This window comes from Cryptomeria japonica, chromosome 8 (genome assembly GCF_030272615.1).
Source record: "Cryptomeria japonica chromosome 8, Sugi_1.0, whole genome shotgun sequence".
Taxonomy (NCBI): domain Eukaryota; kingdom Viridiplantae; phylum Streptophyta; class Pinopsida; order Cupressales; family Cupressaceae; genus Cryptomeria; species Cryptomeria japonica.
This window is the reverse complement of record NC_081412.1, coordinates 626,029,570-626,101,658: the sequence shown is the minus strand read 5'-3', so window position 1 is coordinate 626,101,658 and position 72,089 is coordinate 626,029,570. Positions and strand designations below refer to the sequence as shown.

Genomic DNA, 72,089 nt, shown 5'->3' with positions numbered 1-72,089 from the left:
CTTTTAGGGCACAAAGAGGGTCAAAGAAGAACCATGCATGCTGACTGTACTATTGACGTCAACATGATGTCATGTTGATGTCAACTGTTGAAAATCAAAATCCCTTAAAAAAAATTAACCTTTTTTTTGACAAAAAATTTCTAATGCAGATACAAGTACAGTCGTACAAATTTTCATGCCTCGAAAAGTGTGTCAATGAAATTTTTTGCCCACGATGCTTTCATCACCAAAAATAGGCAAATTATATATCAAAATTCATGGAATCAACATTGTGAATCCAATCGTGAGGTCCTTTTGGACCCAAAACACTCCAAATTTTCAAGTATCCTCTGAAACAGAGAAAACCCTCGAACTTTGAACCCTTGCAAAATGGACTCTGTATATCAGATTTCAGTGAAACAAAGGCAATCCTGACTTTCTCAAGCCTTTTGGAACTGATGGTGAGCTCCAAAATAACTCAATATGAACAATTTGTTGTGTAAATGCAAATAATCTCCAAAAAAATGAACAAGAATCTTCAGATTTGAAGCTCTAATACCATGTTAGAATTCGTGAAATGTGAATCCCACAAGCCCAGTTATCTTCTACAATAATACATGTCACACAATAAGAGAAATTTGAACAACAAAGAGAATTGAAGACAATTAACAATAATTGAATGTATTGCTTTGAAATTGCTTATTGGTTATTGCTTATTGCTTAATTACAATGAAGGATATGGAATCCTTATAAAGAAATCTAACTCTAAAGATAGAAATCCTAAATGGTGGAGTCTACAAGATAGACTGAGAGTTGAAACACAATGCATGAATAAGTCATGTATGCACAAAAAGTATAATAGACTAATTAATGCATGATACTCTCCAAATTATAAACATAGTTTGCTTTTCCTAGTTTGCATTATGCATGGAGATCAATATTAATTAATTATTCGTAATTAATTAATTAACTAACTAATAAATGCCAAGAATTAATTACTAACTAAGGCATCGATTATTTAGTGAATAATTAATATATAAACTATTTACTCCAACATTTAAGAATAGATTAGAGTAACACAAAAATCATAGATTATATAGAGGATTAAGTGTTAACTACACAATTTGCTAATTACTAAAAGTACTATATCATTGAGAAGGCTCAATTGTTGTAAAACATTAAATGTGACTAATTTGGGACTCATGGAATATGCCTATAAGGATGACCATCCTATTGTGTTTATACTTAGCTTACAAGAATCTGATTTAATGTACTCATTTATATGTTTGACAATTAATAATTAGAGTACATTTAGATTGAAGTATGACGTCTAATCATAATATGCAATAAGAGATATTTTCTTAACCTCAAGTCTTTTAGGATTTGTCCAATAGATAAACTAACAAGTGTTAACTAACATAAGGCTACAAAAGGTTTTATTAACGATTATTCCAAAATAATCATACATTTCTTATAATTATGATAATAATAGCTATTCCATTACTATCTAGCTATCGCATTGCATAAATTATAGTGGCTATTGAATTCCTTGCTAGGGTTTTCATTGCCATAATAGAATTTAGAATGTATAGCTATTGATAAATCATTACATTATATCCATACTTGTTAAAATGAAATTCTAATTATATAGACATATAGTAATAGTTTATGTTCAATAAAGATCATAAATAAATAATGAAACATTAGCATTGTTGATAGCTAAATATACTTAATAAAAGTAAATATAATAAAATATGAATCTTGGTCTTATTTGTATCGCACAATATAAAGGCTTGATCCAATATTTGACTCATGTTGTTCTTCTATTGAAGTCATTTGCAAAATCAAAGTTTAGATGTATTAATAATAATACATCCCAATCATATTACTAAGCAATGTACAACACATTTTACCATGGTCAATAGGGTTAAGCTATAAGGGCAAATAGTCTGATTGGTTGATATATATGTGATCATGATAAAAGATTTCATGGTTTGATTATGAAGAAATTCAACAAATGAAGCTTGCATCCTCTGTGAAAGCATGCATGTAAAAATCAAAGGCAAAGTCAGTACATGCTAAACATAGAAGCGAATATAAGGTAATGAATTGTTTGATGCAATGCCACAAGGGTTTTAGCAGTCTCAAGTTTGCAAAATAAATGGTTATACATATTGGTCATAGGGATATGATTCAGAGCTACTAAATGGAATAGAAGAAACATAATGTACTGCCACTAACTTAGAAAGAAAACTTATTGATCTTTGATCATCTCCTCCCTTTCTATGCTATTGTGGAAACCTTGAAATAGGGTAGAAAAATCAACAAGCATATTGGAAAAATAGATTTTTCTTTGGAGAACTAAGATTGTGTGATGAATGGTACTCTCCCTCTACAAACACAAACACACAACAAAAACAAAGAAATAGACAAGAAAATGTGAGAAGGAAACACTCACTTTCTATTATTCCAATGGAATGGAATTACAACATTCATAAAATGACATGCTACAACCACATGGGCCTTCTCAGTGCAATAATATACATTCAGACCAACAATCCGCACTACTGGGATTGTCTTCTTGAAAACCCCCATTTTCCTTCTTTATTCATAATGTTAACCACCTTGTCTTCGGACATGTAGTGTCGCGGTTAAAACATTTTGTTGGTGAAGCGGCCACCATGGTTCAAATCCCTGCTAGGCCTTTGTGCTCGCAAGTCCTTGTGCCTTCGTTGGGCCGTTGTGCTCGTGGATTTGAACAAGTGAAGTGTGGGGATGAGGTCCCCCGTTTGTGGCCTCACTGGTTCATAGCTCCAGGTCAAAAGTGTTTACCCCTTATTTTTAAAAAAAAAATAATGTTAACCACCCTAGAATATTCTAGAAAGCGTAACTCCCATTTGGGTGCCATAAATTCAACCATCCATTTTCCACTCAAGAATATATTTTGGAATTTCGTGGATTTTGGTAGTACAACTTCTCGAGGTCATAACTTTTGATCTAACCATTGGATTTTCAACAGAGCCCACTCGGAACTCTAGGTGCCTCAAATTTGACATTGAACATTTCTAAAAAGATTTTGAAAAATCAAAATATTAATTTCTCACAAATGACAAATGATAATGAAGCGATTTCTTCACCATTGGCTTCATTTCACCATTCTGGAAGTATGTGTAAGTTTTCATGTTCGTAAGTGTATAAATACCAACTTACTAAAAATAGTAACATTGCCACTTTTAGCCATTATCAAAAAGGAAACAATATTTTTGGGTGATAGCTCTTACACCATGGATGCTCCTGCATCATTGTGCAAGCTTTGAAATACATGCACACAAGTATAGAATCCTAAAAGAGTACATAATTATTTGAGAGAAGAGTAATCAAATATAATAGAGTATCCTTTAAATTGTGATATTTAGAGTTTTCAAAAGCCCAAATTCCTTAAGACAAATTGATATCGTGGAAAGAGCATAACCCAAATAGTTGGCAAAATAATTCACAACATTCTCTCTTCATACTATTCACTTCCAACATGAAAATAGCTTACATCTCTTCTCTATTGTTCGCTATCAAGGTTGTAAGCACTTCTTTTAGAATCATCTTCCTCTTTGGCAAGATCCCTTCCCTTTCTCTCACCTTGTATACCTATAGTCACCTTCTCTTGATCCACGTAATTGCCTCCTCTATGACTTTACTCCCACTGATAATTTTAGCTCCAAAAAGTGGTAGCCCAATTTTTACTGCCATAAAGCTCCTACTACCACATGGCTAATTCCTTTCCCTTTAATGCAATTTTAAGAATCATTTAATTCATGTAACAGTTAAGAAATAAAGACCCATACACATACATAAAAAAATATTTTTTTCCATTTCACTTATATTTGCATAATGATATTATAAATATACAATCATTAAATAAATAAGTATGAGTTATTAAATAATAAGGTTTTTGAAATAGGTTCATGACATTGGTGAATATCAATCTTATAAGAAATAGTTAGAAGAATTGAAGCAACTTCTTAAAAAACATGATATTGCTTTACCTTGCCAGTCTTGTAGTTCACCTTCTTCTTCACAACCTTCCTCTTCTATGTACACAAGTTCAACAAGTCTTGCTAATGCGGGTAATAGATGAAAGGATGTTCTCTTATTATAACTGATGATCAGCCTATTAGATGGATACTTGACCCTGGTGCTTTTCATATGACGAGATCACTTAACCGCCTCTCGTCACTTACGCCATCATGGACAACTAAAATATTGATAGCAAATAGTGGTTATCTTGATGGTTTTGCTAAGGGGGGTTGTTCATATGGATAATTTTGAAGTTTCAATAATATTCTTTTCATTTTAGATATTTCCCATAATCTTCTTTCAGTTTATTACATAGCTCAAAGTGGTAAGTCTGTTGAGTTCACTCTATATCGAGTGTTCATTCGTGATTTGAATAGTAGACATATTGTTTCAATGGGTAGACCTAATCATGATAATCATGTCTACACATTTTTCCCATTTTGTTTCTCCTAGAACTAGTGTGGGTAGTAATTCAGAAGCTCATATTGGTTTTGTGAGCTTTGTTGTTCATTAGCCCTTTGATAAGGTTCTACCATCTCCCGCTTCTTCAAACTTCAACGATGACTTCGGTTCTAGGATATCAATTGAGCAAGACACTTTTGTTTTCAAAATTTATTTTTGTAGGATGGTTTCATGACAGGTATATCATTTTTTTTTGTCATTCCTCTTCTACAGATTTGGAGGACATGTTTGAGGGGGTCTATCTCTCCTTTGATGACTCATCTTCTTTAGATATTGCTCTTGAGTTTTCATGTCCTTTGTCTTCTTTTTTTATTGGGGTCACACTTGATTTTGTTGACACATACTCAAATGCACTTGATCAATTTTTAGAGTTTCATTTTTTAGGGCTTCTTTCATCTTCCTTCTTCATGGAGATAAAGTTTCTTCAATATTCGAGAGTGGACTTTTTATTTCCCAAGCGGAGACTTGTTGTTTGTATGCATTGGATTCTCTTTTGTCTTCAAACTTCCTTTCATGGCTTTGACAATACTCATTATGGGGGGCTATGTAGTCTCCATCTTTCTCTCCTATGGAGGGACTTTTGTATCATATCTTCATGATAGCTATAATTCTTGGGAGTTATTGATGAGTCCTCCATACATCACTCATTCTATCACTTGTACATGATTGCCCATTTGCATTCTGGAGTTTTTTGTCATGTGGTTTTTCTCCTTTACTCTATTTATGACATTATTTATAAATGGGTATGTAAAATAGCCTCGTAGTTGGGAACTATTCTTGCATCTTGCATCATTTGCATAATAATTCCCTCTCCCTTAGTTGTTGTTGGTGTAAATAATTATTCATCTTGGATATTATTACACCTTACTCAAGTTTACTTAGTAAATGCATTTCATAGTAGTTTGGGTATGAGACACTTGGGTGTTTGTGCCACATTGGAATAGTGTGTGTAGGATAATTTCCACCTTTTATGGTGTTGATCTTGTTACTACTTTATCATATCCACTTATTGTGGAGTGATAATTCCACCTTCGGTGGGTGATCCACCTCATGTGGAATATTATATTGTTTCTCCTACCTACCCACACCTATTTCCTACCTACCCTTGTTTCTTATTGAGCCACATGTCATGTTTGTGTGCTCACATATCCATATAGCCTTGCCTATATAAGTAGGCTCATTTTCATTGTATGTAACGCTTCATGATCCAGTTGATCATTATTTTCATCTTGATAGAATACAGTTTATTTCTATCATCTATTTTGTTCTCTCTTATTTGTGCTTTCCATTGCCTTTTGATCTTGGCAAAATCTCACATGGTATCAGAGCTAGTCCATGTCTCACATGGTATCAGATTCATTAGAATACCATTGATTTGTCGATAGAGAGATTATTGAGGTTTGCATTTTAGAGCTTTCTATTGCAGGTTATTATTGGAGCTTGTTGGGTCAGATCTGAGCTCACCATTGGATTGAGGAGGTCCAAGAAAGTCAATTTTTCCTTTTGTTTCATCCAAATCGGACTTCGGAGGCCAAATCTAGAGGCATTTGAAGTTTGAAGCTGTGGCAGAAATTTTCCAGAAATTGTAATTTCGCAGGGAATTTTCAAATAGTGATACCTCACTCATCTGGACTCCTTTTTTCGAGCAATTTTTTTTGTTTTGGGTGTAGAATTTTGTGATCTATACAATGGTGTAGGATGTTTTTGATTTTCGGATACAGGTTTTTGGAAATCATGAAATCCCGATTTTTACAACTTTGTAGGCTTCGTTTGGGCTCATATGGACTCCTTTCCAGGTGTCGTTTTTTTTTAAGTGCATAATTTTTTGTCTACTATCATAATCTACCATTTGTTTGCAGTGATTTTGAATAGAAATTGTACTTTCAATATCTGGTCATTTTTTGGCCTATTTGGCAATTGTAAATGCTTAGATCTCAATTTGATCTTTTGCATAATTAATTTGAGTCTATGAGAGCTTAATTGGGGTAGTTGTAATCGTTGAAATTAGAAGTCCACTTTTCCATTATTTGCAAGTGTCAGCATGATCTTTTTAGGGGGTTCAATTGTTCATTTATATCTCTTGGTGAAATTCCATTGGGAGGCATCTTCATTTGCAGTATTCTGCAGGGCTTCTTTGTTGGTGGCATCATTTTCATGTTTTCACATTTGAATATTTTATCATGATGTATGCTCTTGCTTGAGCAATGTTATACTTGTACTATCATAAAGTGCCACACTTCTTTGTATCTTGCCATTGTTGACATATTTGATGTAATTCTCTTGTACACATAGATTAGGAATATCTTGTGAGACTTGGTGCATGGCTCCAGTTGAGACTTAAATTGTACACATTTGTGCATGGATCTCGTGAGACTTTGATTGTACTGGTATTTCTGCTATTTCTGAGTATCCAGATGATGCTCAGAGCAGGTTGTCTCCATGCCTAATCTTCATTTTGTTGTAGCGAATGATTCATCGTCACTGACTTGGTACCTGGTTTTGTCACACTTTGACATTATTTGTGAAGCATTGGCTCTCTTTCTTCCTTATGGGGAGGTATTTTGGTTATCATCATTGGACCATCTTTGCAGGAGATTCGATATTGAGGGGGGACTTCATGGTCTCTTCTTCTCTCTTATAGGGGGGACATAGTTTTGTTCTTCTCATTCATCATTGAGAGCATTGTGTGCTTTCATCATATCTCTTTTGGGGGAGGGTTTTTTCCCATTGGGTTTTTCTCTCTTTCCTCGCTTTATGGGAGATTGCATTTGCATTTGTACATGGGTACCTAACATGGCCTCGTAGTCGGGACCCATCTTGCATTGCTTAGTTGCATTGTAGACTTTAGTGCATTCCCCTAAGTTGCACTTAAGGGGGGGTGTTGGTGTAAATAATTATTCATCTTGGATATTATTACACCTTACTTGAGTTTACTTAGGAAATGTATTTCATAGTTGTTTGGGTATGAGACACTTGGGTGTTTGTGCCACATTGGGATAGTGTGTGTAGGAGAATTTCCACCTTTTATGGTGTTGATCTTGTTACTACTTTATCATATCCACTTGTTGTGGAGTGATAATTCCACCTTCGGTGGGTGGTCCACCTCATGTGGAATATTATATTGTTTCTCCTACCTACCCACACTTATTTCCTACCTACCCTTGTTTCTTATTGAGCCACATGTCATGTTTGTGTGCTCACATATCCATATAGCCTTGCCTATATAAGCAGGATCATTTTTATTGTATGTAACGCTTCATGATCTAGTTGATCATTATTTTCATCTTGATAGAATATAGTTTATTTCTATCATCTATTTTGTTCTCTCTTATTTGTGCTTTCCATTGCCTCTTGATCTTGGCAAAATCTCATAGTTGTGATAGAGGGAGGGGATGTTGGAGTGAATATTGAATTGTACCTAGTAAATTCCTAGTGGGGACTTATTCACATGTTAACTTAGGTTCTAGGTGTTATTTCTAGAAGTCTTAGTTGTTTAGATAAAGATCATATCCATATTTTATCTTTTTAACTTTTATTTACTTCTTGTCCTAGGTAATTTAATATTTGAGTCATGTTAGTTGATCAGACTACATCACACCTTGTCTATATAAACAAGGTCATTGTACATTTGTAACATCTCATATTCCAATATTCAAACAAGCTCATTTTCTTGCATACTCTCTTGTAGAAGGTATCTTTGTTTTTGCAAAGTGATACTAGTCTATAGTTCCTATAAAAGTTATTAGGATTTCATCTTCCCCTAGCTTGTCCAAAATCAAATCAATAAAATGTGTAAAATCAAATGCAAAAGAACCAAAATTTCCCACAAGTTTGGTTTTCTTTTGGAGATAAGTTGCTAATCTATGAATTAGAAAAAGCATAGTTTCTGTGGCAGCTCTCAGCAAGATTCCATCTTTATGAATATTCATCACATCATATGTCCTCAAAGTGATCTTGTTATGCAAAAGATACTTCTTTATACTACCAAACAATGATGCATTATTTACCTTCGTTTCAAAACATTGGATATATGGTTATAATCCAATTCTATAGCACCCATTTTTTTATATGGTCAATTGGTTTTGCCTTGTATTCTATTCTTCATCATTACAATACATTTGTTATTGTTGATTATAATTATAAGTTTTGTCCTAATTAAGTTTATTCTTCACACGTCACTCAATTTTTGGTATGTTACACCTTGGTGGTTTCATTTATCTAACTATAAATATAAAATCTTATATAATACTTTATATCACCTTGTTTCAAAAAAATGTAATCATTATCTTGATTTCCATCAAGCAATCCTATTTAGAAATTCTTGAGGTGATAGTAAAACCTAGACTTCTTCATAACTATTCAAAGTTGATTTATCATGAAAAAAATCAAAAAGGTTAACAAGAAGTTTGTCTTCCCAATCATCTATGGTTCATGTTGCTAGGAATTCCTTCGTTATAAGAGATGTAGACATGACAACAAAAGACTCAAACGACATATGGGAGAAAATTACTAGAGAATTTGTGTATACACATAACAAGAGGCACCTCTAGATGATAGAGCATGGTATTAGATGTAAACCCGAAGTTATGCCTCAAAATTGAAAGAATCTGAGAAGAATTCCCAAGCATTAATTGAAAAGATGAGTTTATTGACCAAAAGATAGTGCAACAAGTATCCATAGGTAGTCTCCCAAATTAAAAATATGGCATTGCATAGGAGTGGCAACCCATAGAAAATCAACCATCAATAATGCCTCTTTTATGGTCCATTCCAAAATCTATGGAAACCCCACACTTTCTTAGCAAGTGGTAGCTTTATTGGAAATGTATTCTAATAGTGGCAAAGAGTCCTTGGAGCCAAGCCAAGTACAATGATGTTTTCTATATACAAATATGACATTCTACGAGCACTTCGCACTTCTTGGAGAACTCTTTTGATTGAGAAAACTTTCATATGGACAAATACCTTATTCACTTAAGGTGGTGGTGTGGTCAAAATTCATATTTTGGGCTATTTTAATATTTTTCATAATTTTGGTGATAATGCAAAAAATAACTAAATAATTAAATGATTAAATATTTAAGTTGTAAAAAAGCGAAAAAATTAGAAGACAACTTATATTTAGTTATTTGATAAAGAGTTGTTATAAGGAGATATAAAAGTGACTTATTTTGGGGCCCAAAAGTTAGTTGAATTAAAAAGTGAAATTTCAAAAGTCAACTTAAGAAAGAAGAGAAATGTGGTTTTTTTTAAGCAAAGAAAAACACCATTTTTTAAAAAATTATGAAAAAGTTATTTAAGGAGAGCCTGGACAATAGATTGTCCTTCCATTGTTCGTTATCAAATTTTCATCCCTTGAAAGATTGAACTTTGTTCATCTTCTACACGTAAAAGACAAAATCCATGGTTTTCAGAATGAAAATCCTCCTAGCCATGCATGATATCATCCAAAAGTCACTTATGTGCTCAAAAACCTCAAAACCCATTGGAAAAATATGGAGATTGCCACAATATGCTAAATGTCATGACATTTGTGAAAATTTGCATTGAAAGATTGAGTGAAGATTGAAATGTTAAAATATCATTTCCCCATTTTTTAGTATTGCTTGTATTAGTTGAGATCAATTAGTGTATCATAAATATGTCGTTTTCAGCTATGGTACTCAATATTAGCTACAAATTATTATATTCAATCAGTCCACTTACAAATTTCAAACTACTGTTGTATCATTTGGTGAAGCTCAATGATTTGATTTTTTGTTACAACAATCCATAATCAGTTCTAGAACAACATACAATCTGCAAGAAGTTAGTTTTCAAAGCAAGACATCACATAGCAATCAGATTTAAACTCATATCACCTGAAAATTTCTATGAACATATTATTCCAATTATATCAAAAATTGCGGACAATCAACCAAAGATGTAAATATCTTAATTGGCCATAAATCTTTTGGCGGAAATTTTTAAAAAAATTGGCAATAAATCGACAAAATTATCAAACATTTGAAAATATATAATTTCTTAAAATATTCTAAAACAACACATGTATACACTAAATTTATAGAACACAATAGCATATTATTGGTTTCCATCATATGTAAATCATAGTTTGAGTCAAATACATACCATATAGCAAAGTGATATACCAAAAACAAGTTCAAGTTCTAAAATAGTAAATATGTTTGAGTCAAATCCATATTGTGGAGTCTAGACCACAAAACAAATCAATCTGTGAAGTCTGAATACATATTAAGTTCATGGTTTCATATCATTGAAAATTGGAAATCATTGATTGCGTCTATGACTAAAGCTCAAAAAACTCTATTGCCACTGAGTAGTTGCTGCTACAATATCCTCAACTAGTAAGGAATCTGCCTCTTTTGGATCAACAAACTCATCTCCCGTCTCCTCACATTTTGCCATCTTTGCCACCCATTCAGCTGCCTCCCTCTCCATCTTATCTAATTGATCATCAGTGATAAATGCATTCACATCAATATCACCAGTAGGGTGGTTCAGCAATCCAATCCGCTGTGTATGGATCAATCTCATCAATGTCAAGTGTGTCATATGAATTGTTCCCTTGTACCCTCTTTTCATGTAGTCGAAGGTTGTACCACACATATACAAGTTCATTCAAGTGCTTTTGAGTCAACCTATTGCGATTTTTTGTGTGAATGGCCTCAAAGACACTCCAGTTGCGCTCATAACTAGAAGCACTACAAGGCTGAGATAATATGCGGATTGCAAGCTTTTGAAGATTAAGCGTTGTGGCACCATAATCTTCCCACCACAAATCTACAAGCATACAAATTGGCATTTATAACTTGGTAAAGATTTTTATAAACTTAAAGATTGAAATAAATTGTAAAATAGATTTAAGAGCACATTTTTTTTACCTGGCAGCGAGGTGTCTCTCTTACGAATACCAATAGGTGAAGAAAACAATGGCCCATCTATCTTCTTGTACCTTAGCAACTCATCAACAATGAGGTCTTGAACATTTTCATCAAGAACCAACCTTTGAATACAAGTGTCAAGGCCAAGTTGAACCTCCTCATCTATTTTGAGACTGTGGGAGTAAAAGAACTTGGGGTTCAAATAGTAGGCACTAGCATGGATATGTTGGTGGAGTTCTCGGTTCCACCTTTGATCAATTATGCGCAATATAGGTTCATATTTGGTCCTATGTGATCCATACAAGTGTTGAATTGCCTCTTTGGCCTTATTCATGGCCTCATATAGATACCCTATGGGGTTTTTATCCCCATCCATCATCCGTAGAACTAGTGCAATCACTGATGAGGAGGGACCTCGAGGAGATCAATCCAAACTGGTCAACAAGAGTAAACACAATAGAATCACACATATATGATGGAGACAATGCATAACGAATAGTTTTATTGCATGAAAGTTAATTACATTCGATCGATAACAACCGGGTTACAACATATCGGCACACAGGCCTAGTAGAATAGGTCACACTGGGACCTTGAATCGAAAGATCTATCTTCTAAGAACAATCTATCTATCTGATACTCCTTTATTCTCTAATTCATTAATTGATTGATTCTAAAGCATGATTATATATATATATATATATATATATATATATATATATATATATATATATATATAGATCCAAAGGATCTGGTCGGCCCAAAAAGGATCAAAACCCGAAGAACAAGACCTAACGTGCAAAATCAATAAGGTCGGCCTCCACCAAGAGATTCCTCTGGAAAATCCAAAGAATGAAATGCAGAAGGTCGTCCACACGCCAAGCAACATTGAGATCAACGTCCAAGGCTCCACAAGCTTCGAAGTGGGTTCCAATAGATCACTGGAATAGGTCTCAAGCAACCGGTAACAAGAAACTATCAAAGAAACCGGTAGCAATATCTTGTCGGAAAGTGATCCAAATGAGATGCGGTTTGAAAGAAAGAAATATGATCAAGTCTTCAAGTAGAATCCAACTCCACATGAACCGATGAGCCAAAACTAGGACACACAGAAAGGAAAACTGAAACTGTAAACAGAAAACAAACAGAAAATGAAATATTTTTTGGTTGATGCAAGATTGTTGTGAATCGGGGATGGTCCTGCATCAGACATCTAAGGTTAATAAAAAGTGAGCCTCTCACTTTGCTGGGGTCAGAGGAAAACCAAGGCGGTCTACCTTTGCCTAAGAAATCCAAGATGAATCTTCCACTGGTCTGTTCTTCCACTTCACACGATATTCTTTGTACTAACTGCTTTGGGTACTACGCCCAATCCTACTGTCCAAAATCTCTTCAATCTAATCTAGTTCCTTCCGGGCCAATTGTTTCTCCTAGTCTGCAATATTGTCCTCGCTGAATTCTGGTTCATGGTACCCATGAAGATCTATAATGTTGAATATAGGTGATATACTTAGACTATCTGGTATCTCCACTTCATATGCATTTCCAGAACTGAACTTTCTCAAGATCTTACAGGGTTCAAACTTCTTCATCTACAACTTATTATAAGTTCCAATCGGGAATCTCTCTTTTCTCAAATAGACCATCACCTCACCGCCAACTTCAAATTCCTTATGTCTTCTCTTCTTATTTGCCTTCTCCTTGTATTTTCTATTCATGTCTTCCAAATGTTGTCTAACCTGAATATGCAATGTTGCCATGTGATCTGCAAATTCTTCTACTTCTGAACTCTTTCGATTTTCACTGCTAATGTCTCTCAATTCTGCTATTCCTTTAGAATGCACTCCGGTAACAATCTCAAAAGGTGTTTGTTGAAGTTTGGATCAGATTTATATAGGTTGATATTTTTTAATTTTATTTGGATATCACACAATATTTCGTCTAATGTAACAGCTTATTGTCTTACATATTGATGTCGTTTACTATCGCAATAATATTGGCTGCAAACTACTCTCTTAATGATGGCGATTGCTGAATGTAATTCCAATCTGCAAAGCTTTCCTTATCTTGACCGTTTTTCGTATTTCACCCTTTGCTTCCAACGATAGCAAAGTATTTAAGCAAGTAGTGATCCACAAAGGAGTCACGACTCCTTGTGGAATCGACATGGTTCCCCAAGGAGTCGTGACTCCCATGTGGAATCATGTCGGTGTTTATGGCCCGATGCATATCCCACAATAGTATTGTCGGGTTCTTCAAACAATTAATCGGTCACTTAAACCATTTGTTATATGCAGTCAAACACATCATATCGGTTAGAGTATCTAATGAAATAACATAATTATATATATTATTAAATGTTGAAGGCCTTAAGGCCAATTTAACATTTAATTTTATCCGGCTAAAGCTATATATCATCAACACTCCCTCTTAGCTAGGGAGGATAAAAGATATTGGGACCAATATTCATAAATCGTATGATGCTTATCTTGGGACCATAGTTTTAAGATGTGAATTGCCTTTGTCCGCGATTCTATTCACAAACTCTTGAGTGGATTGCCTCTATCAGTGATTCTATCCATAAGCTCTTGTGTGGATTGCCTCAGCCGACTATTCTATCCATGAGCTCTCACATGGATTGCCTCAGTCGGCGATTCTATCCACAAGCTCTTACGTGGATTGCCTTTGTCGGCGATTCTATCAATAAGAACTTACGTGGATTGCCTCAGTCGACGATTCTATCCATGAGCTCGTGTGGATTGCCTTTGTCGGTGATTCTATCCACAAGCTTTTGTGTGGATTGCCTCAGTCGGCAATTCTATCCACAATCTTGAGTTATTGTAAGATCGTCACCTTCCAATAACCTCAAAAAATACCAGTGGAAATCATTTGGAAGTCGTCACTTTCTTATGATTTACACAGGGCCCATAAAATAACTATTAGTATTAATAATAATAATCAATATTTACAATTTTACCTCAGAAGTGCTCAATCTTTATTAGTAAGCTCCCTCTCAATCACAAGGTATCTTGAGTTTCTTCTAGAGAACATATTTTTCTGAACATACATCTGAATTTCTAACTTCAGCAAGGGAAGCTTGTAGTTTAAGTTTGAGAGGACAAGTTCTTGCAATGTGGCCATATTCGTCACATATGAAACATTGTACTTTAGAGAATTTTCTAGACTTCTTGAATGATCGATTACCATATGTCTTTTTGTCCTTTTTCCTTTCAAACTAGAGACTAGAACTTGAACATCTTCATCAACGGGTTTTATGATTCCTCTTGATATTAGGTTACACTCTTCTTGAATGCAATCACCTTTTAGTCTATCAAATTTGGGAACTTTGGATCGAGCACTAACTTCTTGTCTAAAGTTTTCCCATGAGATAGGGAGCCCATTTAGAGTTATCATAGTTAGCTCCAAATTATCATAAATGTGACCAATTGATGAGAGTTGGTTCCTTAATTCTGTTATCCTCATAAAATATGAAGTAATAGTCGCTTCTTTACTCATTTTAATATTAGAAAATTGATTTTTAAGTGTGAGGATTCTGCTCGTGTTGTTTATCTCAAACATGTCTTTCAAGGCTTTGAACATGTCATATGTAGAATCTAACCTTGTAATGATAGGTAGTAGATGACTCTTTACTCCATCTACTATTAACTCCATTGCTTTAATATTGTTCTTTTCCCACTGACTCTGTTCGTCTTTTCCATCAGGTTTAGAAGGATTCTCTATTATTGTTTTTAACTCATTCTTCCTTAGTACCAACATCATTCGTAGTTTCCATGAATCATAGTTTGAGGCACCTTCAAGTCTGTCTTCGAATCTGATTCCATTCGTCATTTTAAAATACAAACTTTCAAGGAGATATCAATCTAATCTTAATCGGATCTTCCTTCAGGCGGTTAAGCTTTATAGAAGGAAACTTGGCTCTGATACCATGTTGAAGTTTGGATCAGATTTATATAGGTTGATATTTTTTAATTTTATTTAGATATCACACAATATTTTGTCTAATGTAACAGCTTATTGTCTTATAGATTGTTGTCATTTACTATCACAATAATATTGGCTACAAACTGCTCTCTTAATGATGGCGATTGCTGAATGTAATTCTGATCTGCAAAGGTTTCCTTCTCTTCACCATTTTCGTATTTCACCCTTTGCTTCCAATGATAGCAAAATATTTAAGCAAGTAGTGATCCACAAAGGAGTCACGACTCCTTGTGGAACCGACATGATTCCCCAAGGAGTCGTGACTCCCATGAGTCACGTCGGTGTTTATGGCCCGATGCATATCCCACGATAGTATCGTTGGGTTCTTCAAACAATTAATTGGTCACTTAAACCATTTGTTATATGCAGTCAAACACATCATATCGATTAGAGGCTCTAATCCTTAAGGCCAATTTAACATTTAATTTTATCCGATTGAAGCTATAAATCATCAACAGTGTTTTTCCGACACTTCTATTCACTAAATTGTTATAGGCAGATTCTGTTTGTGCAAGGATCAAATCCCAACTTCCGGTTTTATCTCCCACTAAACATCTCAACAAGTTTCCTAAACTCAGGTTAACTACTTCTGTCTGTCCATTAGTCTGTGGATGAAAAGTAGAACTGAACTTCAAATCTGTCTTCATCCTCTTCCAAAGTGTTCTCCAAAAATAGCCAACAAACTTAGTGTCTCTTTCTGAAACTATGCTCTTAGGTAATCCATGCAATTGTACCACTTCCTTGAAAAATAGGTCTGCTATATGCAATGCATCTGATGTCTTCTTACAAGGTATGAAATAAGTCATCTTTGAAAATCTATCCACTACCACAAATATAGAATCATTCCCTCTCAGTGTCTCAGGTAAGCCAAGTACAAAATCCATACTTATATCCTCCCAAGGTCTTACCACTACTGTCAAAGGTTTATACAAGCCCACATTCTGACTACTGCCTTATGCAACTTGACAAACTCTACAACTCTGCACATATCTCTTAACATCCTTATGAATCTAGGGCCAAAAGTATTGCACACTCACCAATGCAATTGTTTTATCAATGCCAAAGTGTCCAACTAAACCTCCACTATGCTTCTCTTTTATCAAGTTCTCTCTCATGGAACTTTTAGGTATGCATAGCTGAACTCCCTTAAATAACATCCCATCCTAAATGAAGTAATCCAACCATTTGCTCCTCTCAACCATAACTGGTTCTCTACATGCTTTCCAAGGTTCTGCAAAATCCAAGTCTTTGTCATACAAGGTCTTCAAATCTTCAAAACCTAATACTGTCACTCTCATCTCTATCAGCAAATTCCTTCCCCTACTTAATGCATCAGTAACTTTGTTAGATTTCCCACTTCTATGTTTCAACACAAAGGTGTAACTCTGCAAGAATTCTACCCATTGTTGAGACATGGACCAGCTAGGACTCGAACCTAGGACCTTCCATACGCTGCTGGAGTGCTCTACCACTGAGCTACTGGCCCCTCTTAGACTAGTCCATCATCGGTTCGGGTGTGGCTTATTTCCAACACCAACACCCCCCCTTAAGCCACACCTCTTGTGTGCTTGGGGCTCCTAGCCTAGACCTGGCTCTGATACCATGTTGAGACATGGACCAGCTAGGACTCGAACCTAGGACCTTCCATACGTTGCTGGAGTGCTCTACCACTGAGCTACTGGCCCCTCTTAGACCAGTCCATCATTGGTTCGGGTGTGGCTTATTTCCAACACCAACACCCATCTCATATGTTTCTGATTCAACTTACTCTGACTGTTCAAATATTGCAAAGCTTAATGATCTGTATACAACACAAACTCCTTAGGCAACAAGTAATGTCTTCATTTCTTCAAGGCTTGAATTATGGCATAAAATTACTGATCATATACTGAATATCTCTTCCGGGTATCATTCAATTTCTCACTGAAATATGTTATTGCTCTCCCTTCTTAACTCAAAATTGTTCCTATTGTTGTTCCACTTGCATCACAATCCACTTGAAATACCTTATTGAAATCTGGTAAAGCCAACAGAGGCTGCTCAGTCACTTTCTATTTCAACAACTCAAAACTTTTGTTTGCTCTGGTGGTCCACTTGAATTCCTTCCTATCTCCCCTCATGGTCTCAGTCATAGGATTACAAACTGAACTGAAATTTCTGATAAACTTTCGGTAAAAACTAGCCAATACATGAAATGATCTTACCTCTCCAATGCTTTCTAGTGTAGGCCACTCAACAATGACTTTCACTTTCTCAAGGTCCATCTTCAAACCATCCTCAGATATCACAAAGCCCAAATAGACTAGCTCATCCTTCATGAAAGTGCACCTCTTGATATTGATCAGTAACTTTTCTTCTCTCAACCTCTGCAAAACTTGTCTTAACTGCAACAAATGCTCTTCTTTTGTTTTACTGAAAATTAGAATGTCATCCAAGTACACAATAACAAACTTACCCAAGAATTTCTTCAAGACCTCATTCATTAGCCTCATGAAAGTACTCGATGCATTAGTCAGTCCAAAAGACATCACCAACCATTCATATAATCCTTCATTCATCTTAAATGTTGTCTTCCATTCATCACCTTCTCTGATCCTGATCTGATGATATCCACTCTTCAAATCTATCTTTGTAAAGTACTTTGCTCCACTCAAACAATCCATTATGTCATCCATCCTAGGAAAGAGAAACTAGTATTTCACTGTGATCTTGTTTATTGCTTTTGAGTCAGTACACATCCTCCATTCTCTATTCTTCTTAGGTGCTAATACCGTTGGTACTACACAAGTGCTCAGACTTTCCCTGATCAAACCTTTCTCCAATAGCTCCTACACTTGTCTATTCAGTTCTTCATTCTTTGTCGGCATTAACCTGTGTGCAACTTTGTTAGGCAAACTAGCTCCGGGAATTAAGTCCATGCAATGACTAATACTTCTGACAGGTGGCAATCCATCAGGGACATTATCTGAAATGATGTCCCCATACTTTGTCAACAAATCTCTTATTTTTGTCAAGTGCTCTCCTTCTAATTCCGATCTCTCAATCTTCTTACGAATTAAGGCAAAACACACATTCTCATGTCTCAGTCCGTCCATGAACTTTTCTTCCATCTACTAAACAGATTCTGGCATTTGTACAGACTTCATTCTTCAAAGGTTCCTCCAAAGGCAACAAGGTTTGCTTCATCCCATTGACCACAATAGTGTATGTATTCTTCCTCCCATCATGTATCGCCTATCTATCAAACTGCCAAGGTCTTCCCAACAAAATATGACAAATGTCCATAGGCATAATATCACAAAAAATTTCATCATGATAATTCCCAATATTCAATTTTACTAAACAATGTTCACTCACTAACAACTTATGTTCATCCTGAATCCATGCTATCTGGTAAGGCTTAAGGTGTTTCAATCTCTCCAATTTCAACTTATTCACTATCTCTTCTGAAACAAGATTATCTGAACTACAACTATCAATAACAACTTTATAACACTTATCGGATACCTTACATCTGGTCTTGAACAAGTTCTTCCCCTACAAGGGTTCTTTATCTCCTTCGGTATGACACAAAGCTCTCCTCATCATCAATAGTTCTCCATCTTCCGGTTTATTGTTTGATCCGGTGGGGTTCTCTTCCACCATTGTCGCTCTTCCGGTAGCCTCTGACTTCTTACATTCAAATGCACAGTGTCCTTCTCCTCCACATTTAAAACAAGTTCATTTGAATGTCCTTTTGTCTTATCTTCCAAAGTTCTCATTCCAGTAACCATCCAGTTCTCTCCTTCGATAGAAATTTCTATCATCCTTCCGGTATGAATTACCTTCCTTGCTCACTTCCTTGTCCTTGTTTTGATCTGTACCGGTTCCTCTTCCTCCAGTGTATCCTCTTCCTCCTTGCAATCTTCCTTTGATAAACCTTCCACCTCTACCTCTTTGTCTCTGCTCATGCCTTTTATTCAATTTCTCTTTAGCCTTTATTGCATACTGGTAAGCCTCTTCAACACACTCTAATTTGATCATACTGAGTTCATCTTGTATAGACATCCGCAATCCATTCAAATATCTTGCAATTTGTTCAATTTCATCATCAACATGTCCGGATCTAATGTTCTTCGGTGTACTCCTTCACACTAGATTCCTTCTATCTCAGATTCTGCAACTTTCGGAACAAATCTACTTGATAATTTGTCGGGACAAACTTTGATTTTAACTTAGCAATCATCCCATCCCATGTCTTAATATTTTCTTTACCTCTTCTTTGCCTATCAACTTGCAAGTGCTCCCCCCAAAGAGATGCATGACCCTTCAACCAGGTACAGGCATACTTCACCTTCCTCTCTTCTACAGTGTTTTCAAAGTCAAAATACTTCTCCATCTCTGAGATCCAATCCATCAAATCATCTAAATCTAACTTCTCATCATATTCTGGTGGGGTAAAATGAGGTTTAGTGTTTGCCCTACTCAAAACCCTTAAAAACCTTTCCTCTTCTGGATCAACTGCCAGTAGGTTCACTTGTTTTGCTGGGGCTTCTTCTCCTTTGTCTTTGCTCATATCCTCAACATGTTGGCCTCTTCTCTAGGCTGTATCCACGACTTCTAACGAGGCTTTCTCTTCCTCGCAACATCTCCATTATAGCAGGGTCTGTATTCCCATGCGCTCCACCATTCCTAGTTCCTCTTCGCGCCATTGATCCACACTAGTTCTCTACAATTGTAGGTCAGATCTGCAATCCGCCACCCTACAACAAGGTTCGAGACGCAACCTTTGGAACGAACTTCACTCTGATACCACTTGGTGCAGTCACCAGTGAGGAGGGACCTCAAGGAGATCAGTCCAAACCGGTAACAACCGGGTTACAACATACTGGCACACAAGCTTGGTAGAATAGGTCACACCGGGACCTTGAATCGAAAGATCTATCTTCTAAGCACAGTCTATATATTTGATACTCCTTTATTCTCCGCTTCATTAATTAATTGATTCTAAAGCATGATTACAAATATATATCGATCCAAAGGATCTGGTCTGCCCAAAAAGGATCAAAACTCGAAGAACAAGACCTAATGTGCAAAATGAATAAGGTCGGCCTCCTCCAAAAGATTCCTCCAGAAACTCCAAAGAATGAAACGCAGAAGGTTAGCCACACGCCAAGCAACATCGAGATCAACGTCCAAGGCTCCGCAAGCTTCGAAATGGGTTTCGGTAGATCACTGGAATAGGTCTCAGGCAACCGGTAACAAAGGAACAACCAGTAACAAGAAACTATCAAGGAAATCGGTAGTGATATCTTGTCGGAAAGTGATCCAAATGAGATGCGGTTTAAAATAAAGAAAGATGATCAAGTCTTCAAGTAGAAACAACTCCACAGGAACCGGTGAGCCAAAACCAGGACACACAGAAAGAAAAACTGAAATTGCAAACAAAAAACAAACAAAAAAGGAAATATTTTTTGGTTGATGCAAGATTGTTGTGAACTGGGGATGCTCCTGCATCAAGAACCCTCACCAACGGCTCTAACTACTAGACTTGACAAATTTAACAAAAATCAGCAATGTGTAATATTAGAAAATTAAAAAATAAATCATCAATTGAAATTTGAACTATGAAGACTTACATTGATGATCTCCTCCATGAGTTTGCCAAATCTATCATCAAAAACGGCCTTCACGACCTTCTCTGCTTCAGGCTTCCTACAATAAGGGCTCTCCAACCATCTTTCACTCACAAACATCCTCTTCAGGTTGGGCAATGCATGTAATATGCTATGTAAGTTGAGGAAATTCATGGCAAAACGTGTGACTCCTGAACGCACAAGATCCTTACCAGCAGTGTGTTGTCTCATAAGCTCCAAGACCCATGTGTGGTTGAAGATGTACTTTGTGATTTCCCTTCCATCTTCAACCACATTCTTCACCCAACTAAGTTTCCCTATGTCCTCGAAGAGTAAATCAAGGCAATGAGTAGCACAAGGGCTCCAAAATAATGTCGGATGCCTAACTTATAGAAGTTTATCGGCTGCCACATATGCAGTTGCATTATTGGTCACAACCTGAATAGCATTCTACACTCCCACTTCGGTCACCACCTCATCCAACATGTTACACAAGGGTTTTGCATTCTTCACTTGATCTGAGACATCAATCGATTTTAAAAATACCACCTATCCCCTTGAAGCAACTAGAAAGTTTACAAGTGTCCTATTCCTACTATTTGTCCACCCATCAGATAAAATGGTGCAGCCATTCCTTTCCTAATTCCTCCTTTGTTGTTCCACTAGCTGATGTGTGTTTTGGACCTCTTTCTACAATAATGGCCCACTCAACTCATAACGACTTGGGGACTTGAACCCCTTACCAGAAATGGTCAATCCACTGACCATTTGCTCCCAATATGGACTCTCAACAATACTAAACGAAATATTATTGTAAAACCAAAATTTAGCCACTGTCGCTTTTGTCTACTCATGCACTTCCTTATTCCATGAAGTACCTTACAATCTGGGTTGCGCACTAGAAGTGTTACGAGGAATGAAGAAACTAGATGTATCACTGCGCACTCCAATATTTTCGAACCTTGTAGAACTGATATCTGTCATTGGGGCTGCCATTGTCTCTGTTGTCCTCTTTTTTTCTGCCTTATTTTGCTCATATCCTGAAAGTCTTTCTTTTGCATTCCTCTGAACCTCTTCAGGAACATTGGCACATGTCGTAATATTGTTTCCAAGGATCTTTGCAAGGTAATATTTGAGTCGATATATGCCACCGGTCATAGTTTTCATGCAATGGTTACAAATAACCTCTCCTGCCACTGCACCTGGTGTGCCATGTTTCCACAAAGGATCTCTCTTTTTACCACCACCAATAGATGAAGAACTATTGTCTTTTATAAATATTTGAAAAAAACCTAGCTAAAGAGAGAGTCAACATAAAAAATCATATTCATATACAGTATGCACAGTCTAAGACTCTAAGATACACAGCCTAATATTACGCCATTACTTTATTATTTGAAAATTATGGTTGTACATAGTCACAATTAAACTATTGAAAAAAAGACTTCAACTTTAATGAAAGAAAACTTCAATAAACTATTAATAATAATGAAATAGTTCCATTAAACTAATAATTATTAATAATAATGAAATAGTATAAAAATATACTAATAATGAAATATACATGGAACCAAGAAAACAATATTGAATATATATTAATAGTTTGGGGTCACAATATACTAAGTTGCTAACAATTTAATTGTCTTTTCCATGTATATTTCAAACAGTATAAAGTTTACATAATTATACATGAAATATATTATGTAACAGTTTATAACTTTATATATACTATGTAATGAGTATACTATGAAATTTAAACTCGTAAATATATATTATTTAATAATATACTATGAATTTATTACATTGGTACCACTCACAGTAAACCCGTAAATGAATGTAATCTGCATTTGCACAATAATGTAATGAGATAAACTTAATATATATTGTTAAACTTAATCACTTCATTTCAGAGTATACTGTTAAAAACTTAAACTTAATATATATTGTTTATCGAATCTCATACCAATGAATTTATTACATTGTTAAACTTAAGCATAAGATGAATGTTTGATACCTTTCACCGTTGTAGATCGCGCAAATGCCCGTTGTCGTTGTGGAGGAAATGCGGACTGCCATCACCGTCTGAACCCGCGTGATGAAATATTAACGTATTTACGGCTAACTTAACGCTTTATAAAATACAAACATTTACCTTTTTTTTCCCAACAATTTTTAAGTCCGAAAATCGCGATTTTCAACGATTTTAATAGTCAAACTAGGGCCAATTTTTACGAAAAAAATCTTTCGGGATTTAACAGGAGATAAAATCGATTACGGGTTTGAATCGGGAAAATTCGTGATTTTCCCGATATTTGCATCTATGCAATCAACAAATTTGTTAGTATATTGACTACATTTTTAAAACATTAATTGATTAAGTTTGTATTCGACTGTACAAGTGATTAAAAAAAAGAGAAATCAATGCATGACAACTAGTTGTCAAAGGTGGGTTGTATAACAACTATATACTCAATGCATGACAACTGCTTGTGATTATGCCTATGATAATAAAAAATAGTTGTGGCTATTCCTCATCGTTTTTATAAAAAAAATTGATAGACATTACATCATATTCCTCTTCCATTCTAAAGTCTTTGTTTTTTCCCTAAATCTTTAATTTCCTAATTTCCAGAAGTGAGAGTGACCCAAGTGAGATACCAAACTCAAATACACTTTATTAAATATTACTATTGTTTAAAACATTCTTTGAATCAAATATCCAGCATACCCCCTATATAGCACTTTTTTTTGGTTGGGAAGGTGGTGGAGGGTTCAAGATGCCAAAACTTATTGAATTTCATTTTGTCCAACAGTTTAGTGAAAAAAATATACGATCTCTTCTTTTGTAAGACCATACAGTAGATCAACTACTACTATCTACCACAACTTTATTACATATTGATGTTTCACATCCATGTGGTTTGTTTTTCCATATAGAATTAGATTCTTTACCATACTATCTACCACAACTTTATTACATATTGATGTTTCACATCCATGTGGTTTGTTTTTCCATATAGAATTAGATTCTTTACCATTTGTATTGAACATTGATGGTCTATATGCAATGTTGTTCACCCACTCTCTAATTTATACTGTTTTCTCCTAAATATTGATTCAGTGGTATCTACTGTATGGTTGACATTAACATTTATTACTATGAGTATGTTATATTTATATTCTAATAACACCCAACTAGTTCCTGCACCCTACAAACAATCCAAGATGAGTTTTTCCCCCAGCTCGTCATGTTTATTGCCCCATATCCCCTATTGTATCCCATCATTTATTATCTCAGCCCAAGTTGGCTCTCATTTCACTTACTAATTAACATCAATAAACAGTAATTAGTAAGTGAAATGAGAGCCAACTTGGGCTGAGATAATAAATGATGGGATACAATAGGGGATATGGGGCAATAAGCATGACGAGATGGGGGCAAAAATTCATCTTGGATTGGTTGTAGTGTGCAGGAACTAGTTGTGTGTTATTAGAATATAAATGGATGTAATGGATGGTGGACCAAGGTCGATGAAGTAATCAGACATTGAGACAAATAAATTATATTTGAGATAACTTGCAGTCATCAAAGCTCGTAGAAAAAACAAAAGCAATTATCAAAAGCACATCCGAATCTAAATCTTAAAAGTTTGCATAAACATGAAGGGATTATAGTAATTTCCTTGGGAATTTCCCATAGAAATGGATTTGCAAAATTTATTTGTTGCAGTTTGCAGCACAGATATTCTACTCCACTACAGAGTGCTTGATTATAGGCAGAAGTTTGACTATAATATGACAACATAAAATGGCATCTACAAGTGATAATTATCCTCATCAAGAAGCATTTTTGTGTAGAAAGAAAACAAATGTGTTTACACTGTCATACATATGATTTGTTATACAGACAAGTGGCATGATGCTATTTGGTTGTTGATCTCAATAAAATAAAAGAACATAAGATATAATGATTAGTTTATAATATATAATATAATTAGATTTCACTGGGAGAAAAGACACCATTAAAGAGAATTCTTTTTTTTACAATAAAGGACTGCAAGTTCAATCAAAACTAGGGTACCAAAGTTATAGCACACTCCTTTATGAAACCAAGGTCTTTCCCTTAAAATAAAGCTGTAGTGAAAAAGTCCTTATACATATGAGTATGCGGCAAGATCATTCTGAATCAGGGAATCCCAGTGTAGAGGGATTCATTGATTCAAATTTGAGAGTCAACAACGGCCATGAAATCAACTCATAAGTTATGAGGATCCTTTAGCTTTTGACTAAACATCAATCTCCTCATATTTTAAATTGACAGTAAGATTTTTAGCATCCTTTTCAAATATAAAACCCTTCTTTCTGTAATTAGGAAAACCAGAATCTTGTCAACAGATTGCTAGCCTCTTGAGAACATCTCATTATATAACTGATTTTGAATTTTCAATGCAAATTTAATTGTTCTGGTGCATAAATTTCCACATTATATCTGGAAGAGACTTGGAAAAAGTTAAAAAGTATATTTAAGTACATGCCTTATTCACTATACACTATCCAATTAAATGGTATTTCCTACAGTTCATGTCAATATCGATAGCTAAAAGTACGTGGGATTGAAGAACTCTGACAAACCCCACTTCCCCGGGCACAGGCAGATCCAAGCTATGCATGTCTTGGAATGTTCTTCACCAAGGTCCCATGATAGTTAGGTTCTGTTTTCGCAAACAGAAATCAACTGAAATAAGAGTCAGGTCAGGCTTGGAAAAGATAAATGAGGAGATAAAAATCAGATCTGGGTGCATCATGCAAGACAGAATATGGGTGATGCAAAAGTCATCATTTCGGTTGGATAAAATGTGGGACCTAGTTCAGTGGAATTAAAATAAGATGGAGATAGATAAATTTAATCGATGGCTGAACCAGGGTTGTAACAAAGAAGCTGCAACCTGTTGTTTCTTAAGCCTCATAAGACTCGAAAGACAAATATTGAGATCATAAAAGCTTATAGAAAATACTACAGAAAATTGAGTATGATTCTATATCCAAATGGTTTGTAAGGAAGAAAGAGATTACAATAATTTGAAAGCATACTCTGATTGCTTGACAATGAGTTTGCACCATTCATGCGGTGCAGTTTGCAGCCTATATATCCTGCTCTACTAGAAAATGCTTGATCATTGGGTATACGTTTGACTTCATTATGATGAGGGTAATTGACAACTAAAAGCAATAATCATCCTCAACAAGGAGATAAAAAATATTCCTGTCATCCACATGCCTTGCTATACGGGCAAGTGACATGATATTGCTTAACCTGCCATGTAAGGCTAAAAACTCGAAGTAACATTTTCGTTATTGATTTTAATAGGAAAGTTTGAGCCAGTTTCATCAAAATTGTTAAGAAATATTGAATGCTTCTTTAACAAGAGTGAATCTGTGACCAGAACAAAAATTGAGAAAATCAATAAGTGAACAAATAAAAGAAAAAACCGTCATGGGATCCCTGAAAATATAATCATTAGCTTGTAATACAAAGGAAAAGAAAAATTATATTTCATCAAGGGAAAAAATTACATTAAAAATATAACTATTTGTTGGTCCAAGAATGGACTGGAAGTTCAATTTGTGTGCCAACCAATTAACAGTTTGTGGCTCTTTTAAATTTCGAACATACAACAGATATGAAAAGATGGCTTAGAAAAAGAAAAGAAATAACAAAATATTAAAATAATTTGCACTAGAATTCAGAAAAGCAGATTCTATCATGCTTAATGAATTTATATTTATTATTCATTTGTTTCTGGAATAGAGCAGTTCTACAGCTTCCAGTCAACTCCGAATTATTCTTGATACCACAAGCAACATACAGTTGCCTTGGCTACTACATGTGCATTAATCATGTTTGCACCTTATACCTGTAACGCACATTAATAAATTTATTTTTTGAAGGGAGAAAACACTTAATGGCTTATGTAAGAGCCTTTAATGGTTATTGAAGACTTTGAGGGTTTGAGGAGTGACCTCTTTTTGCTTAGGAATGTGACAATGTTTAGGATAGGATTTGATTTAATTAAGTGGGATCTAGGAGGTTCTAGAAGAATGATTAGGGTACAAGTGGATCTTGTAGGAGAATGCAAGTGGGTGAATTTAGATTTTTTAATTAAAACAAAATGATTTATTTCAATTTAAGGGTACAACTTGCATTTGTAGGGAAACACAAGTGGGAGGGTAATTTATTAAATATTGATTTATTTATATCAGAAGATGAATTTAATTGAATGTAAATTCAATTAAATGTTTAAAGGGGATTTATTCAATTAAAAGAAGAAAGGTTAATTAATCAAATATTAAATTTGATTAATAACTGAAAAAAAGAAAGGAGACATTAATTAAATCTTAATTTAATTTATGGTTGGATAATGATAATTAAATAAATAAAATTTATTTAATTAAGTGGACAGAAATAGGTGTCTACACTTATAAAATGAAACTGTATTTATTTAATAGAAATTGAAATTATATATACTTATATACTCATCGTCGGAACTGGTTGTAGGGTGCAGAACTAGTTAGGAGGGATTAGAATAAGAACTAACGCAATGGATAGGTGGACCAAGGACAATGAAGTAATAAGGCATTCAGGCAGACAAAGTATATTTGAGATAACTTGTAATCGTAAAAGCTTGTCGCAAAAACAAAAGCAACTATCAAAGAGCATCCTAATCTGGATCTTAGAGGTCTACATTAACATGTAGTGTTTATTGTAATTTACTTGTGAATTTCCCGTACTTGTAGAAATGGATTTGCACCATTCATTTGTTGCAGTTTGCAGTGCAGATGTTCTACTCCACTAGAAGGTGCTATAGTGAAAAAGCCTTCAAACATATGAGTAAGCTGCAATATCATTCTGAATCAAGGAATCCCAATGTCGAGGGATCCATTGATTCAAATTTGAGAATAAACAAAGGCCATGGCATAAACACATAACTTTGGAGATCATATATCTCTTGACAAGCATCAATCTCCTCATATTTTAATTTGACAATAAGAATTTTAGCAGCCTTTTCTAATATGAAGCTTTTCCTTCTGTGATTAGGAAAATCAAACTCCTTGTCAACGGATTGCTTGCCTCTTGTAAACATCTCATTATATAACTGGCTTTGAATTTTGCATGTCTTGGAATGTTCTTCACCAAGGTCATATGGTAGCTAGGCACTGTTTTGGCAAACAGAATCTAACTGAAATAAGGGTCAGGTCAGGCTTGGACAAGATAAATAAGGAGATGGAATATGGGATCTGGGTAAATTATGCATGACAGAAGATGGGTGATGCAAAAGTCATCATTTCGGTTGGGTAGAATGTGGAATCTAGTTCGGTGGAATTAATATAAGATGAAGATAGATGAATTTAATAGATGGTTGAACCAGGGTTGTAACAAAGAACCTGCAACCTGTCGTTTGTTAAGCCTTACAAGACCCGAAAGACAATTTACTGAGATAATGTGTAATAATAAAAGCTTATTGCAATTACTAAAGCAAAAGAAGTATCTGAGTCTATATTTAAATGGTTTATAAGGAAAGAAAGAGATTACAATATGCATACTTAGATTACTTGAAAATGAGTTTGCACTATTCATGTGGTGCAGTTTGCAGCCCATATATCCTGCTCTAATAGAAAATGCTTGATTATTGGGTATACATTTGACTTTATTATAATCAGGGTAATTGACGTCTAAAAGTAATAATTATCCTCAACAAGGAGATACAAAATACTTTGTCATTCACATGTTTTGTTATATAGGCAAGCGACATGATGTTGCTTAACCTGTCCTGTAAGACTAAAAGCCCAAAGTAGCATTTTTCATTATTGATTTTAATAGGAAAGTCTGACTTGGTTTCATCAATATTGTTAGGAAATATATATAGAGCAAATGCTTCTTTAATAAGAGTGAATCCGTAACCAGCACAAAAACCAAGAAAATTAGTAAATGAACAAATGAAAGAAAAGACCATCATGGAATCCCTGAAAATATGATCATAGCTTATAATACACAGGAAAAAGAATATAATCATATTTCATCAAGGGGAAATATTACATTTAAAATGAATCTATTTTTTGGCCCAAGAATGGACTGCAAGTTCAATTTGTGTGTCAACCAATTAACAGTTTGTGACTCTTTTAAATTTCAAACATAAAACCAAGATGAAAAGATGGCTTAGAAACAAAAAAAATAAAAATGATTTGCACTAGAATTCAGAAAAGCAGATCCTATCATGCTTATTGAATTTATATGTTATAAATTTATAATTCATTTGTTTCAGCCATAGAGCAGTTCTACAGCTTTCAGTCAACTCCAAATTATTCCTGATACCACAAGCAAGATACAGTTGCCTTGACTACTACCTGTAATGCACATTAATTAATTCCCTGCGGTATAGTTCAAGGCGTAATAAATGTTAACCAAATGAATACATCCTTTGTGTTTTTGATAAGTACATCATTTTTTAAGCACCCTGATCTGTCAGCATTGACAATAAATATGTGATACTCAATCATTTTAGGTGACTTCTACTGTTGCCAATAAATAGAAGAATTTGGAAGGGCCTTCAATTATGGAAAATCAATGACCATTATCAAGAAACTGCAACATTTGCAGGGCACTGGATAACGAAAGTGGCTGGTCAACTCTAGCATTGGTATAGCCTTCTATAAGAGTGATGACTGCTAAAGAAGTGTCCAACATGTGTTGCAGAATTCACAAAACCTTCTCTGACCAAAAGAGGTACAAAAGTATCGGCAAAGGAAAAGAATATGTTTACTTATGTAATATGTAGATAAAACTACTCTATTTTAAGGTAAAAAAATTGGTTGTGTTTAAATGTAATAAAATGACCAGAGACTAAGATATGGCCCTATGGTAGTGTGCCTTTTGCTCCTTCATTCCTGAATGTCAATGGTGTTTAAGGGATGTGTATTCCTGACATATATGTATTAGGGTTTTTCCACAGTTACCAAGAGACTTGTACCTTAACGATTGGTATCCATCTCTCATATTGTAAATGTGCCACCATTTCAAAGATCCATATGCCAATGTCTGTGGACATTAAGAGACTTCAGATGAAGTTTTTTGTATCTATATGTCTCCTAGACGCATCCCTTGAGAACTGGGAAACTTCCTATTGAGGTTTATCAGATATATAATTTTAATTTTAATTACATCGGGCTTTCCTAAAATGCTGATATACTGTTAACAAAAACTAAAAGAACTATAGAACTACACTAATAGACTTTAATACTTTATCTTTTGCATAACAAATAGCAAGTTTTTCCGTAGCATAAAATTTTCTTATAAAATCCTAAAGAGGTAATAGTACAAGGAGAGGCAATAATAAGACTTGAAGTGTGTACATGAATAAAATATTTATCAATTGATTAAATGTATTATCATCTCCATGAAACTATATCCCCTGTTTTTTAAATAATGGCATTTTCCACCCAATCTTTTTTTGTCTGCCATCTCTAGGTGATTATGGTTTAAAATTTAATTTTGTATATCATAATGGTTATAATTTTATAAATAAATACCAGTATAATTAATCTTTGCTTTTGTTCATATCTATGTCAATACTTTAAAATGTTAACTTTTCTTTCTAATTTTCAAGCAATTTAGTACTTTACATTCTATAAAATTGTATATCCATTGCATGATTATTGTTCTCAATTTAGATTATATATATTAATATTTTTTTATTTTTTCCATCTCCAACCTTTTTGAAAATGGTATTACCAGTACCCGTCTGTCTCCTGGCAACAATAGGCTTCTCCTTTTTTTGATTTAAAAGAATTTTGAATTTACCTTTAATTGAAAATCTGAAACAAAGAAAAAAGAAATGGGAGCAATAATATACGCTTGAGATTTTATAGACTAGTTCTATGAACATGCATAACTGAATAATGTCTAACGCCTGACCAACCCATGAAGCACTCCAACAGATGATACTATTAAAATCATAGAAATACCTTGCGATGCAGTTTATTGGATCTAATTTTACTTTGTGCTTTGGAATAACTATAAAAGAATACATATAGATTTACAAACTGAATGAATACCAAATAACTCGCCAAAAAGAAAGTCACAAATTTGTTTTACTTTGTGCTTTGGAATAACTATAAAAAAATAAACAAAGATTTACAAATTGAATGATAGCAAAGAACTCGCCAAGAAGAAAGTCACAAATTTGCGACAAGCTTACATCAGAGTTTGCTTGTCTGACGACCATACAATGAATGCCGACCTTCAGCTATGGTTTCACCCGTTGCTTTGTTTTTTAAGTTCACATATGTCATAGAAAACCCTCCTTTGTGTCCCAATACCCTTGCATCAACCTCAATTTCATCCTGAAAACCAGGCAGCATGTCAAGTTCTTAAAATTCGTGATGCAAGCTAATACAAACAAACAAAAAACAATTGTAAATTCATCGTACATTAACTTGTGCAGCAAATGCTGTCGAAAGGTAGACAAAAATTTCAATATCTGGCATAGAACAAAAGGGTAATTTACTAATTTATCTATGTGGTTTAGATGCAAGAGAGACCATACAAAGAAGCTAATCTGTCCTTACATTTGAAGGGAGTTAAGGTTGCCAATCAAGAAGATGAATTCTTTGGCCTATAATAGGGTCTTAGGGTTTGATCTTCCTAAAACTCTGGACAATAATTATTACAGGGATTCATTATAAGAGGAAACAAAAGGTGTGATTATAAGAGTCAAATATTGAAACTTTCTTTAACTCAGAGACAAAGTTTAGCTTTTGAAACCAAAATGAGAACATAAAAATTACTGTGAGTTGTAGTGTGACAAGAAAGAGAGATATAGAGGAGAGAAAAAATTGACTTTGTTAACTTTATTGCTGCATAAATCCAATCCAGGAGAGGGAAAGAGGTAAGGGCAAACACTACACCAGCATATTCAAGAAAATAGTGGAGACGATGATAAGACCTGAATAGTTTTTGAGTGGCATGATAAGGGTGATCTGGGCTGTATAGATGCAAGATAGACAATTCGATAGGGAAAACCTAACCCTTGCTTTACTTATGTGATCTGTATAAATCTGATTTCAAAAACATGGGAAAAGACTAATTGGAAATTATTTGCAGACATGCAACTAAATTATTATCATTAGTGTCAAACTACACGACTTGGTGTGTATGAAGGCATAACAAGAAGCACATACCTTTTACTGGAATTTGTCTCAACCTCATATGAATAGAACATCATCGATCAAGAGAGAGATAATAAGTCAATAGATTTATTGACAAAGTATCAAAGTTTAAACTCAATATACACCTTTCAAAGATGTATTGAATCACGGGAGATTGTGTCAAAGATAGAATAACTGAAAGATTGAAGATGATGGGGGTCTGACCATATCAATATCCATCCTTTCTGTTTGTCAATGTGGAGTGAGACAAGTGAGGCTACAAAGTAGGAAGAACAGGAAAATTTTGCAAGGATAATATATCATCCAGCTTGCATAAAAAATAATATAAAGGAACAGCAGTAGGGGAATAAGGTAAAGGAGACAGAGATTAACAATCAATCTCTGAAAAAAATCTTGCATGCAACATTAAAACAGAAATGGAATACCCCATATCTACAAGTTAAAAAAGAAAAATCCAAAATGGCAAGAGATGGGAGAGAAGAGGTGAGAGAATTCTACACAACATGGATGAGCATTTCCCCAACACATATGCCACAGTAGTGGATTTGGTCTGCAATTGGGTAAGAGTTAATGGTTTTTAGCAAGAAATTGGAAAGTGCTTCAAGAGACGATGGGCAAAGGAATTGGGAGGAAAGACGAACACTCTACCCAGGCTTATGATCCAGGGCCCAGGGATGCCCACGGTATTAAGAGACTCAAAACTAGTTTACAAGATTATGAGTTATGTATAGAGGGAAATTATGGGAACGATAGAGTTCAAATATTATTCAGAGCGCTCAAATGACGAGAGGCACAAGAGAAAAGAGACCATGTTACAACTGTAAATTGAAAAACTGCATCTTGCAAAAGTTTTATACAAGATTCAAGAGGTCAGGTGTTACAAGATGTATACCTATCATCTACTTCCATCTATTTTTTATCAACTTCTGCAGAATAGTCATAGCACATTAACATGCAAGTGTGGAAGACAGAAAATATCTTGTCAGTTATAAGATACAGACCCATTTGTTTCAGTCTATTCGTTTTCACTATTTCGTTGTTTTCTGGAAACACTACAGAATAGCTGTAGCTTGTGCAGAACATGGCCGGCACAGTCAGAGCTGTGTAACATAAACAGGAAGGCACTAGAACATCAGAATTTACTCCCTTGTTCTAGCCTCTAAGAGTTGTCCTCAAGTTGATGGTGAAAGATGGTATGAAGTATGGCCAGTGCACTGCAACTCAAACAAAGTCACAAATGAGATAAAATGAAACCAAATAGGTTGGAGGAGACAGCATATGTGGAAGTGATTGGAGTGACTGTAAAAAAGTAATATGCAATGCAGCAAGATTCTGAAGTATTTTATTATGCGTGTATAATATCCCCTTTAAGAAAAATTCTTATTTCACAAAAATTCACCAAACCCTGACCAGCAATGAATGGGAATCCAAAACAACCTTCAATATATAGTCAACGAGATTTCATTGTCATTCCAATTTGCCTATCACTTTGAAGTTCATCTACAATCTTTGGATGAGGTTGCCCCGAGTTTGAATCAAGGCTTTTTGTCCTCTAGTTTGGTGATGGAAATCAAGGGGTTTTTGTCCTCCAATTTCAGACCTAGAGGAATTTCATCCTTGGGTTAATTGCACTATATAGTTCCATGCACACAGCATACAAATCAAATAACAAAATATTTTGTCAATGATAATTCTTCTCCTTGCTTGGTCTCTCTTAAATACCTTTTCCGTTTAACCCTTGATATTATTAAAACAATTATTAATTATAATTTTTATTTTATAATATTAATTAATCCTTTTTTGGCTGGAAATTGCATTCTCTCCTTGTATAGAGATCCTGCTAGGTATATTGCCAAGTGCTTCACGTAATGGGTTACTGTTGTCATTTTATGACACCCTCGGTCCATCAGTGAGAACCGATCAGAGATATGTTCCATGGACCAGCGCTGCCTAGTTGATTAAGGAGAAAAGCAGTGAAATCATGGTTTGAAGTGTTGTCTTGTCGGAAGTCCCTTGGCCCTCTCTTTCTCTAGCCCGAAACTTCGGAACCCCGAGGTTCCGAGTTTATTTGCCTTGGCTTCTTTCTTTCCTGCTCCGGAACTCCGGAACTCCAAGTTTCCGAAGTTCCTTGTCCTTCAACCCCAGAACTCCGGAACCCCCAGGTTCCGAAGTTCTTAGTTCTTCTACCCCAGAACTCCAGAACCCCTAGGGTCCAAAGTTCCTTCCCCAACTACGGTGACTCCGGTCTCCGAAGTTCCCCAACTACGGAGACCCCGGTCCCCGAAGTTCCTCAAGTTCCTAAGTCTTCTACCCCGGAACTCCGAAACCCCTAGGTTCTGAAGTTCCTTAGTCTTCAACTCCAGAACCCCCAAGTTCCGAAGTTCCTTGTCCAACTACGGAGACCGCGGTCCCTGAAGTTCCCCAACTACAGTGACCTCGGTCTCCGAAGTTCCCCAGCTATGGTGACTCCGGTCTCCGAAGTTCCCCAACTACGGAGATCCCGGTCCCCGAAGTTCCCCAACTACAGAGACCCCGGTCCCCGAAGTTCCCCAACTACGGTGACTCCGGTCTCCGAAGTTCCCAAACTACGGAGACTCCGGTCCCCGAAGTTCCCCAACTACGGTGACCCCAGTCTCCGAAGTTCCCCAAGTTCCTAAGTCTTCTACCTCGGAACTCCGGAACCCCCAGGTTCTGAAGTTCCTTGTCCAACTACGGAGACCCCAGTCTCCGAAGTTCCCCAACTACGGTGACCCCAGTCCCCAAAGTTCCCCAAGTTCCTAAGTCTTCAACCCCGGAACTCCGGAACCCCCAAGTTCCGAAGTTCCTTGTCCAACTACGGAGACCCCGGTCCCTGAAGTTCCCCAACTACGGTGACCCCGATCTCCGAAGTTTTCCAAACTACTTTTGACTTGCAACACTTCGGAATGGCGTGATCGACACTCAAAGCTTTAAATGCTCCGACAGCTTTGGTGACTTGTGCACTTTTTTTGTGGAGCCACAGGGGGTGCATTTAATGTTTTTGGCAAGATTTCCATAAAGGGAGGTACGGGCCCATGCTTGGTGACCCATGTCATGCCTGACTTTGGAAGGTTAGTCAATCCACCTTCTCAAGATTGCCCTTGTGGGTATGGCTAGGTTGTTTGCATGTACAAGTCAAGTGCATGCACTTCCCTACGCCTCCAGACTAACATGCAGGGGTCATGATCACCATTGTAACCCATTTTTTCTATATAAGGCTGTTGAACCTCATTGTAAGAGGTTCTCTCCCTGCTGCCTGGATTTTTCTTATGCTCTCCTCTTCTCTTGAAGACTTGTAATCTTTGCATTTTTGCAACTGTAAGATTGGCGTTTGGCCTTATGATTAATTGAAGAACACTATTCTTGCCTTCTTTCAACCTATATATGTTGTGTATGCTTTCTTACCTTCATCATAGGTGTATGTTGTGGCTCTTTCTCTTCATATATGCTGTGTTAACTGGTTTTCTGGGTGTGACTTGTGGGAATTCTTCTCCCCTCTTGGCATTCAGTGGATTCTAACCTTCATCTATGCATTGGGGTTACTCATACAACTGAAAGTTGTGCATCTTCAAGGTGTTTCAGTTAATTACTTGTGTCATTTCGGTAGGGAGAGGAACTATCTCTTTTTGGTGCATCACCTCCTTTCATTTTAAGCAATTCTCTCTTCCCTTTCCTCTGCAAGTTGTTAGGATAGGTTTCGTAGTAAGTTTTGAAGTGTTGAGTTGGTTCAACACCTGCACCTGGATTGAGAAGAAAGTCGGCCTTCTCCGGAGATTCAACCCCCTTGCGCAAGGTCCCACACTTCGGGGTTGTTTCCATGTTTCACAAGGTTGCTGAGTTGATAGCTCAGCAAGGGTGCAAGCTTTTGTGATAACGGTTTTTGGCACGCCTGATGGGACTTATTCAATTCACATGCTAAGGATTTAGTGCTATTCTTAGTGTTTTGGCCTTTAGAGGCAGTCATCTCTCAAGTACTTGGCGACTTTGCTCAAGGACCAGTTCGTGCTCACACAAAGTTCATAACTCTGGGACCCCGGAACCCCCTAGGTTCCCAAGTCATCGTAACTCTGCTTACTCCGAAACCCCCAGGTTCTGAAGTTGGTAAAGCCATCTTACTCCGAAACCCCGGAACCCCCAGGTTCCGAAGTCAGTAAAGCCATCTTACTCCAAAACCCCGGAACCCCCAAGTTCCGAAGTGCTTAGGTCCGGAATCACGGAACCCCCAGGTTCCGAACTCCCGAACTTCCTCACCCCGGATATCCGAGCTCCCGAGGCGCCGAAGTGGTCACACTCCAGACCTCCGAGCTCCCTAGGGCGGTTGCAGATTTCATGCCCAAAATTCATACAAGGGCATCTTTTGGGGGCAATTTCCAATTCATAGAGCTTCCATCTGTAGGCTCTAGAAGGAGGAGAGGCAAATCTTCATTATCACCAGTCAGGGGTGTCAAGGTTGTAAACACTCCATCCCCCAGGTCTCATTCTACTCCTCCATTTACAAGACCATTGCTATAAAGGGCTCCCACCACTCATATCAATAGACCATTGTTTCACATGGCAAGAAATCAAGTCTTTGTTACCTTCAATGGGGGGAGTCCCCTTGTTTTGACTCAATGGAATGACATACCAGTGGCTGCGTTGAAGAGTATACCATACTTCACTAGTGAAACAGCTACTACACCCGTTGAGCACATTCAAGACATTGCAAACATCTGCTCCATCCATAACATCACTTAGGACAATGTTGCTGTCAGACTCTTGGCCTCATCCTTGAAAGGCAAAGCCTTGCAGTGGTATAGAGGATTGTCGTCTAGCTCCATCCACAATTGGCACGAATTGGGGGAGAAATTGTGCAAACATTTTGAAGACAAAAGTGATCACCTATCACTTGTGGAGCAGTTAACTACAATCAAGAGGGCACCCCACGAGTTCATGGGAGACTTCAACTTCAGATTCCATACTTCAACTTCAGATTCCATAAGACATGGAATAGGATTCCTGCTCTAGTGAAGCCACCCCCAAATCATGCCTTCTTGTATTATCTTAGAGCTCTCAACAGCGATATAGCTGGCATGATCCAATCAATGGGTGGAGCCTCTCTACCGGGTGCGTACAACATAGCCATAAGAGCAGAAAATTGTTTGATCCACGTTAGGAAGATAGCTCCAAGGCCTCCATTGCCTCTCTTCCTAGAAGCTCCTACTCAACAACCAACCTTGGCTCCTATTCCCATGGCTACCGCAGGACAATCATATACGCCCTCTACATCCTCGAATGAGCTCCACAAGGTCAAGGCTCTATTACAAAACTTTGGCAATGAACTGGTGGCACTAAAAAGGCAACAAACTCAGTATAACAGACCTTACCAAGCACAAGGTCAGAATTATCAACAAAGCAAGCCACCCTTTCAAGGGCAAAACCAATGGAGCAATGCTAGGCCTTTGAATAGTGTGAACCCCACAAACGCAAGCAACTCAAAGGTGATAGTTCCAATGCAAAATAACCTTGCCCAAGAGCAAGATTGGTGTCAACCACGTAATCAGCCACACAACCAAGGTATATGCCAAAATGGAGGGTTTGTCCAAACTTTAGTAGTGCAAGATGAGCCAACCACTTCTAGCCAGCAATATGACCCAAATCAGCCGACCCAAATCAGCCTAGTGTGGGTCCCCAGGCTCACTTACAAGGGGATTCTACCTTTGTCAATTGGCAAGAGGCGAAATTTTGTGGTTTGAACCAAACAAATGGTGAGTCCATGCTGCAGTATGCAAGGTCAAAGAAGAGAGCCATGGAGGCTACCTCATCTTCAACATCAGTCCAAGCTCCAACACCCAATGTAGCCATCCATGATACAAGCCAAAGTACCATGCAAGGGAACAAGAGGCAGGAAGAGGTCCAAGTCGTCCAAAGAGCAAAGGCAGACCTTGTAGCCTCAAAGGGGCCTCTAAAGTCAGTTGGTGTTCCTTTCAACATAGTTGATCAGATGAAGAAGGCCAACCTCAACGTCACTATGTGGGAGGCCCTTTCAATCCCATCCCAAAGGGATTTGCTTAAAGAGGCATTAAAGGATGTCAATCAGTCAGGTGGTGAGGCAGCAGTTAGCGAAAAGGCAGCCTCCACCAGCTTGGTGCAGCCCAAGGAGGAAGAAGATTCATGCAAGATCAGCAAGCCTCCACCTTTCTATCTCTCCTTAATCATAGGAGACAACTTGGTTCACAACTGCATGATAGATTCGGGAGCTAGTAGCTCAGTCATGCCTAAGAAGGTAGCTGGTCTTCTTGGCATAGAATACGAACCTGTGACCAAAGGGGTGGTCCAATTAGATGGCACTTCTATTAAGACAGTAGGGGTGGTAAAAAGTTTGAAGTTAACCTTGCATGCATGCCCTGGTTGCACCATCTTGCAAGACATATCAATCATCGACCTCCCTGCCTTCTTCACCATCTGCCTGTCTAGAGACTTCACAGCCAAGATAGGTGGGTACCTATCTTCCGACTGGTCCCATATGCTATTTTGAACACAGTATGGTACCAAGGTCACCATAAGGGTAGAGCCCATTGCCCAAAACCACATTGAGCCCTACACCCCTAGCCCTATAAACGTGAATTGCACTTTGCATGAAGAGGGGGAGGAGTGCGTTGTTCGTGAGCCTGCTACTCTCTTGCAAGAGGTTTCTGATTGCTTGCTGGACGAATGGGCCAATGCTTTTCAGTTTGATCCATTAGCTGAGAGTCTGAGACTGAAGAGACTGGGCTTGGCACCTATTGTATCCATGAAGAGGATACTCCTATCCCTAACCTCATCAAGACGCAAGGAGATTCAGAGGGGTTATGGAGCATGTTTTTTGATGGTTCAAGAAACAAGAATGGTGCAAGCGCCGGGGTAATGCTTGTTTCTCCTGAGCAGGAGAAATATTTCTTCTCCTTTAGGCTTCAATTTGGTTGCACCAACAATGTCGTTGGGTACGAAGCCTTGATCCAGGGTCTCCAACTTGCACAAAGCAGAAAGATCAGATCTTTGCAAGTATTTGGAGATAGTGAGTTGGTTGTTAACCACATCCGATCCCAAAGTGTAGCAAAAAACAACCTACTCAAATCATACAAACATGGGGTTTGGGATTTGATTGAGGGATTTGAGGCCTTCAATATCCAAAGCATTCCTAGGGGTCAGAACAAGCATGTTGATAGGCTTGCAGTGGTTGGTGCTCAGTTTGACATACCAGCGCATGTTGCACGAGAGAAAGAGCAACACATCAGACTTGTTGTGAGGCCTGCTGTCTGAGACAATCAAGAAAATTGGCAAGTGTTTGAAAGCGATCAACAGATCGACAGATCGTCAACTTCTTGCAAAATGAAGCAGAGTTTTCTGCTAAAAATCAGTCTAGGCTGTGTTGACGTGTATTTTGTACACTATCAAACACAGAATAAAATACCTAAGGGTACCTTATCCTCTCTTGAGTAAAGTCTCTGAATGCTAAAGATATCGCGAAAAGGATCAATCAGGGTTACTTCAAGGTTCTTCAATGTAGGATCTCTACGTGTGGATAAGCTCTCTGTGGTATGATGTGATTTGCTGGAATCACAAGGGGACTTACACTTGATGACTGAACTTCTGATTTGCTTTGAATGTTGCTAGAACACAGGATCTTACTGCCTTAGATTTGAAAAAACAAGGAAAAAAGATGAGGGCGAGGAAAGAATCTAATCCTAACACTAAGAATGTAAGAGCAATGAATGATCTTTGATGAAATTCTAACTAAGTCTTGTTTTGACATCCCAGGACCATCTCCACAAGGTTAGTGCGATCTTCAAAGGAAAGCTTTACGATGTTCAAATCATCACTGCAGGCATAGACACCATCAGGTTGATGCATATCAATGAAGAAGCGATAATTGAAGTTAAGCTTAAGCTGAATGATTCCAGTTGACTACACAAGGCAAGTCTGCAATCAACAAACTACTAGTAGTATGGATACACAAATTTCACCATCAATCAAGCACATTTCTTCCATTCATCTAATAACATGAAATCAAATACGAGAAGTATAGAGACCATGCAAATTGTCGAATCGACCCATAAATTTCACCATTTCTTCAATGAAGTTACAAGTCTTTTACAACAACATCTTGGCAACAATCTTTGCCTTCTTTCTCTACTCTACTCTAATTGCTATTCTATCAACTAGCTAATCACCTTCTAACTACTCTCTATCTGTCTTCTAACTGCTTCCAGCTATTCCTTTTACAAAATGAAGAGTCGGGGCTTATATAGTGCCCACAATACAATTCGATGGCTAAGATCAATTTGAGATCAATGGCCAAGATTCAATAATGAAAACCCTAATTAGGGTTTGTTACAACCATTACATAACATTTAATGCTTGACCAATGAAATAATTGTATTGCTTGGACACATGTCCTCTCTGGAAAATTCGACCAATGGATAGCCGAGGTAGGTACATCGAAGTTTGTGCCACCTTCCATGAGTTAGGTACATTGAATCTGGACATGCTGAGGTGGATCAATCCGACTGGAGGAGTGATGACTGGGATGCCACCTCGTCTGACACTTGTATCTTGGTAGATATTCAATTTGATGTTGTTGAGAAGCTAGCTTTAATTAATTCATCTGGAACTATCTGCTTCTTCAACAAACCCTTGCTCTGACTTCTTGTGTCCTTGATGTGCAGGATGATTGATGTACCTCGCCTTGGAATGCTGGATTGGAAAAGTCGCCCTTGATGACGCTTGACTGAAGAAGGCCGTCCTTGTCAATGCTAGACTGAAGGAGGTCGCCCTTGTCCTTGCTTGATCGTCCTTGATGAGAACCTGCCGACTTGTAGATCCTCCGGGCTTTGGAGTCGCCATCTTGATACCTACACAACATTTCAAAATTAGTAATATATCTTGAAATCTAAAAATCAAACTTTAAACGGAAGATTCAAGATTTTAATTAGGAAACTTCATGATAAATCTTGAGTTATCATTTCCTAATTAACCATGCAATACTTAGACTTTTCTAAAAAATGTCTAAAAAAATCAAACCTTGAATAAGGGTGTCAAGATGATTTTGCCATACCTCCTCTTGAGAATTAACTCTAAGAAATGATGTAAAAATAGATGAATTTTGCTAGGCAAAGTGTAGATCAAAGCTCTCCCTTGGATAAAATGCACCTCCTTTAGCTTGGAAAAGAACTCCACCTTCCTCTTCAAAAATCTGGAAATTCGCCTTCAAATACCTTCAAAACATCTGGAATTTATCCTCCAATCTAGCAAGAAATTCGCCTCTCCAATAGCTTTCAAGATGAATTTCGCCCTCCTTAGTCTCCACACTTTCGCACTTTAGAAGGGATGAATGAATGATTTGAACTTGAAACAATGCCCCCCCTATTATATAGAGCGCTCACCTTCTTTCCTCCAAGAGGCCGACCTAGCAAATAAGCCTTAAAATAAAATATAAAAAACACTAAGAAGAAGGCCGACTTGATAAATAAAGACAAAATAATGCCTTGTGCGCTCAACTTTTAATTTTTTATTTCACAAAAATTAATTTTAAATGCCTTTATAATAGAAATTCAATTTTTTGAGGCCCAAAATTAATTTATTAAATGCCAATTTAATTAATTTTTTCAAATATTTCAAAGTTGGCAATTTGGCATCTAATGCGATTTGAAGGATATTAACGCCCAAATATGGTAAAAAATAATGAATGCCATTAACTTCGCTATGGTCCCTTGGAGAGGGACGGGAGCACTTTTTCATTTTTAGGCTAGGATTCTCAATTTTTTGAAGTCAAACCTTTGTTCACCATGCTTTAGAAGATCTTTCCCATCTCACACAACTTTGCCTTAGCATAATCTTGGAGGGAATTTGTTGTTTCATAAAAAGCACTCTGGTCCTTCAGTGAGGGACGGGAGCACTTTTGAGTCCATTGCATGAATTCTTGATCATATCAACTTCAAATTACCCTCAAGGCGTAGAACATCATTTTCACTCCATCTTGAGCCTTGGTAATAAAAATATCCTTTCAAAATGCAAGGTAAATGGTCATATTTGGAAATTGCGCCCTAGTCCCTTGGTGAGGGACGGGAGCACTTTTGCCAGTTGTCGTCAAAATTTGCAACTCTCGCATCTCAATTCCACTTCAAGGCATTTTAAACACTTTTTCAAACTTGCGCCTTGGCCTCAATTTGTCCAAAATTGGCGAGAAAGGCTAGATAACATGTTAAGTGCTGTCGTCCTTCAGTGAGGGACAGGAGCACTTTTTCAACTTCAAGCTTATCCATCCTTTGCTAGCTTTCCAAATTATCTTCAATGGGCTAATCATGTCCTCTTCCATTCATTTCAATCACAAACTTGCCTTGGCCTTGCAGGAAATTTACACTTTTTTGGAAAATCGCTCTAGTCCCTTGGAGAGGGACGGGAGCACTTTTGGGAAAATCGCTCTGGTCCCTTGGAGAGGGACGGGAGCACTTTTTACATCTTGGCATACTTCTTTCTTCTTTAATCCTCTCAATTGCGTCTAAGGCATAAAACATCATTAGTCCTTCCCATCCAAGTCAAGTTTTGCCATAAAATATCAAACAAAGAAGAGAAACTTGAAAAAGTGGCATGGTCCTTCAGTGAGGGACAGGAGCACTTTTTGTCATTTGGGTTGATTTACTCCTTTGTGAACCTCTTAAATTATATTCAATGGACAAAACATGCCTCCCTTGACCTCTTCAAATCGTAAAATCACTTTAATCTTGCAAAGGCAGTGCAAATTTGAAATTCAAACTCCGGTCCTTCAGTGAGGGACGGGAGCACTTTTTGCCCTCTAAGCCAAATTGTCTCACTTTTCACCTCGAAATTCCTTTGCTAGGGAAGATTTCATCTTACTTCATGCTATGAATAGAAGTTAATGTCCAATAAAGGTCTAAAATTGTGCATATAAAGAAAAGTGCTCTGGTCCTTCAATGAGGGACAGGAGCACTTTTGACCTTCTAGGCAAAAACTTCATCATTTCATCGTTTTTGATCAAGTCTGGATCTTTATCATGTTCGTTTCGTCCTTCACTATGCCTTTGATGTTTCAATTTGACCAAACAAGGCCAGGAATGACTCGAATAAGTTATTTCGCCCTTGTCCTTCAGTGAGGGACGGGAGCACTTTGCCTTGGTCCCTTGGAGAGGGACGGGACCACTTTTTCCTTCAACCTTCAAAATTCACCATTTTTGTGCCTTCAAAATCTTCAAAAGTATCAAGTCATGTCCAATTATTATTCCAGAAGACCCTGCACAAAACAAAATAGAAAAGTCAGTGACAAATATGCATAAAATAACATTTGTGCTCTGGTCGCTTGGAGAGGGACAGGAGCGCTTTTGTCCTTTCTGGCTAAAAATATTCAAAATTTAGGTCTCCAATCATTTCACAAGGTAGAGTTAGGTCATCTTCAAGGCCCGGAATCAGTTAGCAAGCTCTCGCAAAATCAGAAATTGCACTTAGAATGAAATTCGCCCTGGGCCTCTAGTGAAAGATAGGAGCACTTTCTCTATTTCAGGCATCATCTTGCCTCCGAAAATTGATCAAAATTTACCTAGGCAAGAATATACAATTTCATCATCAAAATACTAACACTTAGACAAAATTTGATTTTTCCCTAAAAAAAACCCTAACTAGACCTAACCTGAGACATATCTGACTTCCTGACAGACTTATCTTACTTCAATAATCAACCTTCAGAAGGACGCTTAATAACTTTCAAAATTTGACTGGACTCAGCTTGAAAAATATCCAAAAGAAACCCCTAAGGTTTAGCCTTAGCCCAGACAGACCACTCACTCACTCAAAAACCTAAAAACAGAGAGAAGAACAGGCAAAACAAAAGCGAAAAGAGGGGGTCCCCATTTAAATGGGGCGATGTGTGAAAAACGTCACAATAGGCTGCAAGACTAGTATGGAGATCAAATCATGCAGCTCAACTCTAACAAGTTGCCAAAAGGTCTAGTTACCTTGGAGGGCATTTTCAACTCGGATGATCAGTTGAAAAAGAAGATGAACCTGGCTGCAAAGAGGGGTGATTACAAGCCAGTCATTGTTGTTGAGGGTAGGTCCTTGAACTTGGGCAAGGTGTGTTCCTCAACCAAGCAAGAGGCCTTCGTTGAGCTTTGCAACAATATGATGACAAAGTTGCTTGGACCTATGAAGACTTGAAGGCTTTTGATCCTAGCCTAACCCAACATACTATAGAGCTAAACTCAGATGCAAAGCCAGTAAGACAGAAACAAAGGCCAATAAACCCCAAGATTGAGCCACTAATGAGGAAGGAGTTGACCAAGCTAATAGAAGCCAATATCATCTTCCCTATCAAGCACTCCTCCTGAGTGGCCAACCTTGTCCCTGTAAGGAAGAAGAATGGGGAGATCAGACTATGTGTAGACTTTAGGGATCTCAATAGAGCCTCCCTTAAAGATCATTATCTCCTTCCCTCTATGGAGCAGATTTTCCAAAAGGTTACTGGCTTAGAAAGATTTTCATTCTTGGATGGGTATTCAGGCTACAATCAGATCTTGGTCCAAGAATCAGACCAATACAAAACTGCATTTACTACTAAGTGGGGCACCTATGCTTATTGTAAAATGCCCTTTGGGCTAACCAATGCAGGTGCCACGTTCCAAAGAGCAATGGACATGGCCTTCAAGGGTGTATTAGCAAGGTTTGTGCTTGTATACCTTGATGACATAACTGTTTATTCGAAGCATGCAGCTGACCATCTTGGTCATCTTGAGCAAGTGTTCATGAAATGCAGGGAGTATGGTGTGTCCTTGAACCCTAGCAAGTGTGTATTTGCTACTGATCAAGGAAGATTGTTAGGACACATCGTATCCAAGGAGGGTTTGACCATTGATCCAAAGCGAGTGGAGGCTATTCTTTCTCTTCCACTCCATAGTCACAAGAAAGGATTGTAAAGTTTCCTTGGTAGGATCAACTTTGTGAGGAGGTTCATTCCCAACCTTGCCACCATGGTAAAACCCCTCACTTCCATGTTGAAGAAAAACTTGGTTTTCAGTTGGACCAAGGAAGGAAGGACCGGTTTCGAAGAGATCAAACAAGCAATTGCTCGGGCCCCTACCCTTGTCAATCCTAATTATGAAAGGGATTTTATCTTCTATACCTTTGGAGGAGAATCCAGCATTTCAACTGTCCTAACACAGCTAAACGATGACAAGTTGGAGCAACCTATTGCTTTCTTTAGTGAGGGGCTAAAGGACTACGAACTTAGATATAGCTAAGTAGAGAAGCAAGTCCTCACTATTGTAAGGGCATTAAAAATGTTCAGGCACATGTTGTCCAACAACAGGATCCAACTCTTAGTTCTGCATGCAAGTGTCAAGGATTTCCTTCTAAACAAGGATATCAATGAGAAGAGGGTTGGGTGGATAACCAAGGTCATGGAGTATGGCATCAACATCAAGATCACCAAGCTTGTAAGAGGCAGGGGCCTATGTGAACAACTTGTCTCATCTTCTGAAACTACTTTAGAGGTCGCCCTTGTGTTACAAGAGGATCAACCAACTGACAACAACACTCAATTCAGTTGGGTAAGTGACATGACTACCTTCTTAATGGAAGGAAGATACCCCCAAGGTCTGGACCAGACCAAAAGAAGACATTTCAGGTTGCAATCCATTCCCTATGTCTTAGTGAATGGCACTCTTTTTCGAAAAGACTCCAATGGAGTCTTACTAAGATGCATCGAGCAAAACCAAGTCATTAGATTGTTCGAGGAATTTCATGATGGCTCTTCGGGGGGCCACTTCTCTACAAAGACTACGGCTATCAAAATAATGAGGGTTGGTTATTACTGGCCATCTTTATTCAGTGACTCACATAGATGGGTGAGGAATTGCAAGAAATGTGCTCTCTTCTCTGGGAAGCAAAGACTAGCTGCCCTACCTCTTCATCCCATCCAAGCAGATCAATTGTTCGCCCAATGGGGTTTAGACTTCATTGGCATGATAAACCCACCTTCTAGTGTTGGCCATAAGTGGATCTTGGCCGCAACAGATTACTTCACTAGGTGGACAGAGGCAGTTGCATTAAGGGATGCTACTGAGGCCTCAGTATTAGAATTCCTTGAGGGAATTGTGACAAGATTCGGTATCCCCTCCACCATCATATCGGACAATGCCAGGGCATTTGTTGGAACCCAAATCAATTCTTGGGCAGTCAAGCATGGTGTATACTTGAAGACATCATCCAACTATTACCCTCAAGGTAACGGCTTAGCTGAATCTTCCAACAAGAACCTCATCAAGATAATTAAAAGGACAATTGAAGACAATCAGAGGACATGGCACACTAAGTTGAGGACAGCCTTATGGGCTGACAGGATCACACCCAAGGGGGCGATTGGTAACTCCTCTTTCATGCTAGTATATGGGAAGGAAGCAAGACCCCCAAATTCCCTAGAGTTACCCTCTCTTGAACTAGCACATCAGCTGGAATTAATAGAGAATGATGCCATGACAGTAAGACTAGCTGAGCTGATGGAGCTGGAGGAGGTTAGAAGTCAGGCTATGCATACACTTAAGACTCATCAAGAGCAGGTTAAGAAGGTTTTTGACAAAAAGGCTACTAATAGGGTCTTCAAAGAGGGAGACCTAGTTCTCAAGTGGGAAGCAGACAGAGCCAAAGTCGGGCGACACTCCAAATTTGATGCTATCTAGAGTGGTCCATATGTCATCACTAGTTGCAAGGAGGCCAAAGCATTTCATCTCTCCAAGCTTGATGGCGAAGTTCTTCCAATCCCAGTGAATGGGATTCATCTCAAGCCTTGCTTCTAAAGAGGGTGTTGATGACTATGTAAATATTAGACTAGAGGTTGTTTTGCTTTCATAAGTGCTTATGCACATGCCGCATTCTTCTTAAGAGGGTGTATGCTCTAGTTTTCAGTTTTCCTCCAAGTGATGGCACACATGTTTGGGTCTTCCATGACTCAGTGCCCAATGGATGCTTAAGGCTTCTGGACTCCATGCTTAGCAAGCAAGCATCCCGTAGAAATCGCCAAAAATGTTGTCATTTTATGACACCCTCGGTCCATCAGTGAGAACCGATCAGAGATATGTTCCATGGACCAACGCTGCCCAGTTGATCAAGGAGAAAAGCAATGAAATCATGGTTTGAAGTGTTGTATTGTCAAAAGTTCCTTGGCCCTCTCTTTCTCTAGCCCGGAACTTCGAAACCTCGAGGTTCCGAGTTTCTTTGCCTTAGCTTCTTTCTGTCCTGCTCCGGAACTCCAAGTTTCCGAAGTTCCTTGTCCTTCAACCCCGGAACTCCGGAACCCCCAGATTCCGAAGTTCTTAGTTCTTCTACCCCGGAACTCCGGAACCCCCAGGTTTTGAAGTTCCTTCCCCAACTACGGAGACCCCGGTCCCCGAAGTTCCCCAACTACGAAGACCCCAGTCCTCGAAGTTCCCCAACTACGATGACTCCGGTCTCCGAAGTTCCCCAACTATGGAGACCCCGGTCCCCCTACTACAGAGACCCCGGTCCCCCTACTACAGAGACCCCAATCCCCGAAGTTCCCCAAGTTCCTAAGTCTTCTACCTCGGAACTCCGAAACCCCCAGGTTCCGAAGTTTCTTATCCGACTACGGAGACCTCGGTCCCCGAAGTTCCCCAATTACGGTGACCCCGGTCTTCGAAGTTCCCCAACTACGGTGACCCCGGTCCCCGAAGTTCCCCAACTACGGTGACCCCGGTCCTCGAAGTTTCCCCAACTACGGAGACCCCGATCCCCGAAGTTCTCCAAGTTCCTAAGTCTCCTAGCTCGAAACTCCGGAACCCCCAGGTTCCGAAGTTCCTTCCCCAACTTCGGAGACCTCGGTCTCCGAAGCTCCCCAACTACGGTGACCCCGGTCTCCGAAGTTCCCCAAGTTCCTAAGTCTTCAACCCCGGAACTCCGGAACCCCCAGGTTCCGAAGTTCCTTGTCCAACTACGGAGACTCGGTCCCCGAAGTTCCCCAACTACGGTGACCCCGGTCTCCGAAGTTTTCCAAACTACTTCCGACTTGCAACACTTCCGAATGGCGTGATTGACACTCAAAGCTTTAAATCCTCCGACAACTTTGGTGACTTATGCACTTTTTTTGTGGAGTCACAGGGGGTGCATTTAATGTTTTTGGCAAGATTTCCATCAAGGGAGGTACGGGCCCATGCTTGGTGACCTATGTCATGCCTGACTTTGGAAGGTTAGTCAATCCACCTTCTCAGGATTGCCCTTGTGGGTATGGCTAGGTTGCTTGCATGTACAAGTCAAGTGCATGCACTTCCCTGCACCTCCAGACTAACATGCAGGGGTCATGATCACCATTGTAACCCATTTTTTCTATATAAGGTTGTTGAGCCTCATTGTAAGAGGTTCTCTCCCTGCTGCCTAGAGTTTTCTTATGCTCTCCTCTTCTCTTGAAAACTTGTAATATTTGCATTTCTGCAACTGTAAGATTGGCATTTGGCCTTATGATTAATTGAAGAACACTATTCTTGCCTTCTTTCAACCTATATATGTTGTGTATGCTTTCTCACCTTCATCATAGGTGTATGTTGTGGCTCTTTCTCTTCATATATGCTGTGTTAATTGGTTTTTTGAGTGTGACTTGTGGGAATTCTTCTCCCCTCTTGGCATTCAGTGGATTCTAACCTTCATCTATGCATTGGGGTTACTCATACAACTGAAAGTTGTGCATCTTCAAGGTGTTTCAGTTAATTACTTGTGTCATTTCGGTAGGAAGAGGAACTATCTCTTCTTGGTGCATCACCTCCTTTCATTTTAAGCAATTCTCTCTTTCCTTTCCTCTGCAAGTTGTTAGGATAGGTTTAGTAGTAAGTTTTGAAGTGTTGAGTTGGTTCAACACCTGCACCTGGATTGAGAAGGAAGTCGGCCTTCTCCGGAGATTCAACCCCCTTGCGCAAGGTCCCACACTTCGAGGTTGTTTCCATGTTTCACAAGGTTGCTGAGTTGATAGCTTAGCAAGGGTGCAAGCTTTTGTGATAACAGTTACTTTAAATCATCTTCTCCAATGTGTTGGGTGTACTCTCTCGAAGTCTTACAATCAACACTATTATCCTTGGCTGCACATGTGATGTCCAAACAGATCCAATGTCGCATAAATTAATGTCTGAACTTAGTATCCATGCGAGCCATAGATGTTGCTGTTATAATTAGCAACCTGGTATATATCCTGTGTAGACAGGGTTTAGGTTCGAAGAGGGGATATTACAGCATGTGGCTGTGTTATGTTCCTTTTGTTTGTGTCCACGAGTCATACAGTTATGGTTGTAAAACTTAAAGATTGTCATTGGTTTCCTCTATGATTTAAAGTTTATATGTTTACAAAGACCATTTAAGTATTTATCTGTTCAAGGAAAGTAATTGTATAGCTGCAAACTGATAAAATTAATTAAGAAATGACAGGCTTCTTGAATGGCCTCAAGCTATCTCATTCTTATAGTTCGGGATCAGGCATCCTGCTATTAGCTTTTTGGTAGAAATTAACAAAATATTTTCCAAAAAAAGGAATCATTTGCAGCAGTACTCTGCAAAAGATTTTCCAACAAAAGGATCTTTTGCAGCAGAAATCTACGAAATATTCGTATCCATGTAAGTACCAAGTAGATTATACAATTACGACCTCATATTTATATTCACCTTTAATGGAATGTGGAAAGGGATTCATCTTACGTTAACCTTCGCAGTAGAGATGTAAGAAATATTCATATCAACAGAAACTTTTTGAGGCTGACTATCAGATAGAGAAGCAACACATCCTATATCATCAACAATAGTCGCAATGACCCCAGCGTACAGTGCTCCAGATGCATCCTGCAAAAAATGCATGTTTCCTTTCAATGAGTTAAATTGTATTATTTAAAAGACACCATTGTTAAAGAAAAAGTAATGAACTCTGTGGATAGCTGGAAATTAGCATCAAATTTCAGAAAATGGGTTAAGGAACAAATGGAACAGAGTTGTTAGCAGCAGGGCAAAGGATTGGTTTGCTGAAAAAGATAACATAATAAAATGTCAAGTAGAATGTCCTCATTGAACTACTCAATATACACTTAAACAATTAAGCAAACACATTATAGGCAACTGTGGAATCACGTGAATCATTATCTCCTTATGAGAGATAAGCTCCTAGACAAGCCCCTATGCATACATCAGTAATCTTTGTCCAGGCTCCTTCACCCTGTGCTTGATTCTATGCTTTCAAACCAGCAAATAAAATTTATGCCTAAACAGCTAATAAAACTTATGCCTAACCCAGGTTTTATCCCCCTCTCATCAAAGATATCCAGTAAAACACCAACGAAGCCCTCTGCAGTTCTGCAGTGCATTGATCTGTAGGGAAACTCGCATCCTGTCATACTGTAAGTCCAATCAGATGGTGACCTTTTCAACTCTAGGAGCGAAAGTTGCTGTACAAAAGTCTGCTGGAGGAACGTTTATTCCTCTTTATTAAGTAATTGTAGCTATTGGTCATCAAGTGTATTGCTTCGGCTATGGTTGTCGGTGCTGTAAACTTATCATGGTGTTTCTAAATTTATCATGGTAAAGACTACAGTTGAATCCCAATGATGGTATCATATAAAAATGCAGTGCTTTCAGACCAAATCCATAAGATTTTTGGTAAATCTAAGCATTTATAGAGTTTCCTGGATGCTTACTATTATTAAATTTTAATCAGCTTTATTCGTAATGGTGTCAAGGGTTTTACAGGACTTGTAGGAGTTCGAATGATTTCCCAGAGTTATATTATCCCATACTTCCACAAATTTTCGCAGAAAGTGTGAGTTCAACAAAAAATTCAAGAACATGACTTACAGTCAATCGGGCAGGTACCGTCCAAGTGCATACGACGTGACCCCGCAGGAGCTTCTGAATTTGGAAGCCATGAATTGAGAAACTTTCGTAAAAACTGGGAGATCCTGATTTATGAGGGATAATTTGCAGATTGTTTACCTTGTCCTCGAATTGTGAAGTTAAATGTTTTTTCGCGTTCTCCATAATTTCGGGTCACTGGAAAATCGCCATGGAAACAAATAAAATTTACTTGGCTTGGATACCTATCTGTCGACAATTTCCATAATGTCAAACATTTAGAAAATGGGAGCGAAAGAATAAATAAATTATTGTTTGCGGTAGAGCCATCTATTCTTAAAATTTTCAGTGTTATGTGGTAAGGTTGGGGTCTTTTTAAACTAGCTGTTGGAGGGGGAGTGCAAGGAGGATGATAGGTGTGATTGTAAAGGTATTATGTTATTAGATGAATTAGACTTGTCATATTCAGAGGTATATTGATTTATATTCATGTCATAGAAGTATTAATTAAATGTACATGTCAATAATGAAAATCTATTAAAGTGAAACAGATAATTGTATAGTAACAAAGTTTTGGTGTACATAACCTAACCAATGGTTGTTCCCAAAGTTGAAAGTTTTCCACCTACCATCCCCCATGCTTATGCAGCATGATGTACTTCAAGAAAATGTTATGAATATTTGATTTACAATTTTTTTTTGTAGGCTATATTGTTCACAACCAAATGTTTTCGTTGGACCCAGAGTATTGTTGTTATCCACCCTCCATCCCCCATGCTAGTAGCATGTTATATAGCCTTTTGTTGAATTCCATGTGATCTATATGATGAAAGACCTGCATCATTGTTTCATTTATATAAGTTAGATTTGGAAAACTTGTAGAAGTGGTGAAGTTAAATACTTTAAAAAACTTGAAAATTTGAAATGTAGTAATTTTTAGTAATATAATACCTTGTGGAATGTGAAATGGCACAATGGTAATATGACCTATCATTGATGTCAGTATTTGTGTGTTGTGAGAGAGGTTTTCTGTAGATAAGTTTTTTAAATCAATAATTAAATTTGGTTTAAGAAGTGAAAGCAATTATGTATTCTGAAAAGATTTACATACCTCGATAGTTATGAGCTTGGTGTATTGGGTGTTGTTCTTTATGGAAAGCCCAATTCTTTAATTAGGTGAGTTGCAGACTGAAAGCGGTCATGTGTAGAAACAGTTGAACAACGTAAACAAAGTAAGAACCCTGCAAGCACAGGACAAAAATCTGAACCCTGTTGCAAGTAATATGTATTTGAGCATTATTAGTGGATATTAAATATATTGAACAAATGAGTAAGGTTTACATACCGTGAAAGTAATGAGCTTGTTGTATTGGATGTTGTTCTTTATCGAAAGCTCAATTATTCAATCAAGAGAACCTGAAAGTGTAAAGGGATGTTAATGAGAGAAGGTAACTAATGATAAATAGAATAATACTTACCAACTGTAAAGAGAGAGACAGTGAGCAAATACCATCACAAACCATTATACCTGTAAAAGTGAATAGGTGCCTTGCAGACTGAAAGTGGTCAAATCCACAAACACTTAAAGAACATAAACAAAGTAAGAAGCCTGAAAGCACACCACGGAAAATCTGAAAAGTGTTGTAAATAATATGTACTAGAACATTATTAGTGGATATTAAATGTATTGAACAAGTGGGTAAGGTTTACATACCTTGAAAGTAATGAGCTTGGTGTATTGGATGTTGTTCTTTATCGAAAGCTAACCTTCACAAACCATAATACCTGTGAAAGGGAACATGTGCCTTGCAGACTGAAAGTGGTCATGTCGACAAACAGTTAAACAACATAAACAAAGTAAGAACCCTATATTAGAACATCATTAGTGGATACTAAATGTATTGAACAAGTGGCTAATATTTGTAATTGTTATATTAATATATTTTGTAGTTTTCTTTGTTGGGTTGCATTGGGAACCTGTCATAAATAACAATGTATGAGAAAGTAATTTTGGCAAATATCAAGGAAAAAAATTGTTGACAACAATAAAATAGTTGAACAACAAATGGGTGATAGATGTGTACCTTTTGTTGCAGAGTTGGGACATGTAAAAGTGCTCTCCAATTTCATAGACGTTAGTTGTGTTGTTGATCCTGACAATTGTAAATATTGTTTTGGGTTGATACATTGAATAGAAGATATACAACACGTGAAAACATAATGATGATGTGATTTGCATACCTGATTCTGTTTGTTTTGTAAGTATGTTTCTTCTGTTGTGTGTGAAAGCTCCAACAAGTGCGCTTCCTCGATCTTTCGTAGAATTGTTGATGTTGCACATTTCAATCGTGAGTACCTTTGGTAGGTGAAGGCTGGTTGTATGCATAGGTGTTCAATTGCTTTTACTCTTGAAAGTGTTGTGAATGTGAGGCCTTGTTTCTCTGTTGTGTCGATGTCAACTGTGGCAAAGTCTAATATTAGCCCTTGTGATTTGTGAATAGTAATGCCCCATGCCATTGCTAGTGGTATTTGTGTGCGATTTCCTCTAGTAATTGGTGGAATAGGGACATGTTTTGCATTTTGTGGATCCCATGAAGGCTCAGTATAATGTTTGAAAAGAACGACCACATATTTTGGCAAATTAGGTGGTTTAGAAGTTGCATCGTAAAGAATTTGTTTGATTTGACCCAAAGCATCATTTACAAGGCCAACTTCTATCCATAAATTTGCAATAAGCATAATTTCCTAGTCTATAGAAAAAAGAATTTCAAATGCTAGTTGTTCTTCTTGGTGTGCTTGCTTATCTCTTTGATGGGCAATGATTGTTGTTGCACATGCAATGGGTGAGTGCAATTATGTTAACATTTTTATGTTGTGTGCACTTGAAGCTGCATTTGTTGCAAACAAATGCTTCTGTTGGTTGAAGTGGTTATTATAATCAAGTGTCAAAGCATGGGTTGACCGCAATTGGAGGGATTCCCAGTCTGTTTGCAATGGTGTTGTGCTACGGATATTAAGCAACATTTCACGAAAACTTATCTGTGAAGAACTTGTGCCTTGTTGACGAAATGGAATATCCAAGGTTACAACAGTATTGAATGTGTGCCATAGAGCCAGTGTCATTGAGTGAGATGCGTGTAATGGCCTATCCATAACTGGGGGAAGTTGTGCAAGATCACCAACCAAAATGACTGAGATAGTTGCAAATGATTCATGTTGTCTGCTGGGAAAAACTTCTCACAATCTTTTATCAATCTTAATGAGTAATTGAGGGCCAACAAAGCTCATTTCATCTATTAAAATGTAACGTAAATGTTTGCATTGCTCTTGAAACATTAATAGGGAATGGCATGTTAAGGGTTTGTATTCTTGAATGGGTATACGGAGGGCAGCATGGATTGTGGTTGCTTGGATATGATATGCGGAAACACCTATTGGTGCTAGTAAAAGCAAAGAGTATTGTGCATGTTCTAAATTTGAATTTAACTGTCTACGTATGCAGTTGATAAGAAATGATTTTCCAGTGCTTGTTGTGCCTTGAATAATTAACTATAATGGTGAAGAAGGAAAGTTTTGTTTAGCATGAGTTTTAATGATATCAAGTGCAATAATTTGATTTCTTGCAAGCTCGTAGTTAGTAGGTGCATTTAAATGTGGGTTGGCAAGGTTGTGGGGTGCTTGGCTTTTCTCTGTTAAAATAAATTGAGATGCTTTTGAATGCAGTGGTTCATCGGGTATAGAATCAGTCCAATTAAAGTTTAGATCAAAATCACGTCTGCCAAGCATTTGAAGAGTAGCAACGTCAAAGTTGTTTGATGCTCCCATTTGTGACAAGAACTCCCATTTGTACAGATCTTCATGAGTAGATTGTTGAATGTCTTTTGGTTGTAGCTCTTCACCATTTTTTGTTGTAGTGTGTTCTTCAATACCATTTACATGCCAGCGGATGTAATCTATACTTTGAAGATGTTTCCAATTTATTATTATTTCTTCAGTTGAGTTCCCTATGTGTAGACGAATTATTCGAAATGGCTTGTAAAGAAGCAATTCACTCCAACATAAACTTTCAAAACTGTTGTCGTCTTCTAAAGGTAAAGATTTGTGTTGTAGGTAGACATTTACAATTGCTGGTAGCTTTCTTTTCATCCATTTACACGATTTACGCTGGTTAGAGTATGTATATAGCTAAGTTGAACGAAGCAGAGTTAGGTTTGCTAATTTTGATGGTCATTTCATGTAGTTTGAGATGTAAGATATTGAGGTTTGAGATCCTTCATCATAATTAGCTATGCATTGGAATATTATTTTGCCAACATTGAGTGTTACAAACTAGCGTGTGCAAGATATCAATCGGAGTTTAAGCAGCATGTGACAAGTTTCTTGTGCGCTAATGTCCCTATCAACAACAATTCCCATCAAGAGCCTTTGGTATGCTAAGAGGATTGTATCATCTGAATTTATTGATCCAACTATGTGTTTCAGGATATCAATATAACTTTCTGACTTGTGTTCAAATTTGGATGCGTACTTTGAGATATATTGTAGAACTGCTTTTTTGGAGCAGACAGGTTGACAGTCAACATTAGCCCTCCATATGGTGAGCATTGTTGGGTTGTGTACATTTAGACGATTGTCATTCCTTGCTGGCTTGTATGATGGGTTATTGTTGTGGTCTAATATCAATGAGGATTCATGTTGTTCAAGCCAAGGAGCTTTGTACCGACATTGAAGGGTTGAGTTTTTTTTCCTCAAGCAGGTATACTCTGAACACTTTGTATGTCGTTGGACAACATTGGGCAAATCAGTATAATCAGTGGAAAGATCAGACCTGGATATGATCTCTGTATCTGCAAGACATGGATCTGAAATTGTGGGCATATATTGCCTGTTCAAGCGAGTTTCTTCAGTACGTGGATTCCATGTTGTGATGTACTGGTCAAAGAAGTGTTTAACTGATTGGATACTTGCATGATCTGACCAATCAAGGTTATCAATATTTGGTACTTCTGGTAACCAAAGAAAGCCATGTATATGTGCAGATCCTTGGTGTTGCCATTCATATCTGTACCAGTGGTCAATGGCTTTCAGTTGTTTGACAATGACTTCATCACGAAAGATTTGAAATCTTAAGTGCAAGTATAAAGCTATAATATGTGGATTTTTGACTAAATTTTCAATAAATTGTCTTCTGTTGTTGGGTACAGTAGTTGACTTTGTTTTTGGCAATAGCTTATGCAAGTCTGGCCATTTTGTATCAGCAGAGCTTAAGGTGAAGAACAATGCAGGTGCACCTAACTGTTCTATCATTGTTGTAAGGTCTTGTCAGGATTTTCTCCAAAATGCTCGCGTGCCACGTAACGAGGTTGCATATCGCATGATATGATTTGGTAATTCATTTGAGGGTGTATTTTGTAAGTATTCTTTTAGACCATGAAGATTGTGTGGAAGGCTATCTTCTAGATTAGTCTTAATGAACACAACAGTTGATTGTTGGGATCAATGTCTTATCATAAGATTGTAGATATAATATCTAAAGCGAACATGTTTCCCAAACCTTTGATCATAATATTTGATCAAATGCAAAGCATATTCATGTAAATGTACATGCCTTATTCTTTGTCGTAGTGGTAAAGCCATTCCAGAAGGGAAAAGTGTTGGGAATGCCATGGAAAGGAGGCCCTTTGTATTGTACTCATTAGGCGATGTACTAATTTGTGGCCAAGCAACAACGTTGTTGTTGCTATTATCTAGATGTAGGGTGGTTTTTATGGCATCAAGTTCTGGTATTGATGATGGTAGTTGTGGGATAAATGAGGAATTGTTCTCCACTATTTGTTCTTCATTGTTAATATTCGATAGAGTTGAATTATCTTGAATAACATCTTCTTGAAGTGAATGCACTAAATGTAGTAGCTCTGTAATGTCAGTGGTTTGGTCTGGCAATAGATGCACTACATCTAGATCAATGACTACATCTTTGTACTATTGATCATGTTTCATTTTGTAAACCAATGCATCCATGACATGAAATCTATTCATGTAACAGTCATAAGTTAATCCTTGCAAATTGGTTCTATGCACAATAAGAATCTTTAATTGGTTAATTTGACAGGGCCATGTTATTGCAGTTTCAAAAATATCTTGTGGGAAGTTAATTGTATGGCCAGAATATTTGTATTGGCCTCCCCTTGCATGTGTTACTTGCAAAACAAGGGCAATTCTTGATATGAGCATTTCTTCTACTTGAGAAAGAGACTTTAAAACAAAAGGTTGCTCACCTGGGTCCATATTGTTTGATAATGAGAAATGGTGGAGGCCTTTTTCACCACAACATCTCATGCACATAAGTACGTGATTGACTTTTTTAATAGTCATTCCCACATACATTTCTTTACAAACAGAACATGCCTCTATGACCTCCAACATATCAATCCTTTTCCAGAAATTAGACAATGCATGTTGAAATGAAGGAGTCCTCATAGCAAGTTCAAGAGTAGTAGAATGTGTTTGATTGACATTAATTTTCTCAAGATCATTGCTTTTTGTTTGTAATAACTTTCCTGAGTTATTGCCAGCTCTTTGTAGTGCATGACGTCTCAATTGTCGTTTCTTGGAGATATTGCCTCTGTTCTTTGCATAGTAAGTTCTATTGGTCTGGCTTCTCTTCAATTTGATAGCATCAATTTCTTGAGGGCAAGGCTGGAGAGATATCTCAACCTCACAAAATCTCAACCTCACATATATATAGTAACAAACACAAGATTCTAACATTTCACATATATGGACCTGTATTTATATATGTGCATAACTACGTGTACAAGTATTTGTATACATCATTTACATGTATATAAGTATGTGTACATATAAGTTCAGTAAATCACAGCAACAAAACAACACAACAAATCACTACACATACAAATAAACATCACAAAACCACTTTACATACAAAACTAATCCTCTAAAACCACATAATCATAGATCAAGCAATTTTCAATTAATGTCAATCAAACACATTCTACTACTCCTGAACTTGCTATGAGGACAAGGCTGGATAGATATCTAAATCTCCAGCTCATTGACATCCTTCATTTAATAATGTATTTATTCATCCAATGTGTTTTGTTACTGCTCAGTTGATACTCAGTTAATTATGAACTTTACTCAATAGACATTCTGTATTCGTCTCGGTTACTATCTTGGTAGCTTTGCTTGCTGACGACGCTCTGTGACTTCTTACTTATTTAACCGACACCGATAACCTTAGAGTTTACCGATTGGCTCCTTGCTCGGTAAAATAGAATAGTATCAAACCTTTACTCATTCTATTGCATGAAATCTTTTCTCCTTCTTATTCAGTCTATGAATACACATATATAGGATACCAAAACAATCAAAATATCATAATCTCATCACTGTCTAACTCGGTAATAGTTGCCCATTGAATAACTTATTACTCCCCTTCATTTTCACATTCTTTCAGTGTCACTTACCGACATCTTTATACTCATCAAAACATACTCTTTAAGATATGGTAACATCATACTGAATCAGAAAATCAATTGCTTGACATCAATGACAAAATAATATCATTAAGACAGTAATCATCCTTTATCAATTATATCATCAATCTCCAACAACCTTCTCAATATCATCATACCAACAAACCTATTGTAATGCCAATAATCTCCCCCTTTGGCATTGATGGCAATACCAACTTGATTTATTCCAATTGATTCGAACTGCTATTATTCTTCTCCTGTTATCTTTGAGCTATAAACTTCTCCTGCCATTAGTCTTCTCCTCCTTTGACAACAATGCCAAAAGTAAATCTAATCTATGATTACTTCCCCTGTGAAGTAATTTCCTTGCTGTTAAAACATATACAAATGTATCATCTTAGTCTCGGTCAGAGCATCTTGTCTTCATTCACTATTTCCTACACAACTTTAGACAACCTGCTAAAGTGTGTAAATCAACATCAACTCATAAATAGTATTTTGTAGAGTCATAGAATTGATGCTTTCACCGAACTCTATCAGTGAGTACTAGATAGGGGTAGGACCCCTAACTTAATTCTGAGATACTCAAAAGTGTCCCTTGGTAGTGGCTTTGTGAAGATGTCTGCTATTTGTTCCTTTGTGCTAACATATTCCAACACAACTTTCTTTTCTTGAACTTCTTCTCTTAGATAATGATACTTTATAGAAATATGCTTTGTCTTAGAGTGCATTACTGGATTTTTTGAAATGTTAATAGCACTTGTATTATCACAAAATATAGTTACTGGTTCGGTAATTGTCTCATTCATACCTTCCAACAGTTGTTTGATCCATGCTATATTGGTACAATTCAGTGTTGCAACAACATATTCAGCTTCAGCTGTTGAATGTGAAATGCATCCTTGTTTCTTGTTAGCCAACTCACTAGTCTTTCTCCCAAAAAGAAAGCTCCACCGCTTGTGCTTTTCCTATCATCAATATTTCCTGCCCAATCAACATCAGTATAGACTTTTAAGTCAAAATCATTCCTCTTTTTATATAGTAAACCATAATCTTCAGTGCCTCTCAAGTATCTGAAAATTCTCTTGATTGCTGTCATATGGGTTTCTTTAGGATCTACAGAAAATCTTGCAGTTATACCTATTGCATGTGCTATATCAAGCTTGCTGTGAACTACATATTGCAACTTTCCAATCATAGGTTGGTAAAGTGTCTCATCAACAGATACAGATTCATCATTCTTTGATAGTTTACAATTAGTAGTCATAGGAGTACTTATAGGTTTAGAATCTTCCATTCCAAATTTCTTCAAGATTTCCTTTATATACTTGGATTGAGTAATGAAAATCCCATTTTTCATTTGCAGTATTTGTAAACCTATAAAATACTTTATTTCACTAATTAATGACATCTCAAATTCTTTGCACATTTCATTTCCAAAGTTCTTACATAAAGAATCATTTCCACAAAAAAAATATCATCAACAAATATGGCTGAAATTAGTATTCCATTATCCTTATCATTCTTCATATACATGTTGTTGTTTTCACTAGTCCTCATAAATCCAATCTTTATTAAGTAAGAGTGCAACCTTTCATACCATGCTATAGGTGCTTGCTTTAGGCCATATAAAGCTTTGTTCAACTTACTTACCTAATCTTTATTCTTCTCTTTAATAAATCCTTTAGGTTGTTCAATATAGACTTCTTCTTCTAGTATACCATTCAAAAATGCAAATTTAACATCCATTTGATATACCTTGAATTTTTTGTAAGCAGCATATGCCAACAATGTTCTCACTCCCTCAAGTCTTGCCATAGGTGCAAAAGTCTCACCATAGTCTATTCCTTCTTCTTGAGCACAGCCTTTGCAAACTAGCCTTGCTTTATTCCGAATGACCTCACCTTTTTCATTTAGCTTATTTCTAAAAATCCACTATGTATCGATTACATTTTTCTCTTTTGGTCTTGGGACCAGTGTCTCTGTTTCATTTTTCTTGATTTGTTCAATCTCTTCTGTCATAGCATTCACCCAATTTACATTACTTAATGCCTTTTTTACTATCCTCGGTTCAAATTCGGATATCAGACATGTGTTCTGTCTCAGTTTGTTCCTTGTCATCACTGGAGCATCCTTATCTCCTATAATATGACTTGATGCATGATTTCTTATGACATATTTTGCTAATATAGGCTCGATAGGCTTTGTATGATCTTCTTCATCACTCGGTAACTGAGTATTTTCTTCATCGGCTTTCTCGGTAAAAGACTTCTCGGTTGTACATATATAAACTCTTCATAATCTTCTGGTTCTTTGGAATTTCCTTCATCATTCCTTTCTGCAAATTCATCAATTTTCACATTTGCACTTTCCACTATTTTGTTAGATGATTTGATCAGACATTTAAATGTTTTACTCTTAGAGGAATAACCAAGAAATGTTCCTTCCTTGCTTTTCTGATCAAATTTTCCATTTTTGTCATCTTCATGAAAATAACATCTACTTCCAAATATTTTAAAATAACTTACATTTGGTTTCTTGTCATACCAAATTTCATATGGTGTCTTCATAGTTCCTTTCTTCAGTTGTACTCGGTTCAGGGTGTAAACTGCAGTGCTTATTGCTTCTCTCCAAAATATTTGAGGTACTTTCTTTTCTATCATCAAAGTTCTGGCACAATCTATAATTGATCTATTTCTTCTTTCAGCTATCCCATTTTGCTGTGGTGTTCTCAATGCAAACACTTGTCTCTTTATACCATGATCATTGCAAAATAAGTTAAATTCATCTAAAATGAACTCTCCTCTTCTATCAGATCTTAGACATTTCAACTGTCTTCCTGTTTCTTTTTCAACTCTTGTCTTATACCATTTGAACATTTGAAAGGCTTCTGATTTCTCTTTTAAAAACATAACTGACATCATCCTTGAGTAATGATCCACAAATAATATGAAGTATTTATCACCATAATAACTTTGAACTTTCATAGGACCACACAAAGATCAGTGTGCACAAGATCTAAAATTCCTTTAGAAGTGTAAGACTTATTGTAAAGCTTGATTTTGTCATCTTACCCATCTGGCATCCTCGACATATTGCATTCTCAGGTTTTTCCAAGCTTGGTAGACCTCTTACTCGGTGCTTCTTACTTATTTTGATCAGGCTATCAAAATTTACATGACAAAACCTTTTATGCCATAACCAGGTATCTTCTATTTTTGCATACAGACAATTGTTCAGAGTTGAGTCAAGATGAAATGTATTACCTCTTGTTTCAGTCCCAGTAGCAATCAACTTTCCATGTTTGTCGTGAACTTTGACAATTCCTTTCTGAAATTCTATTCGGTATCCTGTATTGTTTAGTTGTGCTACACTCAACAAATTGTATTTCAGAACTTCAACCCAATATACATCATCACATTTAGCATTGTCAAGAAGTGTGATAGAACCTTTACCTTTTACAAGACATGGTGCCTCATTACCAAATCTTACATAACCTCCATCATAATCTTCTAATTTAACAAACTTGTGTTTATCACCTGTCATGTCATGTAAGCATCCACTATCTATGATCTAAGAATCATTATTATTTATGTGTGATATTAAGGCTTTTTCTTCATACCTTTCTTCATCTAATCCATCTTTGATAGCCACATATACAACTTCCTCTGTCTCAGTCCCATCAGATTTATCATCATTGGATTCCTCATCAGCTACTAGGGATGTCTTTCTATCTCTCCTTCTGAAATCTCGGTGCCCTCTGTATTGGTTGTCTTTCTGTCTGTCATCTCAGTATTCTCTCTTTTCACTAGATTCTTTGTCAGGACAGTTAGAAGCCATGTGTCCAATTTTATCATAGTTAAAACATTTTAAAGGTAACTTTCCTTTATACTTACCTTTGCCTCTCGATAACCTTCTGGCCAATAATGCTTCAAACTCTTCTTGCTTTCTAATTTTCTCATATAGTTTGTGTACTTCTTCCATGTTTTTGTGAAATCTCTCACTTGCTCCACTGTGATTTCCTTCAGCATACTTATATATTCTATAATTGTAATCATTAGATTCACCAAGATGAAAAGAACTGAATGCAGGTTCAACTTTGTTTACCGAAGACCCACTGTTATCAAAATTACTTAACTCAAAAGCATGTAGCTTACCGATAGTAGCATCCAAAGAGACTGACATGTTTGGTACAGACCTTAATTCATTAATTGAAGAGACTCGAATGACATAAGCAGGTAGAAGTATTCTTAGCAACTTACTTGTTACATCCTTTTCTTCAATAGTTCCTCCTGCTCCTTTGATTTGATTGACAGTTTCCTTTAACCTTGTACTGTATTGGATTATGTTCTCACCTTCATTAATTCTCATGGATTCAAGTTGTCCTTTTAGACTGTCTACTTTTTCTCTTTGAACATGTTCATCACCACCATACATAGATGTAAGCTTATTCCACATAGTTTTGGCATCATTACAACCTTCTAGATCATTAAACTCCGAGTCAGTCAATGCTGATGTTATTTCAATCATTGCTTGAATATGTTCTTTCTTTTCCTTTATTTCTTCCATTGTCATAGGGTAGGTGTTAGGTGCAGTGTAATCATTCTCTAGATAATATGTTGCATATTCTCCAATTCCTGATAAGTGCAGCTTCATCATTTTCTGCCATGTGGTGAAACTTGACTTGTTCAACTTTGGTGCATCCCCTTTATACATCTCCAGATCTTGCCTCAAGTTCCTTTAAACTTTTCTTTCGGAGTTCTAGCTCTGATACCAATTGTTAGTTAAATGAGAGGGGGGGGGGGGGTGAATCAGATAAACTCACAATCCAATGTTCTAATTAGATTCAACCTCGGTAGAACTTACTTGACATGCAACTTTGACTGTAAATCATTCAAACTCATAAACTGATAAACTTGAAACATCAAAACACATTTAACACCAGATTTAACATGGAAACCCTAATAGGGAAAAACCATTGTGGGATTTCAGACCCACAAAGAAAATATACTCTTCTAGAGTATGCTCGGTTAAAAGCCAATCTTGTTAAAGATTACATAAACACATTTCTAGATGTGACCTGATCAAGGGATTTCCTTCAGATCTATCAAAATCTTGCACTTTGTTAGAAGTGACCTTGTCAAAGGATTTCAAACACTCAATTAGAATGTTACCTTGCTAGAGGATTTACAAATAAGATTGTTAGGTCCACTCGGTTAAGAGATTTTCTGTCACTTACAAAAATAAATAATAGTAATAAAATATATTTGCAACTTCACATCTGAAATGTTATAGCAGACTCTATGTGCTTAAAATAATCTTGTCATAAGACTTATCTTCCTCCTTGCTGGGCTTCTCACTCTGTTCTTCAATCAGATCTTCAATCTTTTGTATTCTATAATCACTTCTACAGCATCACTGTTCTTCTATTTGCCTGCATACTTTGTTCATCAGCTTTTCTTTATTTATAAGCAATTCCTAACCGCTTAATCTCCTTAATCACATTTCCCATGATTAATATTAGCCATCAGATCTTCAAACTTGACTAGGTTCATTGAATCCTTCGAACTGAAAAACGTTTTATCTTGCCTTGATACTTGTATTCCTTCCTTGGTACTTGTGCTCAATCATGACCGTTCAATCTATGCTGCAGATATAACTCTTGAATTTTCATTGCCATTGATCCTTAATAAACTTCTTGCACGACATTCCAATCTTCTATAAATCTCCAGCTCATTGGCATCCTTCATTTAATAATGTATTTATTCATCCAATGCGTTCTGTTACTGCTCGGTTGATACTTAATTAATTCTGAACTTTACTCGGTAGACATTCTGTATTCGTCTTGATTACTGTCTCAGTAGCTTTGCTTGCTGACGACACTCGGTGACTTCTTACTTATTTAATCGACACCGATAACCTTGAAGTTTACCGACTGGCCCCTTGCTTGCTAAAATAGAATAGTATCAAACCTTTACTCACTCTATTGCATGAAATCTTTTCTCCTTCTTATTTAGTCTATGAATACGCATATATAGGATATCAAAACAATCAAAATATCATAATCTCATCACTGTCTAACTCGGCAATAGTTTCCCATTGAATAACTTATTACTCCCCTTCATTTTCACATTCTTTTAGTGTCACTTACCGACATCTTTATACTCATCAAAACATACTCTTTAAGATATGGCAACATCATACTGAATCAGAAAATCAATTGCTTGACATCAATGATAAAATAATATCATCAAGACAGTAATCATAATTTATCAATTATATCATCAATCTCCAACAACCTTCTCAATATCATCATACCAACAAACCTATTGTAATGCCAACAGTTGCATCATTTTGTAGTGCACAAAGCTCTTTTGCAATTTTCTGTAGAAAGTGAATGCCACCCTCATCAAATGCAATGGCCCAAAGAGTACCTATGGCATCTTGTAACTTGATTGGCAAGAGGTAACTATAGTTATAGTCTTGCATAGTCATTTCTCATCTAGGGTAGAACCAAGAATCATCAACTTGCCGTGTATATATTTTTTTGCAAGGCCTTCCATTGACTATTAGTGGACAAGTTGCGTAACAGAAACTTTTATCAGTTACGTTTACAAAATGCAGAACAACCAACAAAGTAATTTGAATTGTTTCTGGTTCGATACTCATCCTCTCACGGATTGAAGAAATAGTCATTCTACTATATTTCCCATCTATGTGGATAGTTTCTGCAACAAAGGGTACATCAAGCAAAGGGTCCTTTCCTCTTAATGTTAGAGGTTTTGCTTCTGGAAAATGTGGGTTGATATGTAATGTGGTCACAGTTGTTATGATTATAAGCTTTCCATTGAAATAGCCAACATGAGCATTACACAAAGCAAGGATAACCACACTATCATTGGTTAACATATTTTTCAATTCTAGGCCTTTTTGTTCTGCCATTGGACCCCATAGGTTGATGTCAATTGTTGAACCAGATAGATCATTAATTTTCACAACACGCTTCTATGTTTGACTACCATCTTTCCTATGTATTGGAATGATATCTCCAACGTATAAAACAAGGCCAATTATGTCAACCAACATGTTATTTGTTAGATGAAACAATTCACTAATGGGTGTGAAAAGAGGACGTTGTTGATCTGCTTGTTCTTCATTGCTGCAGCGTTTCAGTATGGATGCATCAGACAAGATGATTTCTAAATGACTATTTAGTTTGTTGTACCTCGTGTTTGCTTCCTTAATGGATCCCTTTGAAATAATATAATGTGAACCTACTTCCACACGGTTAGAGTGTAACTAAGTTATTTCATCAAAACATGTGACTCTAATTTCACAACCCTCACAGTCAACAATGTCAAAGCTAAACACATGACCATTTTTTGTGGTTGTGCTATATGCCTTGATAGGGCGTTTATGAGTAACTCCGCCTTTGATTGTCCATTTATTCTAGTATGGGTTCAAAGTTTTGATAGGGCTTATATTTTCAGAAGTCGTTGTTTGTGGGGATGACAATTCAGTAGCAAACTGAAGAGATCATTTAGATGTCAATGGTCTGTCCTCAGACATTATTTCTAGTTGTTATTCTTTGAATAGGTATACTGGTTTACCAAAGAATGAGCAATCACTTTGTTTCACTTCCAGACTAAGTATTACAATAGTCCTGTGAAAACAAAAGACTTCTTTTTAAATTACTATTAATTATACTTAAAAACAATTAAATAGAGATCAAACATATCGTATTTAATAACCATAGTTTGTTTCCTACCTTGTGTTCCATATGTATCTGCATGTATAACTCGATAACTGGACTATTGTGCCTATTTTTAGAATAACTAAATCTATCAGAGTAGCATATTTAGAAGGCAAGATTGCTAACTACATGTATGTGCCATCAGATAACACTAATTTATGTATGTTAGTATCATCTGTGTTGTTCTGCATTTTCTGAAATGACAAAACTTGTAGCAATGCTGAAGGAAGCTTATCCCCAACATTGATAGATTGAATTGCAAAAGGGGTAGGGGCATACTTTTGGGTTTTTTCCTACAAAAAATAATATGAATATAGAGGATTTAATTTTAACGTTAAGCAGGTCATATATGTACTTACTTGTTAATGTAAAGCATGTGTTAGTAAAGTATGTAATCAAGCTATGTTATCTATAGAGTATTCATCTACTTTTGGACTATGCTATGAAAAAAGGATGCATGTGGTAGTGAAAAGGATCGTATGGAAAAGAGAGATGTATTTTCCAAAAAAAGAGCATAAAAGCTTTCTATTTTGAAAACCTTTTATAATTTAGCTTACCAAACTATCAATTGTGGAGTGCTCTATCGGTTCAGAGGTGGTTGCTGGAGATGCCATTGTGCATATAGACCTTTTTCGTTTGAGACAAATCTCACAACTTAGCGTACATGCCAGTTCATGTTATGGCAGAAAGTTAATTTATTTAATCCTAAAAGTTTTATTTATTGGAAGATTTGAATATTGTACAACTCGTATGAAATAAACAGAACGTCATGCAAGGATATCATATTTACCTGTTTGTTAGTTTCAAAATCCTTTTAAATTTAATCTGACGATAAATACTACATTGCCTTGACTAGTATATTGACTTGCAGAAAGTTGATTGAGTTCCTATTATGACGTTTAAAATATTATGTCAGAGTAGATTGAGTGCCATAATGGGCAGAATAATTCATTGTAGATGCTAAATATGCAACAAAATCTTACTAAACAAAAAAACTGTTGCTAATTGAAATTGAAGATTGTAGATCTTTTTGTGTATTGTGTTATACAGTATTTCTTCAGTTTGGTCAAGTTTACGTAAGTGATGAACTAAGCATATTCAAGATGGGGAAATTGTATCTACATTAAGGTAGATTTTTTATTTATGATTTTGACAGTTAAAAGTAAATTACAAGCATGATGAATTGTAGTTCTTATATCAGAATACAATCACAACACGATTTAAGCTGATCAAAGATATATATGCATAAGAACAACAAAATTAACTCAGCATAGAGTAATGTTGTTAGAGTTTAAATTTTGTTTCAAATGGTAATGAGTTGATCATAATGTGATTGAAACATGTATTCAAAAGGACAATTGGTTATATGTTGATAAGCTTAGAAAACATAAAGTATCACTTTATGATTTACATATTTGAGAGCATGTTAACAAAATATGAGTTCATCTCATCAAAGATCATTCAAAATATGAGATACATTTGTTTGTTTCGAATGTTAATCAAAATATGAATGTAGCTTTTAAAAGATTCAATCATTACAAAAACATAGGATCTACCCAAGCAACCCATCCAAGCTCATTATCAATCCATTTAAATACTCTGTCTCCCAATGTGAAAATAATCATTGGATCAGTTAATTGTTCAGTACTTGGTATTGGTAAAGGCATTAATTCGATACTATGTATGGTTGTTACAACACTACAAGATGTAGAGAGGTTCACAGTTGTTTGGTTGGGTAATTTATGTTCGTAGTGCTTGATAGTTCTGATACTTAATATAAGTACAGATCCAATAGCCAACAAGATGAGAGAAGGGGGGGGTGAATCATATAAACTTAATCATCCATAAAAACATCAGATTCAACCTCGGTAACATATATATCAGTCATATAACCAAAAATTGTCAAACATGCAAACTCAAAAGCATATGAACAATATAAACCTCATAACACCAGATTTAACGTGGAAACACAAATTGGGAAAAACCACTATGGGATTTCAGACCCACTAAGAAATATACTCTTCTAGAGTATGCTCGGTTAAAAGCAAATCATGTTAAAGATTACAAACACATTGCTAGATGTGACTTGGTTAAGGGATTTCCCTCAGATCTATTAGGATCTTCACTTTGTTAGAAGTGACCTTGTCAAAGGATTTCAAACACTCAATCAGAATGTCACCTTGCTGGAGGATTTACATATAAGATTGTTAAGTCCACTCGGTTAAGAGATTTCCTGTCACTTTCACAAAATAATAGTAATAAAATCTATCTGCAACTTCACATCTAAAATGCTAAAGTAGATTCCTATTTGTTCAATACAATCTAGACATAGAACTAATCTTGTCTATCTGCTAGGCATCAATACTCTGTTATTCTAACATGTCTTCAAGCTTTTGTGCTCGGTAATCACTATGTAGCATCCCTATGCATACACTTGCCCGCATACATTGTTTATCAACAGTTTCCTATTTATAAACAATCTTCTAACCGCTTAATCTCCTTGATCACATTTCCCATGATCAATCATAGCCATCAGATCTTCAATCTTGTCCAAGTTCAATGTATCTTTCGATCTAAAAACATTTTACCCCACCTTGGAACTTGCATATTCACCTTGGAACTTGTGTTAAGGTAATGCGGTTCAATCTGAGTTGTAGATCTTCTTGCCAACTTTCCATTACCTTAGATTCGTTAACAAACTTCTTCCACGGCTTACCAATCATTGATCCACTCCAGCTCATCAGCTTCTTTCATTAAATATCACATGTAAACATTTAATGCATTCTGTTATAGCTCGGTTGCAACTCGGTGAATACTAAACTTCACTCGGTAGACATTTTGCCTTCATTAACTGACAATGATAACCTTAGGGTTTATCAACTAGGTTCTTTGCCTAATAACATAGTATAGTATTAACCTTTACATTTTACAACATATGTATGATGTTTAAAACAATCTAAAACATCATGATCTCATCATTGTCTGACTCACTAGTAGTTGCCCATTGAATAACTTATCCCCTTATTCATCATATTCTTTCCTGTGTCTTTACCGACTTCTTTATAATCTTCATATCATACTTCTCAAGATATGGCAACATCATACTGAATTAGAAAATCAATTTCTTGACATCAATGACAAAATAATAATATTAAGATAGTAAAACATCTTTAATCAGTTATGTTCATAATCATCAACAACCCTCTCAATATCCTTATTGAAATATCAACAATCTTTCATTGTCTGTAATAATGTGATATTGCTAATAGTGTTGAATTAGCTTTCTGAGGTTGCTCTTTAACTTGTTGCTCTCTTGCAACATCCTTTCAATGACATTGTTAATGTCCTTTGTTTCTTTCAATCTTCTATCCATTGTTGAAATTTGATTGTGTTAGTGTGGATGTTTTCTGTTGGAATGACAAAATGAAAATGCATTACTAAAAAATGTGAACATAGAAGAATAAGACAACTTATCTTTAAGTAGATCAGATTTTTTTTTGTAAATCGTAATGAATTTAGTATTGACTAATTATAAAAACTTGTAATAATTAGTTGAATACTTTAAGTTTTGTAAATTGACTAATGAGACAACTTTGACATGCGATTTATTAGATGGATTTCAACAAAAGGCTATGTAAGATGCTGATGTTGGCAGCATGGGCGATGCAGGGTGGATAAAAAGAATTTCATGGCTGCAGTAAAAACTTTTTGTTGGGAACAATAGAACCTACAAAAAAAATAATTATAAAAAAAACACTGCATGACATTTTCTTTTAGTACATCATGCTACATACAACATACTAAAATAGAACATAGCCAAGAATGACGTTACAGAGTTCTTGCTAAGACAATTAGATCTCTAAAATATGAAAAAACTTGCACCCTACAAGAAAGTTGTCTAGTTTCTTGTTATAGTCTCTTGGTTTTTGCTTTTTCGTAATGTTGTTAATGATTACTTTTTTTGTGGATATATAAATTTCAGAAGGGATTTACATATATGTATACATGTATATATATACATGTACTTATATTTACAACTACTATGAATACATATAATAATTTTAATATGAATAGATGTACACATATATATAAACATTTATGTAGGTGTATGTATATTGTTTGTGGTAGGCAATGCTTTCACTCTGCAAGACAAGTGCTTAGTTTGATTTATTTTAGGATCTGTCCATATATATATCCATGTGTATATATACAGGTATACATGTTTATATTGATGTGCATACACATATACATATACATCTGATATATATACATCTATATCTATATATATACACGGATATATATTTAAGTATGACCACGAATGCTTTCACTCTGCAAGTTAAGTATTTAGTTTTACAGTTTGAAGGGTTTGTGAAATGAATACAATAATGAAATAAAATACATTTGTGCGTTTGGCCGGGGAGGAAAATATTAAAGACAACACCACTTAAAAAAATGAGCACATAGACTGACGCCACCCCGAGCGGAAAACTCACGACACAAAAAGGAACCCAATGGACAGGTCACCATGACGGGAAGAATTAGAGGGGCAACCATTCTAGTTGTTGCAAGAATATATTACACATTCGTGGTGGAATTCTCTCAGTAAAAAGGATATAAATTTTGCAGAACTTATAATTAGTAAAGGAGAGAAGGTATCTATCTTATATAATAAGTTGGTCACAAAATTAGAATTATACACATCAATTGCATTATTGTAATGTTGTAAATGTGGATCATTTTTTAGTGGTTATTTATCTTGCAAACTAAAGGCCTTCATGTGCACAAAGTCAGTTATCTCATTTGTGTCAGTCTGAGTACATATTTTGTGAAGCAACATTGTGTCTAATGTTTTCCTGCCCAACCGTGTGTATGTATGTCAACGTTGTTGATGACTATTGGTTAACTGTAAAATGTATCTGGTAATGTTACATATAGTCATCATTTTAGGGTTTTCACCCTCTATCCTTTGAGGTTTTTCATGTGCATGGAAAGGAGAGAGTTTTTGGGTCTTAACAGGTTTACGTCAAACTTTTTAGAGTTTTACCATGTTTGGGTTTGTCTTCAAAAACTTGCAGGCTTCCAAGCATGGCTAGAAAGTGCATTGTGTTGTAGGTTAAAAGGGTTTTAGTTGGGTTTTACAGTTTGGAGATATTCATTGATGTAAGTTTTAATCAACATCAATAGTTTAAGGTTCTATTTCGACTACGATATTTCTTAATTTGCTATAATGTTTTTGTCCCTGACGGTGTGCATGAATGTCAATGTTCTTTATGGCCGCTTGGAACCGTAAAATATAATTTATTTTGTTGTTCTCAAAAATATTTTTCTCTGCAAATTTTTGCATAACATTGGATGTAGTCGTCGAGTTAGGTTTTGTTCTGCCTATCAGTGTTTTGTTGGGATTTTTTGTGAGATTCTTGCCGTGAATGGTTTTACTCTGCAAGGTAAGTGTTTATTTTGAAGTTTTTTGAATTTGTAATGCATTGTTTTATAGTGTGTTTTTTTTTTCGCGTGGTGTGCTCGCAAGGTTCTTATTTTGTTTATGTTGTTTAACTGTTTGTGGACATGACTACTTTCACTTTGCAAGACAAATGTTTATTTTAAAGTTTGTTGCATTTGTAATGCATTTTTTTATAGTTTGCTTATATTTTTCCGTGGTGTGCTTACATAGTTCTTACTTTGTTATGGGTGCTTCAAACTATAAAGTGTAA

At 36.6% G+C, this 72,089-nt stretch overlaps 1 protein-coding gene across 2 annotated transcripts; it reads right to left on the bottom strand.

Moving 5' to 3' along the window:
• Positions 1 to 31,013: 31,013 nt before the first annotated feature.
• On the bottom strand, positions 31,014 to 51,471 carry LOC131045172 (uncharacterized). 2 transcript variants are annotated; one of them, XM_057978711.2, is made up of 4 exons: positions 51,268 to 51,461; positions 51,130 to 51,183; positions 49,987 to 50,127; positions 31,014 to 31,429 (listed from the first exon to the last, which is right to left on the bottom strand). In XM_057978711.2, the coding sequence occupies exons 1-4, from the start codon at positions 51,310 to 51,312 to the stop codon at positions 31,286 to 31,288; spliced, it is 384 nt and encodes a 127-aa protein (XP_057834694.1). In that variant the 5' UTR covers positions 51,313 to 51,461; the 3' UTR covers positions 31,014 to 31,285. The 2 variants fall into 2 exon arrangements, with proteins under 2 accessions (XP_057834694.1, XP_057834693.1); XM_057978710.2 differs by having other exon boundaries at positions 51,130 to 51,471.
• Positions 51,472 to 72,089: the final 20,618 nt, after the last annotated feature.

Excerpts from the sequence above, each read along its gene's own strand:
- LOC131045172 (XM_057978710.2), bottom strand. The coding sequence starts at position 51,312 with ATGGAGAACGCGAAAAAACATTTAACTTCACAATTCGAGGACAAGGTA. Across the intron at positions 50,128-51,129 it reads CGGTACCTGCCCGATTGACT|GATGCATCTGGAGCACTGTA; the intron begins GTAAGTCATGTT and ends CATTTTTTGCAG. Across the intron at positions 31,430-49,986 it reads TCTCTACTGCGAAGGTTAAC|GATGAAATTGAGGTTGATGC; the intron begins GTAAGATGAATC and ends CCTGGTTTTCAG.